General features: G+C 40.4%; 4 protein-coding genes, 1 long non-coding RNA gene and 2 other non-coding genes across 11 annotated transcripts; 4 read left to right on the top strand and 3 right to left on the bottom strand.

Annotated features, from left to right (window-relative positions):
• Window positions 1-3,161: 3,161 nt before the first annotated feature.
• On the top strand, window positions 3,162-9,775 carry LOC144709322 (syntaxin-22-like). 3 transcript variants are annotated; one of them, XM_078582850.1, is made up of 7 exons: window positions 3,162-3,609; window positions 4,092-4,179; window positions 8,468-8,607; window positions 8,703-8,777; window positions 8,855-9,018; window positions 9,278-9,378; window positions 9,477-9,775. In XM_078582850.1, the coding sequence occupies exons 1-7, from the start codon at window positions 3,416-3,418 to the stop codon at window positions 9,540-9,542; spliced, it is 828 nt and encodes a 275-aa protein (XP_078438976.1). In that variant the 5' UTR covers window positions 3,162-3,415; the 3' UTR covers window positions 9,543-9,775. The 3 variants fall into 3 exon arrangements, with proteins under 3 accessions (XP_078438976.1, XP_078438975.1, XP_078438974.1); XM_078582849.1 differs by having other exon boundaries at window positions 3,163-3,609; window positions 4,092-4,185; window positions 8,861-9,018; XM_078582848.1 differs by having other exon boundaries at window positions 3,163-3,609; window positions 4,092-4,185.
• TRNAF-GAA (transfer RNA phenylalanine (anticodon GAA)) lies at window positions 6,428-6,501 on the bottom strand. Its single transcript has one exon. It is a non-coding gene; the product is annotated as a tRNA-Phe (tRNA).
• An 8,406-nt stretch (window positions 9,776-18,181) lies between the features above and the next one.
• On the bottom strand, window positions 18,182-23,766 carry LOC144709288 (mitogen-activated protein kinase 9-like). The gene is made up of 11 exons (XM_078582788.1): window positions 23,417-23,766; window positions 22,238-22,646; window positions 22,045-22,172; window positions 21,910-21,969; window positions 21,137-21,286; window positions 20,897-21,052; window positions 20,669-20,806; window positions 20,511-20,584; window positions 20,150-20,251; window positions 19,837-20,080; window positions 18,182-18,558 (listed from the first exon to the last, which is right to left on the bottom strand). The coding sequence occupies exons 1-11, from the start codon at window positions 23,657-23,659 to the stop codon at window positions 18,484-18,486; spliced, it is 1,779 nt and encodes a 592-aa protein (XP_078438914.1). The 5' UTR covers window positions 23,660-23,766; the 3' UTR covers window positions 18,182-18,483.
• A 6,517-nt stretch (window positions 23,767-30,283) lies between these two features.
• Window positions 30,284-31,326, top strand: LOC144709808 (uncharacterized). The gene is made up of 2 exons (XR_013583107.1): window positions 30,284-30,372; window positions 30,697-31,326. It is a non-coding gene; the product is annotated as an uncharacterized LOC144709808 (long non-coding RNA).
• A 6,518-nt stretch (window positions 31,327-37,844) lies between these two features.
• Window positions 37,845-44,881, top strand: LOC144709550 (P-loop containing nucleoside triphosphate hydrolases superfamily protein). Of its 2 annotated transcripts, XM_078583129.1 has the most exons (9): window positions 37,845-37,974; window positions 38,145-38,213; window positions 38,614-38,837; window positions 41,127-41,270; window positions 41,351-41,425; window positions 41,540-41,727; window positions 42,056-42,221; window positions 43,640-44,029; window positions 44,625-44,881. In XM_078583129.1, exons 3-9 carry the CDS (start codon window positions 38,622-38,624, stop codon window positions 44,754-44,756), a joined length of 1,311 nt encoding a protein of 436 aa, XP_078439255.1. In that variant the 5' UTR covers window positions 37,845-37,974; window positions 38,145-38,213; window positions 38,614-38,621; the 3' UTR covers window positions 44,757-44,881. The 2 variants fall into 2 exon arrangements, with proteins under 2 accessions (XP_078439255.1, XP_078439254.1); XM_078583128.1 differs by lacking the exon at window positions 38,145-38,213.
• LOC144709965 (U6atac minor spliceosomal RNA) lies at window positions 37,853-37,971 on the top strand. The gene has a single exon (XR_013583179.1). It is a non-coding gene; the product is annotated as a U6atac minor spliceosomal RNA (small nuclear RNA).
• A 93-nt stretch (window positions 44,882-44,974) lies between the features above and the next one.
• Window positions 44,975-50,131, bottom strand: CHUP1 (Hydroxyproline-rich glycoprotein family protein). 2 transcript variants are annotated; one of them, XM_078583126.1, is made up of 9 exons: window positions 49,855-50,131; window positions 49,710-49,777; window positions 48,879-49,634; window positions 46,495-47,883; window positions 46,281-46,412; window positions 46,005-46,186; window positions 45,814-45,925; window positions 45,445-45,588; window positions 44,975-45,345 (listed from the first exon to the last, which is right to left on the bottom strand). In XM_078583126.1, exons 1-9 carry the CDS (start codon window positions 49,952-49,954, stop codon window positions 45,256-45,258), a joined length of 2,973 nt encoding a protein of 990 aa, XP_078439252.1. In that variant the 5' UTR covers window positions 49,955-50,131; the 3' UTR covers window positions 44,975-45,255. The 2 variants fall into 2 exon arrangements, with proteins under 2 accessions (XP_078439252.1, XP_078439253.1); XM_078583127.1 differs by having other exon boundaries at window positions 49,710-49,771; window positions 49,855-50,130.
• Between the last annotated feature and the right edge of the window lie 20,665 nt (window positions 50,132-70,796).

The raw sequence follows: 70,796 nt of genomic DNA, 5'->3' as shown, positions 1-70,796 counted from the left end.
AAAAAATTTAGGAAAAAATTATTTTCTGCATTTAAAAATTCCAAAAAATGAGGAAAACTCCCTAAAATTAATATAACAATTTTCAGTGATTTTAACATCTACAAAAATTCTAAAAAATATCTAACTCTTATTTTTTATATTCTAGTGGTTTTTGGCGTTACTAAATTTCATAAAAATCAAAAAATATTTATTTTCTATTTATTTGTGTTAATTAAAATTATAAAAATTAGTCTAAAATATTTTTATTTTTTTTGTATTTTTGCTTCAATTTATATCATAGGAAATTATATAAATTAACTAAAAATCCATAAAATCCCAGAAATTATATTTCTCACTTTTAAACTCGTTTCCTTCATTCCAAGCTTCACAAAAATTCTGAAATTAAAATTTTGCCTCTCTATGGATCGACCCCTTACTTGCCCTGTATTAATTATAGAGTATTTAAGTGGAAAATTTTCATAAATATTGTTGGTTAAGTCTGAATCAATATAACAACATAAAACCCCTAAATTTGGACTTATCATAAGGCTGCGTCAATATCACATTTACTCATCATCCAACATTCCTAAATTTACATACATATTTTTTATCCATATATATATATATATACATATTTCTGTTTCCCGTTTCTTATCTCTTTGTAATTCTTACAATCCTTTCTTCATATATGTCTTTCTCATTCTCTCTATACATGACTATCCTCTGTCTTCCATCCTTCATACTAATCTTTGCAGTCCCTATAAATATTGCCTATCAACAACTCTCCTCGCCATTTCCTTCTTCTTTATATGTCTTATCTAACAAGTTAATGACTAAACTCAAATGCCAATGACATAGTTAAATTATTGACTTCTTGTTTAATATAGTCCCATTGAGTGTATGTAATATCTCCTACCTAATCGATTATATCTCTTTACATTGTGTCTTGCCTCCCTCATCTCCCTTGGGTTTCCTCTTTAGGATAGTTCTCATTTATGGAAACATGGCCTCTCTCAGCCGGGGCACCAACTCTGTTCTTGATCTCCTTGTGCTTCTACGTCTAGCATGTCTCTACTTGTGCTTCTGCTTCATTCTACATCAATCATGTTCACTCGCTCTATGCAATCACTGCCCCACAAACCCTGTCCCATCATCGGCATCCCGCCACTGCCACCACCTCCACTGATACCAGTCCTCTTCTCCTCTCTTTTCCCCTCTGATCAACCATCATCATCCCTCTTCTACATTGATTCCCAAATCCATGTATCCCTTTCATCTGCTACTTCCACTTCCAGCATATGCCACCTCCTTTCCACCATAGTCACAAGTGAACCAGTTGGTCATCACAACTAAAGGTCATTTACAACCTCATTGCATGACTGGCACTACCACATGGTGTTATTAGCCTCTTGTCGGTCTTAAGTTAGCACAAGCCATATAGTCAGTGGTCAATGCAAGCCCCATATAGTCAACAATCATCTTTGACCCAATCAATAATAAACCATGATCTGGTCAACAGTTCGTCTAGGGTTGGTCAACAATCCGCCTAATTCACCACCAACAATTGTACAACAATCAGGCCCTCTCTTTCCACTATCTTTCAGGCAGTTTATTTCTTTCAATATTTTCTTGTGTGTTGAATTATTTTCATTGGATTAGGTAAGTAAAACGTGAGAAGCCAGCGCAACTTAGGTTACTAAGTCCTTTTTGACATTGATTCTAGAGATTAATTTACCATAATGCTTATATAGTCCTTGCACCCTCAACCGTGGAAAGGCTCTTCATTGACAATATACCTCGATTTAGATAAACGAAACAACATTGTGACCAGTAGTTTGTTTCAGTCATCCTTAGGTCGTCTTTAGGGGCCCTCCCTGTGTCCATCGCAGCTGTCCTGCATCAGATATGCAGATAGATAGATAGAGAGAGAGAAATAGAGATAGATAGATAGAGATATATATAGATAGATAGAGAGAGGATAGATATATTGATAGATAGATAGATAGAGGAGAGATAGATAATGATAGAGATAGATAGATAGAGACAGAGAGAGATATAGACAGAGATAAATATATAGATAGAGAGGGATAGATAGATAAATAGATAAAGAGAGATATAGAGAGGGGGGACAGATAGAGAGGGAGATAGAGGGAGAGGGATAGATAGATAGAGAGATAGAGCGAGATAGATAGAGAGGGAGATAGAGAGAGAGGGATAGATAGATAGAGAGAGATATATAGAGAGGGAGATAGAGATAGATAGACAGATAGATAGAGAGAGATGTATAGAGAGGGAGATAGAGAGATAGATTGATAGATAGACAGATAGATAGAGAGAGATGTATAGAGAGGGAGATAGAGAGATAGATTGATAGATAGACAGATAGATAGAGAGAGATGTATAGAGAGGGAGATAGAGAGAGAGATAGATAGATAGACAGATAGACAGATAGAGAGAGATAGAGAGAGAGGCATAGACAGATAGAGAGATAGGGTGAGATATAGAGATAGATAGATATATATATGGAGAGAGATAGATAGAGATAGAAAGATATATATAGAGATAGAGATAGAGAGATAGATAGATAGATATATAGATAGGGATAGACAGATAGATAGATAGAGATAGACAGATAGATGGATAGATAGAGAGATAGATAGAGATAGACAGATAGAGAGAGAGAGGGATAGATAGATAGAGAGAGAAAGACATTGAGATATATATATACATATATATATATATATACAGATACGCATATATACATGTCTACATACATACATATATATATACATATATATACATACATATATATATATATATATGGAGAGAGAGAGAGAGAGAGAGAGAGAGAGAGAGAGAGAGAGAGAGAGAGAGAGAGAGAGAGAGAGAGAGAGAGAGAGAGAGAGAGAGAGAGAGAGCTGGCTACGCTGTCAGGAACCCACCATGCTCTTAAATTAATATTATTCATGTGAACGAGAGGCACACGGACAAGAGCCGTCCAAAATAGCAACTTTTCTTTTAATACATTTCGTCTTTCCGTCTCCGCCGTTGAATTCGCCATCGTCATCCGAACGTTCCAAATTTTGGATCGAACGACCGTTCGAACGAGCACAACCCGATCCGATCCGACCGCTCTCTCTCTCTCTCTCTCTAGAAGAGGAGAGAGATATAAGTTCAACCTCTCTCTAGAGGACAACAAAGCGATATAGTTCAAACCTCTCTCTCTCTCTAGAAAACTCAGCGGAAAGCCCTAAATTTGGACGATTCGTGAGGAATTCTTGCGATCCAGAAGTTGCAAGGTTGGAATTGGGCCGGATTTCACGCGGAGAAAGTGGAATTGCTTGCCAAGGTGCTGTCAATCTTCTGTTTCTGAAGGGGGCGATATCGATTGGGGATTGTTCGCGATCCGTCGAGGTTTGTGGTTTGATCCGCGAAGATGAGCTTCGCAGATCTAGAATCGGGGCGGCCGCTTGCGCTGGGAGGTCGGCAGGGGTTGATGAACGGCAAGCAAGATCCTGGCAGAGCTGTTGCCGCCGGCGTCTTCCAGATCAACACCGCGGTTTCCACGTTCCAGCGGCTTGTTAATACGCTCGGTACTCCCAAAGACACGCCGCAGCTCCGAGAGAAATTGTGGGTGACCTTATCTTAATCTTTATTGTTGAATTTGAAACAATCTTGAAATATTCTTTGCGATTCTTGAGCCTCGTGATTCATCTTGATGAACTCCTGTCTAATTGCTCATTCTTTTTCCTTTGATTAATGCGTACCCACTGTTGTAGTGGTTGGCCGATCATTTCATACTCTTCATTTTTTCATAGTCTTCCTTCGACGTTTGTAGAAATTATACACTTTAATCCTGAGATAGAATTCGTCCATACATTTCTTTACTGTCATAATTTTTCGCCTTGTGTTGAAATAGTTTATTGGAATCATCTTTTTTATAGAGTCTTTCCTTACCATACTTTACTAGTCATGTGGGGCAACAAATTTTCTATATTATCACAGTTTTGATATTTCTTTATCTTTATTTCGGAAACTTATAACGATTTGAAGTGTTTCTATTTAGTTTTTGTCCGAGCTAGGTACCTGATTTAGTTGGCATTTTATCGCAGGCACAAGACTAGACTACATATTGGACAGTTGGTAAAGGATACATCAGCCAAACTCAAACAAACGAGTGAAACTGACCACAATGCGGAAGTAAGCGTAAGTGATACTTTAAGTCTGTGCTCTTCATGATCATAACATATACTACTACTACACGATGACCCAAAAAATCTGGAACATAATGTTTTTGAAAGTAATTGCTGGCATAATTGTACCATTTTCTGTGAAAGATTAGAACACTAAATATGAATCATGTTAGTTGCTGTTTTTCCAATTATTTTTCATGTTTTCTGTAATTTTGGAGTTGTATCACTCATTGCCAGTCATTCCAATTCTGAGATATATTGCACTTAACGAACCAGCCGAGTTAATCACTTGTTTGAACAGAAGTTTCTACGTTTACTATACCTATTTGTATCGTTGGAATTTAGGGCTAGGGATTATGTTAGTTCCTTTTAGCAACGTGCGTGAAAAGTCGTATTTGTCCAGTATTACGGAATTATTGAGGGAAAATAAAATTATGATTGTCTCTACCCAACACGTGGGAAATATTTTTCTTTGGTTTTATTACATTAATAATTACTTGCTGTTATTGATTATCCTGGGCAATAGTTGTTGCACAAGCCCGTGAATCATTTTTTAGTTTTGTTGGATTACCATGCAATAAAGTGAAAACCTCATACGAGTGATGATTGATGCATAAATAAATGTAGTGGATAGATTCACCAATTTCTATTGAATTGGTGAATATATGTACCGCTCATAACGGTGATATTGTAGGTTCGAGCCCTACTAAGCCTACCATCCCTACAGTGACAGTACAGTCGAAGTCCCACCGACCGAACAAAGAGAAGATAAGGGCGGCTGGGCTTACTTGCTATATCCCTGCGTCCTTGCACGGCTCGTCGCTACTGTCGATTACCAACGGTTCCCGATTTCGGTTTCCGCAACCGAAACCAACGATGATTTAATCCATAAACCCGTTCTTTCTTATTTATTTCACGGTACGCTAAAAAAAGGAGGAGAAGGGGCGAGTGAGCATCAAACAAAAACAAAAGAAATCGTCGAATTTCGTATAGAAACAAAGCAAACCACTTCTATTCGCGTCTCGGAGCTGAGGCGCGAGTGAGCGGGAGCAAGAATGTTTTTTTGTCCCTTTCGTCCAGTGGTTAGGACATCGTTTTTCATGTCGAAGACACGGGTTCGATTCCCGTAAGGGATAGATACTTCTTCCCGGCCGGCGGTATCATTGCTGAGTGATCGCTCGCTATCTGGCTGAGAAAAAGGTGGTCCAGAAGCTTCCTCTCTCCCAGCAAGCAAGACGAGACGAGATCACCACTTCTCATTGACTTTTTTTCTTTGACTTCTACATTTTTCTTGACTTCAACTTTCTTTAGAACGTTTATTCGCTTCGCCCCTTCGCTCCGTCGCTTCCGCTCATTCGCACGCTCCAGTCTTCGCTACCGACACTTTACAATCGCGAAATAAAAAAACAAAAACATAACATAAAGAAACTCCAATATTTGAAGGTATATACTAATTACACTCAATAGAGCTGAAAGGGAAGCAGGGGCGCTGCGAAGTTAATGGAGTTTGTTGAAAGAATACAAAAGTGTTTTGATTGCAGCTCATTATAGTAGCAAGGTTCTGAGGTTATCCGGGCGACTTTAGGAGCAAAAGGTGATGCCTAGGATAAAAAAAGAATGAATCAGAAGAAGGCGCGAGGAGCGTGAAGATGAAGATGAAGACGAGCGAGCGGGCGTTTAGGAGCAGAAGGGGCGAACGAGCGGGTTACGAAGTAAATGAAGATGAAAACCGAGCTTCTTTTCTATGTATGAAAACTGCTGAAAGCATCTAAGTAGTAAGCCCACCCCAAGATGAGTGCTCTCCTATTCCGACTTCCCCAGAGCCCCCGGTAATATAGCCGAGGCAGCGACGGGTTCTCTGCCCCTGCGGGGATGGAGTGACAGAAGTATTGAGAATCCAAGATAAGGTCACGGCAAGACAAGCCGTTTATCATTACGATAGGTGTCAAGTGGAAGTGCAGTGATGTATGCAGCTGAGGCATCCTAACAGACCGAGAGATTTGAACCTTGTTCCTACATGACCTGATCAATTCGATCAGGCATTCGCCATCTATTTTCATTGTTCAACTGTTTGACAACATGAAAAAACCAAAAACTCTGCCCTCCCTCTCTATCTATCCAAGGGAATTCCGAGTCGGGTAAGAACGTGAATATAATTTATTATATGTAAATTCTTCATGACCCGCTCCTCTCCTCTCCGTCGCCCCTCCATTCACTTTCATTTAAAAACTAGGCTCGCTCTCGGCTACGTTTCCTGCTTAGAAGTGGATTCGAACCACTGACACAAGGATTTTCAGTCCTTTGCTCTAACCAGCTGAGCTACCTGAACCACTTTCCTAAAGTATATTTTCTTCATACATAAAATAGCGCCCTACCCGCGAGGAGCTTGCTCAAGAACCGAGAGCCGGCCAGGTTCCAAAGGTTCTGATTTCTCAGAAGCTAATCAACAAAGGCGCGTAGCGAGTAAAGTCACTTCGTAATTGGAAAAAAAAATAGACGTTCTGCAATAAAAAAGTGGCTCTCCGCTCAATCACTAAGTCAAGTAATCCTCCGGGTTCCAAGTTTTATCTCACGTCATTTCATTTCGCCCGCCCGTTTTCCGTGCCGGAGGAAATGGGATTCGAACCCATGATACAATCTTCTTGTATGTCGATTTAGCAAACCAATGCCTTAAGCCACTCAGCCATACCTCCAAGTTGTTGATCGGAATTGGTAGGGACAGGGACCCGAACTGATCCGATTCACTACGGAAGCCTCCGCGTGCGCTGAAAAGCCTCCGTGCGCGCGGAAAAGCCGGAGTTCTTGCAGTTACTTCGTAACCTGTATTGAAGCTAGCGCGCGTATTCTTCTTCTATGAGCGAGACTCTATCCAAATCTATGGATCTCCCCAGCATCCAAGTCCATCAACGCCACTGGGTGACGCCTTCCTTTCTATGAACTAACGCTGAATGATTCACTTTGCCAGTCTTCGCCTCCGACCCGACCAGGAGAGAGAACACACGTTCTGAAAGAAAGCCGTGACTTCGCTCCTAGAGTCGCGCCGGAACCTTCATGGAATGAATATCTCCTTCGTCTGGTTGGTCGAGACCCAGACTAAACCATTACATTACGGAGAAGTCCATTCTCATGATCGATCCACGTCCTACCATAATGCCCGGAGAACCAGGCTTGCTTAGCTTACCAAGCTAGCTTACTAAGCTAGCGCGAAGGAATTGGGATAAGATTGCACAGCCAGAAGGTAGCTTGCTTCTAGAATCTTCTATAGTGATCCACTGGATCGGGTGAAGCCTCCCTGTTGCCATGCCACTGTTCCGATTTAGCCGCTTCCATCAAATCAACTGCTAGTTGGTTCCAGAGTCATGATTAAGCTACATAAGCAATCAGCTTAAGCTGAATGAGCGAAAATAATTGAGTTTTCGCACAGGTTCTGAGGTTATCCAATTCTTGAAGAACGAAGTAAAGGCGCGGAAGCGGAGGATGAAGACGAGCGTTCAGATTAAGATGAAGACGAGCGTGAAGATGAAGACGAGCGGGAGCGGACAGCGGATAAATGAAAGAAACTTATCTTGAAGATAAGGCGCGAGGGAGCAGAAGCGACGGAGCGAAGGCGCGTAGCGCTAATCAACGTTATCCAGCGGATAACGAAGGCGCGAATTTATGAGCGGGAGCAAGAAATTCATCTTCATGTTACGAAGTCAATTCATCTTCATGTTACGAAGTCAATGAAGGCGCGACGAGCAGAAGGGGCGAACGAGCGGGTTACGCAGTAAATGAAGGCGCGAGTGAGCGGGAGCGGAGTCAAGATTCATCTTAATGTTACGAAGTCAATTCATCTTCATTTTACGAAGTCAATGAAGATTCAGAGGAAGATTAAACTTTACAGAACGCCGTCCCGCAGTAAACGGAGCCCGAAGGAACGCAGCTGAATTTGTTGTCCATTATAAACAACTAACTGTTAGTAAGGTGGCTGCTAAGTCGAGTGAACTGGTTTAAAATCAAACAAAGTTGAAAAGCAGCAATGACCAGTTCAGAATGAATGAATCTTTTAGTGTATAAAGTCCCCCGCTCCGCAAGTTCTTGCAGTTACTTCGTAACTTGAACAGCGAAACCGGTAAGAATGAAAAGCTTAATTATGTAAACATACGACTTCTTGAACGTGAATATAATTTTGTCCTTAGCTCTATTGTAGGAACTAGGGATAACAGGCTGATCTTCCCCAAGAGTTCACATCGACGGGAAGGTTTGACCTTGTATATTCGAAACACTAGCATAAAATATTTTCTCTTTGATTTCAGGCAAGCAAGAAGATTGCCGATGCAAAGCTTGCCAAAGATTTCCAGGCTATCTTGAAAGAGTTCCAAAAGGCTCAGAGACTTGCCGCAGAGAGAGAAACAGCGTATACGCCGTTTGTTCCTCAGGCTGTTCTTCCATCCAGGTATAAACAGTTGTTTTCTGATTTAAATCTGGTTTCGACTTCTGGGTGAAAAATACATTACATTTTGACATTACTAATTATTTCTGTTTATGTAGCTACACGGCCAGCGAGATCGATGTGGGTCCAGATAAAACAGCTGAACAACGCGCTCTCCTCGTGGAATCCAGAAGGTGAGAGGTTTATTCTTTTTTAAAATTCAATTTTTGTCATTTTCAGCTGTAAAAATCTCTGAAGAAATTAAATCAAGTTCTAGGCAAGAGCTGCTCCACCTGGATAATGAGATCGTCTTCAACGAGGCTATAATCGAAGAGAGGGAACAAGGGATTCAAGAGATCCAGCAGCAGATCAGTGAGGTCAATGAGATCTTCAAGGACCTTGCTGTTTTGGTCAACGACCAAGGAACTCTGATCGGTCAGCTCCTCTCTCTCACTCTAATCCTCTCCTTCTGACTAGGTTCTAGATTTTCTCTCTCTAGGCTTTCAGGGGTTTTCTCTCTAGGTTTTAGGTTTTCTCTCTCTCTCTCTTTGTTTAAGGTTTTCTCAAGCTCCAGGACTTGGGACTCTCTCTCTCTCTAAGTCGGGTTTTTCCTGTCTCTCACGGGTTCAAGGGTTTCTCTTTCTAGGTTTTAGGTTTTTCTCTCTCTAAACCAGGACTGTTGGTTTTTCTCCAGATGATATCGAGTCCAATATAGAGAACAGCAGCGCCGCCACCGCCCAAGCCAAGACCCAGCTTGCTAGAGCCTCCAAGACCCAGCGTTCTAATTCCTCTCTGGTGATTCTTTCTCTTTCTATTACACACTCTCTCTCTAACTTTCTCTCTCTTCCTGCTCATGATCATAATTTGGATGTTGTTGATGTTGATGGAAACAGACGTGCATGCTGCTGGTAATCTTTGGAGTGATCCTGCTCATTGTGATCATAGTGATTGCCGCTTGAAACTCCGCACTCAAGGAAGAAGAAGACTATGACAATGATGATGATGATGATGATGATGATGATTATGGAGCGTGGTGAGGGGGAATTCAGATGAAGAAAGTCAAGTGGCAGTCTGTTTTTGTTGTGTACAGATAATTATTCAGGCAAGATGGTTTGTTTGTCTAGAGATCATCCTTCTCGTCGCCCTTTCCATGTGCTTAATCAACCCTCCAATACATAAATTCTTTAATTCATGCCTGAGCTCTGGACATCCAATGATGGTGGAATGATGTTCTGAGGATTGATGAACTATAGGTCTGGGTCCTTTGTTATAAATGGGGATTCATGTGAAAGATATGAACATCATTGGTAAGAGACTGATACGAGGTAGTACTCTTTGTAGCCTTTTCATGCGGATGAGTTGAAGTAATGAATAGTATTAAATCCCTGAGTTCTGCATTGTTCAATTTGTTAAAACCTCTAATTAGGGACATGTCTGTTGGTAAAGGTCAAAGTACAAAAGTTAAACAATTGTCAAAGACAATGAAGTCTGGTATCAGTCTTGGTATTGGTCTTTGTTTCGGTTTTTGCAAATATCTAAAGTCCACCTTGGTCTTGGTTTGTCATGTATATTTGTTAAAGTCAAAGTCAAAAATCAATTAGGTCAATGTCAAAGAAAAGTCAAACTTCTATCTTAGCATGCATTTTCTTTATTATAACTTCAAGAGAAAACAATGTGGATAAGCTCTTAAGTACTCACTTGAAAACATTAGGTCCTCACTCAAGTTGTGGCCCTGCAAGTTGCTCTTTTGGTCCTGCTTGCTCTGTTGCATCACTTCCAACTGAGCCCGGCTAGGTGCCACCTTCGTGCCAGGTGGTGCAAAATGTTTTCAACCATAAAATAGCATATCAATCCAACTGTGGGTTTTATCGATGACTCTTCCAAAGTATTCAGAGAATTTCTACAAATAAAATCCAAGAAAACCGGAAGATGTATGGTAACAGATTATGTGGAGAGGAGAGAGAGAGAGAGAGAGAGAGAGAGAAAATAAGGAGTGCATGAGGAGAGGGGTGAAGTGCATATGGTAAGATCATCATTAGGTGCCAGAGAAGTGTTTATGAAATACATGAAAGATCATCTTCATGGTCAAGAATAATGAATATTATGACAATGCGGGAGATGGAAGGGCAAGTGAGCAAGGAAACACATTATTCAGTATAGGCTACCCTTTACATAAAAACCCAGTGTCCTTAATAGGAATGTGGGTACTCACTGGGCCATAGGTTTCTTTAAATCTTCCCTAGTCTCATATCACATAAAAATGAATCATGATTACAAAAAACACTCAATAAAATAGTTTGTAAGACAAAAAGTTAACCCTATTAAAAAACAAATGTACCACTACTTGACTGTCTCTAATTCAACTTCCTCTACTTCAGGCTCGATCTTGTTAACTAGTAGAACATGTCATAGTTCAGCATTGCCATTATTAAGATTCAAACTCTATTAATAAATAGTTATCATATTATTACATAATTAGATAATTAAACTCTGAATATAATTGCTAATTTTTTTGTTTTTGGAAGAATTGTATTTATTCGGGTCCCAAGAAGACATGGTTTTTATTTAAATTAATATTAATCACACTTTTTTATTTAGGAATAGTATGGTACACATTTTTCTATGAAAAATTTCACACACATATGTTGAATAGAATTTGAGTAATTATGCCAATAAAAAATGAAGTTTGATTATGCCTATTTGTATGAGTAAATATTCTTAATTTAGTAAAATTATACTTTGTTATAATTTATGTATTCATACAATATTATAAAACACGGTTGAAAGTGAAAGAGTTTTGTTCCTCTAGGTTCATACATCTAATTAATTTTAAGACGGAAAATTTGGCCCTCTAGGTTTTGTATTTTAGAGGGAAATCAGAATATGTGGAATAACTTTAATTTACACCTGGTGATATGATGAATATGGATATGATAAGGAGAGATAACATGTGCGCTTTACGCAAATTGATCTGTATGAATCCCTAAATGGTTTAAATGGATATATTAACTAACTGCTTCATGTCACAGTCCTGTAAGAGATCCTCAGATCTGAGACACTAAATACATCTTATGGGCGGATGGTTGTGTTTTGACTATGACCTATGAGTTCATGGACATTCAATTCGAAAATAGTCTTATTTAAATGCAGACACAAGTCCATGAGATGGTTGAGTGTTTAAGATGGGATTGTACACCTTCGCTTCGGTATATAAGGATACAAACTAAGGAAAAATGATCCATGATTTTCTACCCAGAGTAATGGAAATATTGGGGAATGAGTTCTCCAGTGAATTTTTTAGCCCATAATAGATTGCCAAATTATTGTTTTAAATTTGAACATTCTCTTATTCCTCCTAGAATCATCATACAAATGAAGGATTATATGTACATAGTAGCGAAGGTTCAATGAAAGAGTTAGTTGTACCTGCTAGAGAAACACAGTATTTCTTGATATCTCACATGTTAGACACTTGAGATATTGATCAGGTTAAATTGATCGATGAATAATAAATATAAATATCTTTCGTGTATTTAATTAATAGTTTATACGTATAAAGAATAATTGGTCTTATGGAATTATTAGATTTACGGTACATGGGCCTAGAGGGTCATATACCTAAGGTGTATTCGATATCAACATATATATTTAAAGTGCCAAGGTTTTTATGAAAAATACCATTTAAGTTCAACGGGCTATAGTCAAGTTTGAGAATACATCCAAATGGATTTCCCAAGAGAGAACTTTCCTTTTTCCTTCTTAAACGCCCTCCCCATATCTGAGACAGTTGAATGGTGAAAAGATATTCACTGATCTCTAACAACATGTTTCGAGAAAATGATAAAGAGAATCTACGCGGCACAAAATACATGGATACATCAAGAGGCCTGACATATGAGGGGTGATAGCACACAAATTCAGTGGTAAAATGCTATAAATGTGCGTTATCTGGGGTATTAAATTGATCTAAATGCATATTCTCATATGGAATTATCATTTATCTGCATTAGAACCACTTATTGAGCACTAAATCAAAATGAAGTTAATTTGGTGAGTATATGATTTTTCTGATTTTCTTTGGGTATTCTTCCAGAACTTTTTGTTATCAGAATATATTTCTGTATTTGTCAAAAGGCTTATTTGGGTCTAAATATTTTAGATGACAGGTTCAGCAGAAGATTGGACAATTTCAGAGGGAAAATTCCGAGAAAGGAGAGCCAAAACGAGCACAGAACACAAGGAGGCGAAGGAGAGAGAAAATGATGCAATGTGGAGACTTAGCCCACTTAAAACCCTCATATCTCGCAAATCCACCGTTGGATCAAGCACAAATTTTGGTGGCGGGTTGTTCACTTAATCTACTTTCAATCCAATGGTGGAAATAACCATAAAATTTCTAGAACTCTTGTAATGAAGGGGACGGCCAAGGGAAAAAGGGAGGTTGACTTTACCCTTTCACCTAAGGTACTTAAGCCCTTTTTCTCTCTCTGTGACCATTCTAGAGTCTTCCATCCACAGCTGAGAAGACAGAGGAGGAAGTTATTGGATCAGACAAGGTTATAAATTTATTTCATTGCATTTTCTGGTCTTGATTTCTAGATTGCATTCTTCTAAATCGCCTTGGCTTGAAATTTTCTGGCCCTTTCTAGCAGTTGAATCTGATTTTGCTTGAGATTAATATTGAGCCCTGAAAACAAAAAATAACTAAAAATTATATATATTTTGTTTCCTTTTATTTTAAAAATTAGACTGCTCCTAAAAACTCTTAAGAAAAATTGAATTAGCTCCTATATAGATTATCATTTGGTATTCTTCCAACTCTGATTTTCTTTGGGTATGCTAACTTAGATTATCTTATTCCCTAATCTTTTTCTGATTTCTTGTTCTTGATTTCAAGATCAAGAAACCTAAATAGATATCTCGCAAATACAATCCTCATTTCATTTCCCCTATCCTGAGTTTCTTGATCTTCTTGACAAGATCAAGAAATCCAGATAGGAATCACTCATCCTATTATCTCCTCTATATTCCTCTCCCACATTCAGCTCAAAATCTACTAATCATATTGAACATCTCATTTACCTACTAAGCCTCTCTTGGACGATCCCAGATATTCACACTATACATCCAAGTATTGGGGTAAATTTATAAATTGAATTGCATAATCTGAATTGTACAATGACAGTAATTAAGGCATCTTAATTACCCAAAATTCAGCTTATCAAGGGGCTTAATTAGTCTCATTCAAAGAATTAATAATTTTTTATTCTATTAGACATAATGCGACCATATCATCATTTGGATTTGGTTTTCAAGGTTTTTTGTGTATCACCCTTATTCAGTGAGCTTAGCCTGTGATGGCCTAGACATGTGATGGGTTGTTAAAGTGGGATCGGGACTCTCAAAGAAACAAACTCATTGAAAAACATTATAGACTGTTGTGAGACTGTGTAAAAAAAAAGTACCTCTTATGTTCAATACCAACTCCTTTATGATTATCTTAGTAGCTATCAACTGAGTATGCACATAGTAATTGACAACTTAGATAAAAAATTAAGATACTGATTGCACATCCTTCTAAAACTTTCTCTTGATAATGGAAACCAACATTTGATGAAATATTTATTGAATACATAGATATAATTTTTTATTTTATTTTTGTCTTCTGGACATCTCTTCAAGGATTTCACGCAGTCTGCTTGCTTGAACTTGTACATTCAGATGCGAGAAATAAACTGGGCTGAGTATTACTGTGTAGGCATCTATTTTCTATCTCAGACTTGGACTATATTTATAAAACGATTAAAATTATAAATCTTTGAAGTGATTCTGATCTTAGATACCATAAATATTTCAAATACCTTTTGGTTTATCAGCTAAGAAGCTATCAGAATTTTAGTATAAATTTTGATGAATATTTCATATTCAGATCCGTGGCATAAACCTAGCTTTAAGTTATGTTCATTTCTGTTGCACATAAAATAAAATATGATTTTTAATATAAGATTAAAAAATTTAAGTGTTGAAGGAGCTGGAAATCTTAGATTTATGTAATGATAAATAAATTAAAGTGTTTGATGCAGATTAGGAACTGAATGATTTATAACATATTGAAGTTTGGTAACAATACACAGTTGTTTTTAATTATAATATTATTTAAAATATTTTCTTATTATTCATATAAAATAATATGCATTCAAATAAATAATAAAAAACTTGATTTGATGTAAGATCCAAAATTACTCATTAAGTGGAATAAAATCATTCCAAACAAATAAAACCAAACATAGTTACTCCCAAACTATCCTCTTACTAACTTATGATACAAAGGATTCCCCAGAGCTATTTTGCTTATCTTCACCCTCCTTATTCAGCCATCCAAACGTTGAGGAGTATGATATATAAGAAGTTTCCTTTTTGATGTTACAAGAGATAAAAAAAAATAAAAAATTGATATATTTCTGAATAAGTTAATCAAGTCATTTCTATTTGAGATTAGCATTAACCCGTCTCCATCAATTTGATGTCCAATAAAATAATATTAAATAATTAAATATTTCCATTCGGCGCAATATATCTAAATTCTGACACCTCTCCTCTAAAAATACTCTCCACCCAGAATTACTCTCCAACTTAAGTGAATACTCCATTTATATTAAAAAAATCGTCTCCACCCAAACTTAATCTCAAACTCAAGTGAAGAATACATTTATATTCAAATTGAAATTGTTTAAGGTCAACCAATTATTCATTCATTAATATTACTTGGCCTTCAAGCTAATCACACTTGTATTGCATATTCATGTTCATTGAAAAAAAGTTAATGATGATTCACGTGTGATGTTTATGATGAATTCCTTTAATAAATGCAATGACTAAGTAAATTATGATGAAATCATGATAAATAAATATTAATGAAATATTTGTTCTAAATATTCCTATTCAAAGGATACTCGAGATGAACATCAAAATATCAAGTCCTTATTATATGATAACTATGGCTGATGGTTGATGCTCTCTAAGAAAAAAAATTACTGAATTGATCCTATGAATTCCTAAATAGTATCATAAATAAATATCAATCAGTTTTAATCATGTCATTGTCATGAAAGTGGTCCTAAGACCTAAGCCGCCAAAGACATCTTGTAGATGGATATTTGTGTTTTGACTATGGTTTATGAATCATAAAGCGCATGTTTCAAACTAGTATAAGCTTGGAGTGGCAAGAATTCAATGAATATGATAGGATAATCAAGATGGGATTGTCTGCCCTCGGTATAATGTGAGACTGAATCAGTGAATAATGTGCATTTTGTTCCCTAGACAGGGTGGTGGACATGTTGGAGAAGGTATTATCTAATTATATCCATTAAGAATCATTACTTACTCGAACGAAGTATAAAGGTTTCCATTTAAATATGAACATCAAACCATCAAAATATGAACGAAGTGAATACTCGAGATGAACATCAAAATATCAAGTCCTTATTATATGATAACTATGGCTGATGGTTAATCATACACTAATTCATTTGGGAGTAATTTCCATTTAAATCAATCAAGTAATTATGGATCAATGTAACCCAATTGATAGGATGTGTTGCCAACATGTGGGGTGCCAAGCGAAACCTTGTGCTCTAGAAGGTAAAGATGAATATATCAACTCTCTTTTGAAATTTCTTCTTATCATCCTCTCCAAAAATAATATCCTTCTATTTTGACTGGATGGTGAGAAAATTTATCAGATTTTCTAGAGATGTTGAAGAAAATCAAGTGGTATTGGAATCTGTTCCACACGTGTTGATATGATCTCATTTGATCAATTTGTTTAGTCTGCCTTGTTATTTACATAAGAGATGCCAAATATTTAATCAAGGCCTCATAACCCAACATTCATATATTTAATAAAATTAATGAAAAACTTCATCGCTAAATAAATCACATAAATAATCGCATGAATACTTTAATTCTGCAGCAAAAGTATAAATTCATCAATTATTTCCAGTGATCCCCTCTCTTCAATTTAATTTAAGATTCAATGGAGTCAATAGTTTTTGCCACGACCAATGGTAAAGGTGTGTAAATGAAATTCAATATCTACTTAGACCTTTGTTCTATCTCCTTATCTTTGAAATGTAAGTTTTGAACACTATTTTAGGTACTTGGTATTTGAATACTTTGATCAGGAATAATCCAAAAACCAATTCGTTGAAGCCTAAAAAGTGCCAGCACTTTTTTTTTGTTTTATCTCCATTGTTTTTGCTCTTGAAACTTAAAACAAAGTTTCATAGATTCAGAAAAACATAATGAGAATTTTATTCCTATATCAAGGTTTCAGTCTGACCAGTTTCATCTATAATTTATTGAACCTTCTAAATATATCTTTGAAGCATTATAATATTGAGTACAAAATCTTGATTTGTTGTCATATCAGACTGCAAAAATGCTCATCAATAGGAATAGTATGGTTTTGTTCACTCTTATTCCATGAAATAAATATTTTATCACAAGTTCTGCATTATGAATCAAAAGTTATGTATGAGTTCTGACCTTATCATTTGATCATTAAGCCATATCATTATGAATTATATTTCTTCCAATCATAAAACTATACTAATCTTCATCTCTGATTTGCATCAATGTTTGTCATACAGTCTGTGTTAGGGATAGATCCATGTTCCATTAAAGTTACGCGGAATATGCATCTGACGTAACGATCCACCAAACTCTATGACTCGTTTTCAAATTTCATCTCCCGTTGCACTCCATCATGTCACTGTTTTCTCTAACCATCACAAGCAATTAATCATTTTTTATACTTTTAATTTCATCATCTCTATGTTACTCTTTGTTGAACTAATTATACCTTGTTTTTTAAACATATAGATTATCAAGAACATGAGTTTTGCTGGCCAAAATTCAAATGACGTTACAAATAAATAAAACATGAAGTGTCCTAGATTTTCACATCATTCCATAATGATCTAAAGGTGATGATATTTATATTAAATCATTAAATAAACATAGACCATGATAAGATTATGTTTTTACAAAGTAGGGACAATTTAAATAAATTACAATCAGCTGACTTGGATACTTCAGACTTAGAATCATCTTACTAAAACAATTCATGAACTCCAATTTATCAGGCAAATTAATGAAACCTGCATTTTTAACATTCATGCAGTAGACTGAATTAAACACAATAAGGTCGTGTTTAAGGGTAAGACAGCCTAAACAGACGACGATGTTATGATGTGGAATTTCTTGCAACATTCAAATTTAGATGGGGTTGAAATGGGGGTCATTTTTGTTATCGTGTGTCTTGATATTATAATAGCATCAGACCAATCACGGATATTGGGTGATCTTTTTTAATTTTTTCCAAAAAAGTAGAAGGGATTAATTAACATTGCACAAATTAGATACTGTGGATAATGAGAGCGCAATCAAGCTCTTATGGTTGTATCCAAAATAAACAAATAAAATATAATAATCAATTTATTCTCAACAAATATAATTCCTTGAGTTTAAAGGGTATATTCTAAAAGTATGACATTTGAAATAATATACTTATAAGAGCAGAAAATACAAACAATTAATGTAATGATGACTATCAATACCACAAGTCATAAAGTTATACAAGATACAGCTGCCCACCAATTAGTGTAATAACATTGTGGTAAAAATATAAAATAAAACACTTTTTCTTGAACATCGGCTTTTAACCGATAATCAAGGGACCCCAGAAATTAAAATTTCCTGCAGTCCATAACTTAGGCACATAATATTACCTATGTGTAAAGCAAAATATAAGATTCATGCTCACCTCCAATCAATCATCTGGAGAATGATGGAATCAAACGAGCCCGAGCGAGATCTGTTTCTCAGATGGAACCTTCATGTGTGCAAAGAGGCTAATTCTTGTGTTATTCGGTCCATCTCTTCTTCTGGGTGTTCTTTAATTGCTCCACCCTGTTCATAGATATTATAATTAGAAACCTAATCCATGACTATCCCTATTGAATCATCCGAAATTAGTCACGAGTCTAAGGATTACACGGGAGGCAATTATGTTTTCATTTACTGGTTACCTTTGTCAAACTGAGGATCAAATAAGTAACAAAAAAATTACTACCAGATTAACTTAATCAACACTTAAAAATAAAAAATAAAAACTAAATCAACACTTGTGAAAATGTCAAAAGACAGAACAACATGATTCCACGGAGGCAGCAGAGATCCAACCTGGGTTTTTCTTAAGTTTTTTTAGGAGAATATGCAGGGAAAAGGAACCTAGTAGATTAAATTGTTGAAGATTACCTAATTGTCAAAGCTTAACTAGTCAGGAGTCAATTCAGTTCACATACTGGTCAAGTCAGACATTAGTCAGAGGTAGGAGAGAGTTGAGCTGGGTTTCTTTTTTGGGTATGAGAAAAAAATATGCATGAAAAGGAAGGAACTAGCAACAAAACATATGAGATTGACCTAAATATTTAAAATCAACAAGGAAGTCAACTGGGTTCTCAATTAGGTTAAGTCAATGATTCCCCAGCGGCAGCACAGTTGACTAGGATTCCTTTTTGAATAAGGATAGCAACGCATTTAAGCTTAAACTAACTTTAAAAAGTCAACCCAGCAGTCAACCAGGTTCCATTTTTGCCTAAGTCAATGATTCCACAGAGGAACAAGAGGGTTGACCTGAGCAAATTTCGGCGACATCCGTTACAGGGCCCGTCATTTTGTTCGGTTCCCATCCAAGGGGTTGGAAGGAACAAAAGTTATGGGATACAACGGATAGAACGGGACTGAGCAGGTCATTCGGTCAGACATCCGTTACGGGGATTGTAGTTTCATTCCATTCCCATCCGAGAGTTTGGACGGGATGGAGGACAGAATCGACCATAGGGCAAGTGAAAATAGACTAATTGACCGGAGCTGGAATTGATAAGGCAGAGCAATTAAACGGAAATGAAATTGATACGGTGTTACATTCCATGTCCGTTCAAAGGTCAGGACGGATGACTGATGACAGACTTGATTCTGTCCCGTTCTGTTCGTCATCCGTCCACAAACCTTATGGCCAATCAGTAATTTCTTTTTGTTTCTAGGAGAAACTAAGGCTGCGAAAATAAACTAGCAGATTAATATACTCGAGATCAGCCTTAGAGTCAAAAGTCAACGACAAGGGAGTCAACACTTTTAACTCTGGTCTATTCTATGATTTTACCCAGAGGTTGGGCGAAAGCTGACCTGGGTATCCTTTTTGGGTTTCATGACCACGCATTTTGAGGCGCTGATGCTGGCACTTTTCAAGAAACTCCGAGCGCTGCAATTGGGCGGGTTGACCCCATTTCTTGCCATCTGAGAGGCCTCTTGCTCTTCTTGTTGAGCCCCTGGCGGGCTCTCGCGTGTTGACTGTACGGAATCCGCGGTTCTCTTCTCTAAGTCAACGTCATTCGGTGCCGCTTCGTCCTTTGACGCACAGACACGTTCCCTGGTCAAAATAGAAAAGTCAACGACACCTCAATTTTTAGATTCTGGTCAAAACAATTGAGGACTTTACCTTGGCAGAGAAGCGTGCTGGCGCGATAGAGGAGTGTTCCGTTCCCCTTTGCTGTAGTTCTCCTCGAGATGGGCAAACTGTCGCTTAAATCGGTCAACTCCGCTGAAAGCCAAAGAAAATACTTAGACAAATATTTCATAATTACGGCTCTCACGGAGATGTCAAATACGTTTAAAACATGATTATGAACATATTTTGCACAAAAGAAAGAATTATAAGGAATTTCAGGGACGCTTGACTCCTCGAACAAAGTAATGAGAGTTTAATTCGACCTTAAGATATGTCATCACCCTGGATCAAAGGGCTTAAAAATAAATTCGGGTGGATAAGATGAGATGATCAAAAGAGCAGATCTTATCACCTTGGATACATGAAACTAGTTTGTCCCCCTCCACGCAGATACTCGTTCAACATCTGAGGATGATATTCTAGAATCTGTTTCCACAAAAAGGATACCTCCATGAATAAAGTACAAAACAAAGAATGAAGTTAATGGATAGGTTTCAGTGAGATCCAAACCTCCCTATAAATTAGCTCACGAACATCGTCTTTTGAGAGCTTCCTCCTCTCAAACTCAAACTCCAGCTTAGAAATCGGTTGCGTCACAGGCTCACGGTCCGGATTTGCCAGGCCACGAAAGTAAGGATCATTAAGCGCCTAAAATAATAAAAGAAACAAACTTTAATATAATTGATGAAAAATTATGCTTTTGAGAAAAAAAATTAGAAAGTTATCTCATTTCTTCACCTCCTCCGCAGATGGCCGATTCTTGGGGTCAAAGGCAAGTAATCGTTCCAGTAAGCGCAGCGCGAAAGGATCTACATTTGGGAACTTTTGTGTGAAAGGAACAGGATTTTTTCTCCGCATCCCTCCCAAGTATCTTCTGGCCTTTTCATTCCTAATCTGCAATTACCAAAACATAAAAAAAATAACTAAACATTGTGGAGAAAAAATTGAAAGAAAGTTATTTTAAGGGGAAGTACGAACCCGGGACAGTGACTCAGGGGAAGGTGTACCGAGCAGATCTGTCATGAGATCGAGCTGATGAACCACGTTTTTACCAGGAAAAAGAGGTTTTCCCGTCAACAGTTCCGCAAATATGCATCCAATGCTCCAGATATCAATAGCAGGAGTGTACTGCAAAGATTGAAAAAATTATCTGACAGATAATTTTCACTTCTTAATTGCAAATAGTAAAGAACGATTTTTTATGAAGAAAAAGAGGGAAGATAACCCAAAATTGGTGATCAACCCGAAATAATAAAGAAAGATACACGATGAAAACCATGTAAAGAAACAAAAGTGTCATTGATTCGATATATGTTTTACCATTCTTTTTCAAGAACAAAAAACTCCTCACGGGTTGTTTTCATTCTTACTGGCAGAAAATTAAGGAATAAACATGCTGCGAAAAGGAAGAAACAATACAAAAATATCACTGGTTTGATAAAATTTCATTCTTCGAGGCAGATGAGATGAAGGAAAAAACATGCAGATGCATGTCAAAAACCATGAAGGGAAACATAGCGTCATGGATTCAGTGAAATTTTCATTCTTAGCGGTATTTGAAAGAAAGAGACAAGCAGATAAAAATTTAAAACTATGTGAAGAAACTGAAAGATTCATTAATTAGATGAAAATTTCTTACTTATTGGTAGGTAAGGTAAATAAAGGAAACATGCAGAGACATGGTCAAAAGTATGTAAAAATAAACGCAACAATCATTGATTTTTTCAATGAAATTTTCATCATGTTTTCACCTTGGAGAAGAAAGATCCGCAGAGTTCAGGCGCACGGTACCATCTTGTGGCCACGTAATCCTTCAAGAACAAGTAGATTCCTATCAGCAAATAAGAAACAGTTTAAAGCCACTGGCAGAGTGATTCCGTACTTACAGTCCAGAAGATAGCAGAAGGAGCATCATTGAAGGACACCCGGGCAAGCCCAAAATCGCAGATCTTCAACCTGCAATCCGCATTCGCCAGAATGTTCTTCGGCTTCAAGTCGCGGTGGAACACATTAGCTGCAATCGATCACGAGAAATCAGGGAAGATCAACAAAGACGGTAAGTTTCAATCGGGAATCAACCTGAATGGATGTACTTCAGAGCTCTGAGGAGCTGGTAGAGGAAGAACTGGTAGTGCTCTGGAGTGAGATCATCGTTGGCCTTGATGACCTGATGAAGATCAGACTCCATGAGTTCGAATACAACGTAGATGTCTCTGAATTCCCTCCGCGAAGGCGGAAGAATGATGTGCCTGATCTCCACGATGTCGGGATGGCGCAGCAGGCGGAGGAGCTTGATCTCCCTTAGAATTCGCGTTGCGTCAGAGACGTGCTCGAAGACCTCGTTGATCTTCTTGATTGCGACTCGCTCGCCGGTGTGCGTGTCCATCGCTGCCGCCACCACACCATAGCTTCCCTTCCCAATCACCTCCAAGATCTGGTACCGCGACGCTTCGCCATACTCAGTGAAGAAGTCGTCTTCGAGATTGCTCTGGTGAAGACGACCAAGAATGGATTTCAGGACCAGAAAGGAGAGATCGTTTATCTTGTCGATCTATGATCACATATATCGTGTTAATCTCCACGACTGAAGCAAAATCATCCAGTAATTCTCAACCAGAAAGGAGAGATCGTTGATCTTCTCGATCTATGATCACATATATCATGTTAATCTCCACGATTGAAGCAAAATCATCCAGTAATTCTCAATCATGAAAGCTTAATTTATATCGTGTTATGCATTCATCAGCACGGAGTTTAGAAAGAGAAAAATATCGTTGAACCTCTCGATATTAATTTATTTCGGATAAAATCATGAAAGCTTGATCATGCACTCGCTATCTTCTGCTTTAATTTTAGATTTCGCGGATTCAGAAAAAAAGGAATCAACCACGGATCACCAATGATCAACCAATGAATACAAAAGGTGAGATCGCCGATCATCCATCGCGTTGACCTCCTCGATCGACACAAAATCATCCGTTAATTGTCAATCACGCGCACTCATCAGAACGGAACCCAGAGAGAGAAAAATTTGTCGATCCTCTCGATCTATAACAACTTGAGCTATTTATTTAACACATGATATTTTTTTGTATGAATATTTAACACAAGAGCTCGATAGTGCACTCGCTATCTTCTCCTTTTAAATTTAAGATTCCTCAAATTCAAAAAAGAAACGAATCAACTAAGGACCTCAAACGATCAACCAAAGAATCGAAAATTCAGAAAAAAAAACACGATGACGATGATGTTGAGGACCTTCTTAGGGGGATCGAATCCGGCAGGCATCGCGGAGGCCCACTTGGAGACCTTGATGAGCTTGCGCGCGCAAAAGCTGGTGCTAGCCTCGACGGAAGCGCGATCGCCAGCAGCTAGAGAGTCCTCGGCGGCGGATTCAACGGCGGATCGATCTTCGGCGTCTTTGCGGCCATCGGCGTCGACGGCGAGGCTTCGGCGCTGGAACAATCGACGGACGCCGTCCACCAACGCGCCTCCCCCCATATAAAGGAGGAATTCTCCTCGATCGCTCCTCCCCCGACGATTTCCCGCAGCATTCCACCCCTTTCTTCCCCCCCTTCTTCTCGCCCTACTTTCGCTCTCCGATGGCCATTCCCAATCCAGCTGAGCTCCAACCCCTATTTATCAGGTGGACGGCCGGTCGAGACGGAGCTCGATGACGGTTTGGACGGGTGACGGATAGTTGACTGACGGATGACTGACGGGTCGCCCCTCCCGTCTCCTTCTAACGACTTTGTTGTCGTCATCCTTATGGCTCGGAGCGGTGGCCTTTGTGCCGTGCGGTTTTTGTGCCGCGCGGTTATGCGGTTTGGTGCCAGTGCCATGCGGCGTTGGTCAAGACACAGCTCGATGACGGTATGGACGGATGACGGACGGGACGCCCCTCCTCCTTTGTTATCGTCATCCAGATGCCTCGGAGCGGTGGCTTTTGTGCCATGTGGTTCTGTGTTTTGTGCCGTGTGTCGTCCATGCACTATAGTTGCATCATCTGTGCACGGGGCCGGACGGAGGAGGATTTATGGAAGACTCAGAAGGAGCAGGTGTTTCTCCGTCCATGGACGAAATTACCGTCTCGTCCGCATCCGTGCACTATAGTTGCGTCGTCTGTGCACGGGGCCGGGCGGAGGAGGACTTATGGAAGATTCAGAAGAAGCAGATGTTTCTCAGTCCATGGCCGATATTACCGTCCCGTCCGCATCCGTGCACTATAGTTGTGTCGTCTGTGCACAGGGCCGGACGGAGGAGGATTTATGGAAGACTCAGAAGGAGCAGGTGTTTCTACGTCCATGGACGAAATTACCGTCCCGTCCGCATCCGTGCACTATGCTGTGTTGTTTGGATGTTGTTTGTGCGGTGCATTCGAGATGGAGAACGATGACGTTTTGGATGGATGACGGATGGGACGCCCTCCCCTGTCCTCCTAATGACTTTGTTATCGTCATCCTGACGGCTTGGAGCCGATGGCCACCGTGCTGCATGGTTTGTGCGGTGTGGTTGTGTGGTTTGGTGCTAGTGACCTGGTGTGTGCCGTGCAGGCCATTGTGCCGTGAGGTGGTGTGGTTTGGCACAAGTAACTAGATTGTACGCCGTGAAAGCCTTTGTGTGGTGTGGTTGTGCGGTTTGGTGCGAGTGACCTCACTGCATGCCGTGCAGGTCTTTGTGTGGTGTGGTTGTGCGGTTTGGTGTGAATTTTAATAAATTGCAGCGCACACCACGCAAGGGGTCTGATGGGGTCAATATTTGCGAACTTGTGTGAATTCTCACACAGCACCACGCACCCATCTCTATTGATGAGTCATCCCAGTCATCGTCATCCGTGACGATTGGTCCTCGGTCTCATTTTTTTTCTTTATATTCTATTTATTTTTTATTTTTTTATTTGCTCTAAATCTTGTGATCCTCAATGTGAACACTTTTAGGCATTTTTTATATCCAGAATCTGCATAATTGGTTTTGTCGTTTTCCCTTTTGAAAATTCCCTTTCCTAATCTGATGACCAATGGATGGGGCCCTTGTTCCCCTTATTTTTTCTCCGCTTCCTTTAGAATTGGTCCATCAGTCTTACATTTATCATTCCTTTTTTATTTTTAATCTATAATCCTCTACCCGATTCACTTTTTTAATCCCTCTTGGATTGCTCTGTCGTGCATCAAACCAAAGCATCTGCTTTCTGGAAGCTTTTATGATTCTCGAGTCAAAGAATGACTTATGAAGAAATTTCTGCTATTTATTACTAATATTGATTTCAAGAATTATATTTTAAATTTTGATCTTTCCGAAGTCTAGTAACCTTGACGGTTATCAATTTATAAAGAAAAAAATACCCGGAAAGAATTTTAATTTATACTTTAATTTTATATAAATTTAACTTTAAGTCACACAAAAATAATTTTTTTGAGTGACTTATATTTTAAAAGTTCAAATTCTATCTTTGGGAGACGTTTAAAATTCTAAACATTATAAAGCTAAATATATATATAAAGTTAAATTTTAAATCCTTTCATTTTAATTTTAACAGAAGGAGGAAAGTTAAATATTGGAAAAATCTATCTTTTGAAAATAGATCATTTGATATGGTTCGTAATTTGCTACATGTGATGTATTAAGTTACCAATTTTATATCTTTTAATCGTAATCATCAAATGTAGAAAAAATACATCATAATATATGTGTATTCTTTTATTCATATGCCATTACACTCTAAAAACAATAGAAAATTATTAAACTGAATATTGTACAAGTCTTCATTGGCAGATTTTAGACGTAACTGCGGTAGATTGTATTTTTGGATAAATTTAAAGGTCATTCACTTAATCTATACTTTCTATGGACTCTCCTGTCTCCATTCCATCCTCCCTCTATTTAAGTATTCATTTCACTGAAGAATATATAAGGTGTTTACTAGTCATTTCCTTGAAGAAGTTTTAAATCTGTGAAGACTGTATCAAGCCCCTTTATAGCGGGATATTAGAATATAAAACCATCTTAAAAAATATTTTTTATGGATACCTTGAAATATATTTTATGCATTAGCGATCATACTATTTTGACAATATATAAAGATAATGCATAATCTATTATATATTATATTGTAAGGGCTAAAATTTCATATGAAAAGCTGCATCTTATGAAGGATATGGAGGCTTTATGGCTGGTTTGATCAGATTCATCATGTCACAATCATTCTTATCTTTTTTAGTTATGGTTGACCGCTTGGACCATAAATACCATAGAAAAAGCCTTTTATAATGAATATATAATTACATAAAAAGTGTAATAAAAATTTGGGGCAAGGGAATTTTGATCCACCATTTAATAAAATTTCAACAAAAAAGCTAAGTCTTGGTGAAATTGATGTAATTGATTTAACCGAAGGTTCTTGTAGAGTATGTTATATTTTAACTATACTTTTGTTGATACTCTAATATATTTTCCATATGATACATTGATAAAAAAATCTAAACATTAAGTCGGCCTATAATACAATATTTTGGCACATAACTTTCAATGACATAGGATATTGTGTGAGTTTAAAAAATTGGTGTTTTATGAGTAAGAGGTTTCCTCTCCAAAAAGTCTTTGAATTCTTACAGGTATAACGATATATTAATCACTGATGAGTCCAAAATTGGGATAGTTTTGTATTTTCTTAGCTTGTACCTAACATAAATATTTACCTTATTTTTATCTCAATTACTCAATGTCTTGGATATAGGAGAATTAATATTCGGTTTTCAGGGAGGCAGACATTTTTTGTATTTTTATTCAGGATTAGATATTAGGAAAAATAAGTTTATTAAAATAGGTGAGTGGGTGACAGTATTGAACATAGTGATGAGGGTGTGGGCACATAGTGTACTGCACTGTGGTGTGTGATATGCAGATTCTGCATATCACAGTCTGTGGTGCATGGTTGCACATTGTGCATCATCACACCATGATATAGAGGGTGTTTGGATACCTGGTGTGTGGCTCTATATTTATGTAACTTGCAGGTGATTGGAAATGGATGGGGTGAGTTAGCGATGGTTCCTTGGGATGTTGGAAAATTAGGGTAAGATTTAAGAGAGACGAATTGAAAAGAGGAAAGACGTGAAAAAAGATAGAGAAAGTTGAGAAAATAGAATTTATTGATTTGAATCAAGGATAAAAGGAAAGTAATCAGGTTTCTATGTTTTCTTTAACTATTGAGGTTCAAAATATAAGCATTCATATGTAAATAAACTGGATTGTGTTTTAATAATGAAAGTAGGACTTGAAAAGTAAACAAAAAATCATTTCAATAACCAAGGCTCATCTAGTATGCAATGGTTTAACTTGGATCTTGGATCTTGGAGTGAGTATTGTCATATTGACAGCTTATGCTGGAGCATGTCTAGGATGAAGATATGTATGTAAATAGTTTTCATACATACGGCTTAATTGCTTAAAAATTATGTCTTTTCATAATTATTTCCTTTTTCATTTCTCAACTTATTCTCATTGGCTTACAGTTGTGAGTTGAATTTGGAATTTCCCTCTTTTGGAGTGGAAACTGAACACTCGAAATCACTAAATTCACTTATTTTAAATCCTTGGGCCTTTGGTGGGACTCCGAAGGTGTGCACATGATGCTAATAGGCACACAATTATCAAATGGATCTATGAGCTGTGTAATTCAGCTACTTCATTGACTATGCCTGACTCTGCACCAGGAAACATGATTCTAGTTCCTATGGAATTGAATTATATTGAAAGTAAACTCAGAATCAAACTAGTGAATTATGCATAAGGTGATGTTTCTCTGTTTCTTGTTGTACCACAATTTTCAGAATGAAAGAGATATGGAGAGAGAGAAGGGGCTGAAAAATTAGGTTAAGTAATTCTTGAAAATTTATGTGTAATTCAAATAATATTTATTTTAAAAACCGAATAATAAATAAAATTAAGTCAATGTATTTAAGCCCTATAAAATAATCAATTAATTTGGATATATATATCTAGGGCGGACAAGTGCTCATTGAATTTGACATTTTATTTGTCAAATGATATCTGATAATCCTTAATATATGATTGATCATTTTTGTATTTATATGATTGATAATGGCCTCGAGATGGGGCTTATAATTATGAACTTGATTTGACCAAGGGTAAAGTATCTTCATTTTTATCTATTGATGATAATGAAAACGTTTACAATGACCTAGTGATGGATCTCTTTAGTGGGAGCATGCTTATTTGACCAATTGGTATGATAGTCAAAGGACAACTATCTTCATTCATATTAATATTATCATACATATGAATATTATCATATGAATATGTAAGCAGGGAACATTAAACATCATCATCATGTCATTTGTCATGATGACATGATTGTAACAGATGACACAGAAGATTATTGGTGATGGCTGACATGATGGTCATAGAGAGTCTCGGATGGGTGTCATGACTGGACATCTGTCATGAACGAGGGTGGTGATGGATTTTTAAATGATGAAAAATAGGTAAAATAATTTTATGTTTAGAATAAAAACGGAGATATGATGGTCAAAATAAAATGCTAAAAAAATATTTATAGGTACTTTATATTTTTTATAGAAGAGGAAAAATAAATAAGGATTTCAATAAATGTATTTCTCCTGTCGAGTATTGGAAAGATTGATATAAAGCTTTTATCTAAAATAATACTATGAAAAAAATAACTAGAGAAAATGTACATTAAGAATAGTAGATTATAAACCCAATGGAGAGAGAGAGAAACCATATGGAGTGACATAATACAAAATATAAAGTAAAAAGTAGGATAATTAAATAGCTACAAATATTTATCCTGATCTACATTAAGCTCTAGGTACTTATTTTTTAATTTGGTTATAATTGGATTAGTGGAAGAACTATAAATTGAACCAATGTACATGATCAAATCACCTTGTTAGTAGTTGAATCCACTAGGTTTTGGCTCCTGTAAAGCCACACAACATAACTAAATCTAGACATATACATTGGTTCTTCAACAGCTGGAAGTCCCTCAACTTCTTTTTGATCAGCAATGCCAAAAATCGGGGAGGATCTTCCAATCATTCTAGTCTCAATAAATAATTCATGTAATACCTTGACTCTGAAATTACGATTAGATAGTGAAGAGAAGGGTCATCTCTGCTGGCAACAATGATTAGAGAATTAATAACTTTTAAAATGATGATTAGGGGATGAGATCAAATATCTTATTATATAAGAAATATATGTGGACATTATGAATATATGTGAAAAATGGAGAGATGAGGGAAAAGTGCAGCAATGCAAATGGATGAGAATGATGCTAACTAGGGATGGTGATGTATGTATGTAAAATGTTTTATGATTAGTGGGCACGATGAATGATGAGAGATGGTGATGATGAAGGTTTTATGATAATACAAGATAGATGAAGAGGATTTGGATGGATGGATATGGATGTGGATGTTTAGAAGAATATGAAAAATGTAAGTGCAAGGAAACCACCAAAACTCTTAGAATCCATCAGGATCACGTTGATTTGCTAGTACATGAGGGCCTCACCAATTATCATTCATACTGGAGTTTTATCTGTCTACTTCCAATCAACAAATTGCACCAATACAGTTTATGGATCTCAAATTCACTTCATTTCACTAGGCCTGCCAATTTAGGAGAAAATTAAAGCTTATTTTAACATATATAGAAGGGTTTATTTATAGATCCTGTACAGGCAGAGAAAAAACTGTCCTCAAAATTTCAGCTTGAAACTCCTTAGTTGTTTGATATCACGTTTAAAGCTGGAGGATTCTGATTCATAGATTTTTCTGTCTCCTATGCCAATCCACATGCAAAATTGGTAGCACATAACAATATGCCTTAGGCTTGCTCAAGATTCTGCTCCAATTTCCAAATTACTTACAGATGTGACAATTGTCTAAACCACATCCTCTAATTTTCTAAAATGTGTGTCTTGATGCCTGCGTGGATTTCATTTCAGCAAATCATATAATGCCATGTGTCTCATCTTGATAATGCTTGCATTTTTTGTGATTATAATATCTGGATTTTTTGAGAGAATTCTTTTGGATTACCATCACATATATTTATTGCCACTTTGATGGAGGACCATCCAAGCGAACCGGCACCAGGCCGCAAGCAACCTCACCGTGCAACCCGAGCTGACGCCAATGATCCGCAATTCAAATACACGGCGTGAGGTTTATTTTCTTTGTTTACCATGAACTTATGTTGTTTTCATCTTTTCTTTGTTTTGCGGAACTACCCATGTGTATTCGGGGATTCCGCATTTGTTTTCACCGTGTTGTTTTCAGGACTGATGCCGGCCCTGGGGTGGCGCCGTTAGCTTAAACGCCACCTTAACAGGCCGGATTAGGGCATCCCCTTCCCCACCCTATAAGAGGGGAGAGGTGCCCTACGTTTTGTTCAGGGAATTTTTGAAGCAAAACTATTTTCTTGCAGAAGTTCCCGGCCTCCCCATTCCCCTTTCGATCCATCGTCTCTTCTGCCTCTCTCAATTTCAGGAACCGGGAAGCTCCCAACTCAGTTGCCTTCGTCAACCCCTGCGCTCCTAAGAAGGGAGAGGGGAGGGAAAAGGTCCTGTCTCCGCTTTCTCTTGACCCCTCGAGCTCAAGATCGAAGGAACGGGAGCCCGGTTTGACCAGCGCCGCCTTCCTCTCAAGCTGCCCCGAGCGACCGTTGGGGTACTTCTAAGCAACCGACCACCGCGAGAGGCGACCACAGGCGACCGTCGTCCTCTATCCTCTTCAGTCAACCAGCCGCTTTCTCCATCGTCTCTTCAGTCAATCGGTCGCCAGTCTGGCCTACGCCTCTCGCCGCCGGTTCTCCAAGAGGCGCGCTGGCTAACGCCGCGGAACGACGCTGACCGCCCGGATCGGTTGGTCAATGCCAACAACTACTCTTATAGATCCGGATCGTCCCGGACGCGGGCGAAGGACGGGACGGAACGAATTTCGTCCCGTCCTGCGTCTGACATAAGTTCAGGGACGAAGGACGGGGACGGTTTTTCGTCCACCGACAAAAAATCTGTCCCGTCCAACAATCTCGGGAGGATTTTTCGTCACGTCCAGTCCTCCCGGGACGAAAAAACACGTTTTAAATAGGTTATAATATAATATAAATTTTACTAGCAAGGCCACGTGGCAACATCTTAACCGTCGGATGTGAATCCGGCGGTTTTCTGTCCATATTCGTCCGTCCATTGTCCGAAGACCTCCGGACGGACGATTTTTTCGTCCCACGAGACGAAATCTGTCCCGTCAGATGGTCCATGGACGAATTTTCGTCCCAAAATTCATCCTTATCATCGGACGTGACGATTGTTTTTCGTCCCCGGACGAAAAATCGTCCTGTCCGCGTCCCTGATCTATAGCTACTCTGCTCCATCGGTGTGGGCTTGCCTTGCACCGCGACTTCAGGGACCTAGTCCCCAGGTCATCCCGCTAATCTTCCCTTGGTGTTATTATTTTCTTCCTCGTACCGACCACATGTGGATCACCTCCATTACCCCGTTTGCCCTCCCCTTACCCTGCGTCATGAGCGGGTTGGGTAGCTGATAGGGGATCCTTTGGGACGTGAACACTTCGATAGAGAATTATTCACCTATAACTAACTTCTAAGTGACGGCTTCAACCCTAACCGGGGGGACCCCACCTGAAGGCCTCAAGTCAGTCACCAGAGTTCGGGGCGCCTGGCCCTTACTAGTCTGTCCTAACGAACCAGAAGAGCCAATTCGCATGTTAGCGACGGCCTAGTGTTCCTCGTATTTACTTTCATTAGCAGCATCATTCTTATCACTATCGGTTCCTTAAATTAGTTTGATGTGTCGCTGAGTTACAATGCACACCGCCCAATCCTGGCCATAGGCGTGTTGCATCACACTTGTTGAATCACACTTATTGATTTTATGTTGAATTATTACCCGAAAAACCCATTTTTTTGGTTTCCAAATGTCATTGCACACCAAAAAACACGTTACTTGATGACTCATATATCATGATATTGTGAATTGCGATACCATAATGTTACCTTTTCCATTTATTGGTACAATCTATGTGAAATTGTTGCATCGTATTTAAAACTATTTGGAATGTCTTGATTAGGAACTTGAAGATCATAGTCAAAACACAACCATCCATCCACATGACATCTTTGGGTCACAGGTCCAAGTACAACTTACATAGCTGTGTCATGAATGAACCTGATTAATATGCTGAATGACAGTTAGGTATAGCACCAGACAAGGATTTATGCAGATAATGTAAGTGAAATATTTCCCTGAAGAGCATCCACTATCTATATTTTATGTATCCATCCTATGTTATTGGCCTCACTCTCCTAATATGTTGGAATAATTAGTGCCATTGTATCTGAATATTTCAATGTCTTTGAATATAGTATGAAAATGAATTTTCGGATTACGTATATCAAGATAAGTAATCACTGGATTAGAATATCATCATGATTCAGAAATCATCATATCATCCTTTGGCTTCATAATATCAAGAGATCACTAGTCTCATGATATAGTATTTCATATTAGAAAGAGCAATTATAATTTAAAAAAATAGAAATAATATTATGAAAATTTATATTTGTCAATGATGGATTTGAGGTCAATTAAAACATTTCAAGACAAGAAAAATATTAACAAAGAAAAACATTAAATAGTATTGATATAATACCTCTTTCAAAAAAATCGAATAAATGATATATATTGAATTTTATTTTCCTCAAAGACATTTTTTTGCAAAAATATCTAGGGATCTAACCTGAGAAGAATGCTTACATGTTTAACTGTGTAAATAAAAAACAGCTGCTTCCAAGCAACGATTCTAACCTAGGAAAATACCGCTTGGGGAAGAGTGGAGGAATCCAACCTGTGTTCTGAATCTGGAAGAGATAGAGAGAGGGGGAGAGGGAGAGGGAGAGAGAGGGTGGGGAGAGAGGGAGAGGGAGGAGAGAGAGGGAGAGGGAGGAGAGAGAGAGGGAGCGGGAGAGGGCAAGGGAGAGAGAGAGGGAGGAGAGATAGAGGAGAGAGAAAGGGAGAGGGAGGAGAGAGAGGGTGGAGAGAGAAAGGGAGAGGGAGGAGAGAGCGGTTGGGGAGAGAGGGAGAGGGAGGCGAGAGAGGGAGAGGAAGGAGAAAGGGAGGGAGAGGGAGGAGAGAGGGAGAGGAAGGAGAAAGGGAGGGAGGGGGAGGAGAGAGAGGGAGAGGAAGGAGAAAGGGAGGGAGAGGGAGGAGAGAGGGAGAGAGAGGAGAAAGGAGGAGAGGGAGAAGAGAGAGGAGAGGGAGAGAGAGAGGAGGAGAGAGAGAGGAGAGAGAGAGAGGGGAGGAGGGAGGAGAGAGAGAGAGGAGAGGAGGAGAGAGGGAGAGAGAGAGGAGAGGGGAGGGAGAGAGAGAGAGGTGAGGGAGAGGGAGGAGGGGAGAGAGAGAGAGGAGGAGGGGAGAGAGAGGAGAGGAAGGAGGAGAGAAGGAGAGGAGAGGGAGGAGGGAGAGAGAGGGGGGAGGGAGGGGAGAGAGAGAGAGGAAGGAGGGGAGAGAGGGGTGAGGGAGAGGAGAGGAGAAGGAGGAGAGAGAGAGAGGGAGGGAGGAGACAGAGAGAGAGAGGGAGGGCGGGAGGGAGGGAGAGAGAGGGAGGGGGAGAGGGTGAGGGAGAGGGAGAGAGAGAGGGAGGGAGAGAGGGAGAGAGAGAGAGGGGAGGGCGGGGAGAGAGCGAGGGACAGGAAGGAGGGGAGAGAGAGGGAGAGGAAGGAGGGGAGAGAGAGGGAGGAGAGGAAAGAGAGAGGGAGAGGGAGAGAGAAATAGGGAGGAGGGGAGAGAGAGAGGGCGAGAGAGATAGCGAGACAGAGGGGAGAGAGAGAGGGAGAGGGAGAGAGAAATAGGGAGGAGGGGAGAGAGGGAGAGGGAGAGAGAGGGAGAGGGAGAAGGGAGAGAGAGGGAGAGGGAGAGGGAGAAGGGAGAGAGGGAGGGGGAAGAGGGAGACAGAGAGGGGGAGAGGGAGAGACATACAGAGATAGAGAGATATACAGAGAGAGACATAGAGAGAGAGAGACAAATAGAGATATATATATAGAGAGAGACTATAGAGAGATATATAGAGAGAGACAGACAGAGAGAGAGATAGAGAGAGAGTAGAGAAGTCGCCAAACTAGATACGAGGGAACACAAGGAAAAAAGGTAACCAACGTCAACACAAACTTCCTTCTACATACAAAAACGCGTATTCATCCACCACATCGTTCTCGTCTCATTATCATCATCATCATCATCATCATCATCAACATCAACCCACCAAACCAGGAGGAACATGACTGCTCCTCAGCGGAGACTTGGGGGGCATGGCGGGCAACCTCTTCCCGGCGCAGTCGTAGAAGATGGCTCCAGAAAACTCAATCGGCTGGCACTTCTCCCCCATGATTATCTCCTTCCGCCAAACCCCATCTTCTCTCTCCTCTTCTTCATCCTCCCCAAACTCGCTGAATTCCTCTTCCTCTGCACCATACACTTCTCTCTCTTCTCTCTCTCTCTTCCCTCTCCTTCTCCCCTTGAACGGTATCAACGTCATCCTTCGGCTGAAGAACGGCTCCCAGCTCGGCGCTATCTCCTTGCTTCTCCTCTCTCTTCCTCCCCTCACCTTCTTCTTGATGCTCGAGACCATGCTCGATACCGCTCTTAGCAGCCCTGCTGCCATCTCTCTCTCTGCTCTTTCCCTATCTCTCTCTCTAGATTTTCATCCTCGGATGCGTTTATATAGTGGGTCGGCTTCGTTGCTGAGATATTCAGACGTGTTCTCAGGATAGGGATGATGGGAAGAAACAGCCGCCGTTGACCCGGATGGTTTCTTAGTTTCTTTCCTTGGTTTGATTTTTGGGTGGGTTTTCAGACTATTGATGGCCCTTGACGTTGACATATATCACTACTGGGTCAAACCTATCTCTCTCTCTCGTATCGTCCCGTTTTGTCTTGATATCTTTGTACCAGACTTTGAATTCCACCTTTTTTGTCGTATGTTTCTCTCCCCTCTTTCTTACTGACATCCCCCCCACTTTCCGTCTTGATCTCTTTCATTCAGTCTTGTCATGTCTTGTTTCTTCTCACTCTTTTCTGAATTTATATTTATGTTCTTGTCATTAAGCATCTCTCTCTCTTTAATCCTCTCTCCCACTCCCCTCTATTCTTAGTCTCTATCCCTCTTAGTCTTTCTCTTCTCCCTCTATGTGACTTTATCTTTAGCTCTCGGTCTTTGAATCCATCTCTCTTCTCCTTTTTTTTTTCAAAATCTGTTGGTATGTATGTATGTATGTATGTACGTATGTACATATGCAGGTATGTACTTATGTACGTATGTACTTATGCAGGTATGTACGTATGTACGTACGTATGTATGCATGTATGTATGCATGCATGTATGCATGTATGTATGTATGCATGCATGTATGTAGGCATGTATGTCGGTATGTATGTAGGTGTGTATGTATGTATGTGTGTATGCATGTATTTGTGTATGCATGTATGTATGCATGTATGCATGTAGGTATGTATGTAGGTATGTGTGCATGTATGTAGGTATGTATATAGGTGTGTATGTATGTATGTATACATGTATGTATGTAGGTATGTATGCATGTATGTAGGTATGTATGTAGGTGTGTACATATGTATGTGTGTCTACGTTGTATGTATGTATGCATGTATGTAGGTATGTATGTAGGTGTGTACATATGTATGTGTGTGTACGTTGTATGTATGTATGCATGCATGTAGGTATGTATGTAGGTGTGTCAGTATGTATGTATGTAGGTGTGTACGTATGTATGTGTATGTATGTATTTATCTGTCTATCTATCTATCTCTATGCTCACCCTTGTAAACCAAGTTTATCTTTTCCTTTCACGGTGTGAAGCATCCTGGAATTCTGCCGTATGTGAAGAAATTGGGAGCAGTAGGAACTTCTCCCTTTCCTCATGACGACAAAATCCATTGGCTACTCTTCTGAATTTGTTCGGTCAAAGCTACTGTTTTTCCACTATTCATATTCCCTCTAAAAGGAACCCATATACATCTAATTACTAAATTATTATAGTGTCATTCAAAAGGAACTCGGATAATAACGGACATCCCGCTATTTATTTTGCCCAGGGAAAAGTCAAACTGCAGAACGTAAAATAAATGTTTATTTATATAACTAAAGAGAGGCAGTCATCCTTGGGAGTCTAATTTAATAATTAAGGGTTAACGCCTACACTTTACCCTTTATATAAATAAACTGAAGGGAGCAAACTTCAATCAGTCATCAGTCATCTGTCCTGACTGCGGAACATGCAATGGAACATGAGCCTTCTTTTCCTTTTCGTCCTGTTGCGTCATCGGATGTCGATACTCTACTTGGACGGGACGGTAATTTCGTCCGTGGACGAAAACGTCCCATCCAGGAGTTCAGACGACTGATGGGACAAAGAATCGTCTGCCCATTCTTTGATGGGACGCACGCCCTGTTTCGTCCCTGGATGTTGGACGGGACTAGAATTTCTTGGACGGTACGGTTTCGGACGGGACGGGACGTGGACGAAAATAAATGGGATGGGACGAACCCTGGACTTGACAAACCCTGGACGGAATGATTTAGACGAAACTCTAAAAATTGGGACGCAGGACGGGACGAACTTCGTCCCGTCCCATCCATCGTCCATGTCCCCGACGATCCGGAACTTTAACTCTATGTTTACAACTGCCCTTTGTCTGTGTCATCATTTGTTCTCATCCCATTGGGTTTCATTCTCTCCCCTGCGGTCCCTCCATGATAGGAATGGAGGACGGATGACGGATGACGAATGATGGCTATGAATGCAACATGAATGAAATACCGGCTGTTCAGTCATCCATCCATACATCCAATTCATCTCCACTGTCATCTCTCTGCATTTCGTCATCGTCTCCATTCCATCATCAGTCCCATTCAGTCATTCGGCAGTTGCTGTGGTTGCGGCGTCACCACATCTCTCTCTGCCCCTCCCAATTATAGTGCAATGACGCAGATGGGACGGTCTTTTCGTCCTAGGACAAAAAATCGTCTCATTCACGCAGTTGGACGAAAACCAAGACAGAAAATTCGCCCTGAGAAGAACAGACAGTATGGTTTTTGTCCACTCAGATGAAAAAACCGTCCCGTCCACTTCCCTGCACTGATTCCGAACGTCGGAAGGGACGATCTTTGTCCTGTCCCGTCTATCGTTCACGTCCCAGACGATCTGGAACTGTACTAGTGGAGGGACGCGGACGGGCCGGTTTTTTCGTCTCAGGACGAAAAATTGTCCCGTCCGTGAGATTGGACAAAAACCAGACCGAAAATTTGTCCGATACGAACGGGCAGGATGGTTTTCGTCCACCCGAACGAAAAAATCATCCCGTCTCGAGGTCTTGGACGAAAAAATCATCCCATCCACGTCCCTGCACTGATTCCGGACATTGGACGGGACGATCTTACTCTCGCCCCATCCATAGTCCATATCCCGGATGATCCTGAACTATACTCCCACTACTCTCTCTTCCCTTGACCACATCTGTTATAGGCGTCCCGTCATCCGTCCAGCGTCACGGAGGACGACGGATGACGGATTAGAATGGGTAGGTGAAAAGAATTTTTTTTTCATTTAAATTTCGTGTTCGTTAGAAGGAGAGATGGTTGGCATCTCCCCCGACAGGGACGGGAACAGCTTTCGAGCTTACCCCTGTAACACATTAAGGCGAACCACTTCGGTGGATCTCACCAAGTTTTTTTGAGGTAATTTTCTCTCGAATCTTTAATAGATTGTCCAGATCCGTGGAAGAGCAACACTCCGTTCAATCGATGAAATCACTCGTCGATGGAGATTAATCCCGATTTCAAATTGTTTTACTCTTTTCGCTACCGAGTTTTATGTTGTAATGATTCATTTGAGAGATGATTAACAGCAAAAGTTCATGAAATCACAAGCGAATGAAGATGTAATCACTTCCGTCGATCTCATCGAGTTTGCGAAGGTAATTCCAATCGATATAACGATACTCGGAGTGGTCGATGAAATTACTCGCGATTAAAGATTTTGCGGACTAAAATTGCCGAGTTTTTTGTATTAATTCTTCTTTTGAGCGAGAGGTAATCACTTCCTTCCATTGATCTCATCGAGGTTTTGAAGGTAATTCCATACAATGTGACGATACTTGGAGTAGCTGATGAAATCACTCGCGATTGCCGATTTCTAGATCCTTTTCGGCACCGAGTTTTTTGTTGTAATTTTTCACTCGGGCGAAGATTAACAAGAATAGGTTAAGAAATTACCGGCGGATGGAGAGATAATAAGTTTGTCGACGATTTTTACCTCTATCGCTACAAATCGGTGGATCGTCGTAGTTCAACCATTTTTTTTTACTGATTCTTCAGCCGCAGAGATGGAGGGAATGCGATGTTCTCCGGCTTGCTCCGCCGTCGTAACTCATCGACGTCGCAGCCTCGGCGACGATTTCTTCTCTCGACGGGGAAGATTAAGGCAGATGAAGGTCAGCGCCTCTGCGAATGCGAATTCCGTGGCAGATTCGACGAAGCTGGTGACCTTCCTCGGCAAGGGTGGCTCCGGAAGGAGTACCGCTGCTGCTCTCGCTGCGCAGGTTAGGTTTTACTCCATTCTAGATCCTCGATTCCTTGCAATGGAATGATTATCTCCATTCTCCGTTCTAGCCGAGGTTTTTGTTTATAACCTGTCGCACTTTTCCTTCGAATCAATGCACATGATCAATACATAGGTCATGAAACCATTTACACTCGATTCTTCGAATCAACGGATAGTCAATAATGATCGAGGAAGATCATCTCGATTCTACGTTCTCGCCGAGTTTTGCGTAATAATTTGTCACTCATTTGGTTCTTATTGACGGCATTAGTTGTTAATTCGAATGAATTGGCTGTTTATTGTGTTGATTCATTACTTTTCTTTTCACGTTCGTTTCCTGCAAAATCCTCGGTTCAAGAAGCTTTTCTTTGGGTGGATTCGATCGATTATCCATGAAGTGAGTTACAGAATGTTGATTAAGTTTGCTATGGCTTTCTCCCAAGTAATATTGCTTTCCCCAGTATGAGAATTGCTTCTCCCTCGTCAAGTTTTTTCAAATAATTTGTCGCTCGTTTCATTCATACTAACGCGTTGGGAGATGATTAATAAATAGTTCATGAAACTATTTATTCAGACATAGATAAGGAAATCATGATTGAAGAAAGTAACGCAGACCAATTTTTTCCTTTTCGTGACAAATCGGTGGATTATCATTTTGATTATCCATTTTCTTTTCCTGCAAAATCCGCTGCTGAAGTTGTTATTTTTGTATGGAGTGGAACAATTCTGCTGCAAAATCGACGGCTCAAGCCAAATTATAGAATGTGGCTTGAGTTTGCTATGTAAGAATGTAGGTCATTTTTACATGGATTTGCGAGGACGGAAATCGCAATTTATGTCCACACTTGTAATGTTTTAAGGAATTTGGAGCGTGGGCTAGTTTTTTGATGATGATAATAAGGATGTAGGTCATTATTCCCAGTAAGCTCATGGTATGTCTCGATCTAGATCTAGATAAAATAACTTCACTCTAGTGGAATATCTGAATCGTGGTGATCATTTGGGTATTCATCTCGAATGAAAAGGAGAAGAGATGTAGTTTAGCGGGAGATGAGGGAAGAGAGTGAGAGTGAGATGGAAATCTGAAGGATAAGTATCATTCCTTCGGACCGAAGGATCTCTGAGCTCCAGCCAACAGCTTCCCACTGCTTCTGGTAATTTGAATTTCCCGTGTCTCTTGCACAGACCCTTCTTATTTAAGGATGTCATCTCTCCAACTAAAGGTTGAATTCGCACAAGCCTTCTGCCTACCCATCTTCTTCCACATCCTCGAGTAACTCTTGGGAAGGTTGATAGGATCCTAGGGGGTAGTTTCATCATGTTAGCCCACAGGGTCATTTCAGTCATTTAGCTATCATTGTATTTCCTTTAAAAAGGGATGCCCTCCTGTCACAACCAACCACGTTGTGACTCGAAGTTGGGAGAGAAGAGAAGGAAATGAACTGAAAATCTGGTAGTCATCAGAAAAGAGGAGAAGAACTGAAAGGGAAAAGATAGATGATCCTCTGAACGTTGTTTGCTCCCCTTTATATAAGGTGGAGGTGAGTTCAACGTGGATCGTGGGCGACGGAATAACCGTCGATGAGACATGGTCGTAAAACGGTTTCTACCCCACGTCGTGTCATGGATCGTTCAGTTGATCCTGGAGATTCGCCGATGGAATAAGTCCTCCTGGTGTGTCAATGGCGGTTGAGCGACGGTTGGGAGCGGAGGGCTGACATCTCCCTTTAGGAGGGCAGCCAAGAAGAAGAAGAAAGAAGTGTTCTTGTCTCCCCTTTTCACGTCTAGGTCTGGCCTCTCTCTCTCCCTTAACGATCCCCGGCCCTCGTGATCGTCTCTACCTCACTGCGTCTTTAGGCGGCTTATCGCTGGTCGATCCCTGCCCCATCCGTTCGACCCTTCCTCAGATCATTCCTGTTTCTCTTCTCTACCCCTGGAACTTCTACCTCACCTCATCCTCTACCCTTCTTCCAATACGAGCCTAGATCCAGGTTCGTATCGAAGGTTTGTATCAGAACATCAAATGCCTAGGTTTTGGAGCTCTAGTTGACTCTAATTTCTTATTTTCTTTCAGAGAAACAGTTCGCTGAATAATAACGAGGTTTGAATTTCAAATTAATCTTTTCCAACGAGCTAGGCTTTCACCTCGGGTAAAATAAACAAAAGCAGGCCTTCTTTATTTGTTACTGCAGACTGTTATTTTCATAATGAACAGTTTCTTACCCCTTGAAAATATTTGATCACTTCTATTAGACTTGATCTTCTGATCCTTCTTTCTGGTGTTTAGTACTACGCCAGTGAGGGGCTGCGCACATGCTTAGTCGTACATTCTCAAGATCCAACCCCCAATTTTCTGATGGGGTGTGAAATCGGAACATCCCCAGTCACTTGCAACAAAAATTTAGTGGCCGTCAGACTAGAAACAACCAAGGTAATATTTTTTCCCCAAACCATTTAATTCTTTATATTACTTTGCCTCGTGATCTTGAAATTATACTTTTTTTCTTCAAGCTACTACTTGAACCCTTGAACCAAGTGAAGAAGGCTGACACCCGAGTCAACTTGTCTCAGGGAGTTCTTGAGGGGGTGGGTATGTGAGGAAAAACCATTGTATTATCTTAAAATTCTTAAGTAAATATAGTTTCAGAATTATTATTTCTAATTTCTCGATAAAACTTCTGCTTGGACGCTGTGGAGCAGGTTGTTGGTGAAGAACTGGGGGTTTTACCTGGCATGGACTCAATCTTCTCAGCGCTTGAGATCGAAAAGTTGACGAATTCTCTTGGCAGGAAGAGAAAAGATCCAGGCCAAACATACGACGTTGTTGTTTATGATGGCACCAGCACCGAGGAAACACTTCGGATGATTGGAGCTGCCGAAAGGGCCAGGTTTGATCTTATGTCTTTCAAGAAAAAATTCACCCTTAATTAAAAATTCTTTTATGGGACAGCAATTAAAATTCAAAGTCAATGGTAACGAATTGACATTGCATCATCATCCGATTTCCAATAGCTGTCATCGTCACCACATCAGTCAGTTGATAAAGAATTGTCATCTTGTTTTGAAGAGATGTTATTGTCATCCATTGCTTTTCAAGCCATGATGCAATTTTATCATCATTGTTGTCATCATCTGGTTCCCAATTCCGTCATCGCCATCTCCATCCATCTGTTGTCTTCATCTTTGTCTAAAGCTAATGACATTTACTAAAATCAGGTGGTACTTGAAGCATATCAGAAACATGGCTGAGAAGACAGACATTGGCCGATTGACCGCCCCATCAGTTCTAAAATTGATCACTGAGTCAATGGGTTCAAGTGGTGTGTCCATTGACGGGAAAACTAGCACAGAAATCTGGGACAACATCGAGCAGAATTTACAGGTATGTATTTTTTGATTGAGAAATATTCTTGGAAGGGAGGAGAGAACAGTAGAAAGAAATAGGAAGATGACAATGAGTACGGGCCCAGATGGGCGCTTATGCTTTACCTCTCCAATTATACCACTTTTTGATTGCCCTCCTTAGGAAATGGCAACAAGTATTTAAAGGGAACTACACTAAAGCCTAATGACCAAAATACCCCTCATTGAAGTTGTGTCATGTTTGCTGTCTCATGATGATGCTGATGAGAACGATGATGAGTTGTTTGATACCGTCGTGGTATCAAGTAGGAATTTCTGAATTGTATTTTCCTTTCACAGTATCCAAAATCTAGGAATTCAAACAAAACGCAAAAGAGACTACTTCATACTTCTAAATATCCAGGATTCGATTGGAAAAGTCCATGGACTAGAAAAGAGAACGAAAATAGGAAAGTGAATGGAGATGACCATTGGAGAAGGATCCGATGATTCCTCTCTTTTCTGGTCATAGGCCTCTCCTGTGCTCCAGCCCTCACCCACAGCTAGCAAATCAGGTAGCGACTTCTTGAAAAAGATCTTGGATTCATGTATTTATAACTTTTTAGTCACAAGGGCCACCGTTTCCGCATATCTCATCAATTCCCACTCTCTCCTCTTTGTTTGCCTTCTGTATTTTCTTGAAAAGAACATATCATGGTCCAATCCTTTTGGAAAAAAAACATAGTATCATCCTCATCATTCATCTGTGCCAGGGGGACAATGGCAAGGTAATCATTGGCATGTCACATGTCATTGCGTTGTCCTCCAATTTTCCCCTGATACGATCCTGCTGGTTCGTATCAGGGGGGAAGACGGGAAGGGGAGGGAGAAGGCGCCGGGATGGTCGTCGGCGTGCCGGGATGGACTACGGCAGGTGGGGCAGGCAGAGTGGACATCGCCTACGAGAGGGGTCTGGCTGAAAGGACGTCGCCGGAGGGAGCCAAACACATTTTTGATGATACTTCTTGGCTGCCCTCCTCAAGGGAGGGCTGCTCTATTTAAAGGAATTACAAAGAGGTCCAAATGACCTAAACGCCCCTATTGGGCTAAATGATGAAAAAGGCCTAGATACATCAGGGTCGTATCACCCCCCCCATTCTGTCTTACTACTAGTGATTTGGGACTCTTTCTCTCTCTCCGTCTCACTCTCTGTGCTGCCTCTTTTCTCTTATTTTTGACTACTCATCATCCAAACCTGTCATCTCGTCATTGTCATCCAGTTTTTGCTTGAAAATCATCATCATCATCATCAGATGTTTGTTATACCGTAACGATGGTGATGGCGATCATGGTTTTTTTATGAGAACGGTGACGTTGTCCTGGGACAGCAAATATTAGAATCCTTTCTGATTTATGGATTTTCTCTTCCCGGCAATGAATCGTTCTTATTTATTGCAGAAAGCATCAGCATTCTTTACAGACCCCTCAAGATTTCGATCGTTTCTGGTGGTCGATCCGAGGAGCCAACTTTCAATAAGTTCAGGACTGAGATACTGGGGCTGTGCTATTCAAGCTGGTGCTCGCATCTCAGGGGTCTTTGGCTTTTCCTCTGGGGCGAAGGTTCCTGAGCAGTTCTCTCCCTTGGCTTTCGCTGTTTTGCCTTATAGTTTTGGGGAATCTACTGTTGAGTGGGACAAAATGGTCAGTGCCCTCAGTGACGAGGCGAAGAGCATTCTTGATTGGTCGCAGTTTGGCAGTGCGCAGCCGCTGGTGAGATTTGACGGTTCCAAGAGGACAGTAACTCTTTTCATGCCGGGCTTTGACAAGTCTCAGATCAAACTCTTCCAAGTAAGTTGGTTTGATCGTCGCACAACGAATTTCGGGATAAATTGAGACTGCATACAGAAAATTTCAGTTTGGGTTTCTCTTTTAGAGTATTTTAGAGTACTGTATCACTAAATATCTCCAAGTATCTCTCTCCTTTTCTCAGATTTAGAGTATCGTTCAAAGTCCCTCGATATGATCTGTTTCGTAGGTTATATTTAGCAGTGATCACCAGGAGGGCTGATCATCTCTCTCTTAAGGATTGTTATATCCTTACGATCATCTAAATATTTATATTTATATTTACATTTATATCGTTAGGATTGTTCAATATCTTACATTTATTTTTATGTGATCTTGCTTGGTTTGACCATGTTCGAGCGTCCTTATCATCTCTCCCTCTCTTATCTTACATTTATTTTTAGATATTCTTCCTCGTAATTGGGAATGTCAAGCCGCGGAACTCTCCCTCTTTCTCCCTTTCACTTGGATTATCTTATCTTTTAAAATCCCTATAAATCGGCTGCTTGTTCACCTCTCTCTCTCTCTCTGCGAGAGATACATGTATGTTATCTTTATGTACACGCCGACTTATTTTCCTCTTTCGTTTAATTTGCAGTACAGAGGAGGCACGGAATTACTAGTGGAAGCAGGAGACCAGAGACGAGTTATACAGTTACCTTCTGGGCTCCAAGGTAAAGTTGCAGGGGCCAAGTTTGAAAATGCCAGCCTCGTAGTTACTCTTCGATAATTCTTTATCTTCAACTGAAACAAAAAGGGAATGGCACGGCCTATTTGTTCAGATTCATCCGCTCTTTAATTTTTTCTTTATGGAGTTGTATGTGGCATTTTGGTCATTGGAAAAGTTCTAAAATATCTCAGAAAGAAGGTTGGGCTCAGAAGGAATATCATATTTGGCATTAAATAAACAGCCTCGAGTAATCTCTCTGAATCACACGAAATCTGGAGTGAACAACATCTGCCAAGAGCGCATGAGGATCTGATAAATTCGTGCCCAGAAAAATCATATACATGAATTACGGACGTTTTGTTGGGCCCATAAATTGAAATCAGCTGCTCAAGAAAAGACCTGGGTGGGCATCTCTATCTCTATCTCTTGTTTTGCCTTTCTTTCTCTCAGTCGTCTTTGATCCCGCTTAATTTTTTCTCATTCATTTTTGGCCACTGCTGCTGCGTAAAAAGATATATCTTTACAGAAGGCTATGAACAGAGGGTGGCAAAATCAGGTATCATTCTGCTTCTGCCCCTGTTTGTGAACCCACCCGGCTCCTGAGCTCTTCAAAAGCTCGCATACTCTCGGCATCAAATCCCCCAGCAAACTGAAAAAACATATGAGCCCAAGATAATAGAATTAGCTTTTTCTCATGGGAAAGTTTGAAAAGGATTATATATTTTTCTTAGACTTATTTAGTGGGCACCTGATGAACCCTGAAAGCAAATCTGACGCCTTGAAGAATTAGGAACTCCCTGTTTGGCTCCTTTTCAGGCGCATCCATTGCATCAAGCTCCATGGTGACCCGTTTCATATACTTTCTGGCTAACTGGACTGATGATAGCTTTATCTGCAGAAACCATGATGAAATGACAAATGAGAAACCTTCATAAAACAATCCCTATGAGAATATTGCTGACTTATTGCGAAACCCAGCTTCTGATTGAAGCAGAAAACTAGAAAGTCTCGGTTCAAAGGTTTGGTTGGGTTCAAACGTTACAAAACAGGCCATCGACACCATAAACCATACACCGCACAACCCTTTGGCTTCTGAAGAAAAGGGAGAAGAACACACCTTGCCGACGAGACCCGTGTCTGATAACCAATCTGTGGGGACACCGAATTCCCTGTACCGTGACGCTGCCATGTCTCGAGTACGTAGCAGAGCATATACGCTCTGTTCCAACCTGAATTTTTACAGGAAAAAAAAAATTGATGAGTTTTCAGCACTCTACCCATATGAAAAGGTCAACGACAGAGACTCACTTCTCCAGCATAGAATACATTTTCTTGAGTGCTGCTTCGCAAGGAACCTTGGGATCGTCAATAAAATTCGTAACTTGGTTTGCTAGTTTCATTAGGTCCTGATATTCAAAGGCTGCCTCCCTCAATGCGTCAACTTTGCCCTCTGGCCAGTCAAAGTGCTTAAGAACAGCTCTCTCATCAACCTTCAGAGCAAGAAATACACAGACAATTTTGTTGCAAGTAGAATTTTTTAGATTAATCGGATGTAATAATCTCTGACGCGAAAAGAGAATTTACCAGGAAGGAGAGCTCTTCATCCAGCCAGTTGACGAATGATAGGAGGTCTTCAATTCGGGTGAACGAAGCTGCTCTGACTTCAGTTGCCAGCGACTGGACAAAGTCACCTTGTGTCTCCACATCAGCTTTGACCTGAAACAGCATAAATCGAATCAGGAGGCCACCAAGAAGAGGAAACAGTGAGCAGCAAAAAAACCCTAAAGCCGATTCTTACCGCTAACATGAAGGTTGACCGGTTCTCTATCTCCCCTATCATATTGCTCCTAGCGTTTGCCACATTGGACGTTGCGGCTCCTCCTCCCCCTGGCGATGACACCTCCTTCTTCGACTCGCGCTTCATCAGAGACTGGTAAAACTCCACAAGCTCAGGAGCCCTGTGCACCTTATTTCCACCGGCACCGTCTTTAAGAAGACTTCCAGGTGGCGGTGGCGGCGGAGGCGGTCCTCCTGGAGGTCGTGGCGGTGGCGGAACACCCGGTGGTAGTGGTGGAGGTGGCGGAGCCCCTGGTGGAAGCGGGGGCCGAGGCGGCGGAGGTGGTGGTGGCGGTACGCCCCCCGGACCTGCAGGGGATTTACCCTCCCCGCTCTGGGTTCCACCCGATGGCGTCGGAGGCGGCCTCGGCACTCTCGGAGACCTCTTCTCAATGTGAGCAAGCTTGATCTGGCTAATAACCGGAGGAGAGTCGACTTTCCCTTCATCCATCTTCTCACTGGCGTCAGCAGGAGTCGAGGTCTTCTCCTTGATCAAAGCCAGCCTGGGCGGCAGAGAAACAGTCCTATCCGGTTTGATCCTTGGCGGCTCTGGTGGCCTCAAGGAGGTCAGCCCGTCATTGCCAAATCTCGCGGCTCTAGCCTGGTCAGCCTTCTCCTTGATCGCCCTTTCTCTCTCTACAGCCAGCTTATGCCGGTCCTTATAAGCTGGGTACTTGTCGTCGGCCACGCCTTCCACAGACTTTGACATGAGCTGGAAAGAATCCGCCACGCTGGGACTGTCCAAGTCATCGGCCGAGTCATCAACCTCTTTCTTCCCAAATGTGGTAATGGCCACCGCGTCGCCCGCATTCCTGATCATGAGCGCTTCCAACGGACCTTTTGACCGTTGGAGAGAGTTTGCCCTCATGGGGGAGGCTCCTCCAAAAGACCTGGCTGGCGACAGGGTGACATCATCCTTGTTCTTCCCCCATTTCTTGAGCTTCTGAATCAAAGTGGGCTTCTTGCTGAAGGTGCTCCAGCGGCTAGAGGTGCTGTCAACAGAGGCGAGATCAAAGTCCTCGCTTGCGCGAGACGTGTCCGAGTCAACGCTGTCAGCATCAGTGTCGCCTTGGCCGCGCTCCGACCCGGCAAATTCGGTCAACATCCGCTTAGCCTTCTCCTGTGATCTGGGGCTCAAGCTCTTGTTCAGATCGCGTGCCGATGTCTTCCCTGGCGTTGTTTGGTGATTTCTGAGCTCATATCTCAAGCAGGCGTTGACCCACCGGAGGTAAACCAGCTCCTCCACCTCGCTGAACCTGTTCATCTGAAGTCCTTCCACCTGTTTGACCAGGTCCTCATTCGCATGCTTCAGTGCGTTGACCTCCTCCCTCACCCGATCTGCCATCTCTCCCTGCAAAACAGAGCCTCAGTCAGACTGCCGCAGGGTGAAAATGTCAGCAGTCCCTGCTTTATTAGGGGTTCAAATGTAAGAACGTATGACACCATGTCTACTTAAGTCACGAGTATAGTTCAGGGAGGCAGACGGGACGATTTTTTCGTCCGGGGACGGAAAAATCGTCATGTCCAAGGATACGGACGAATTTTGGGACGAAAATTCGTCCCGGGGACCACCAGACGGGACGGTATTCGTCCTGCGGGACGAAAAAACCGTCCTTCCGGTGGTCTCGGACGATGGACGGACGGATGTGGACAAAAAAACGCCAGATTCACATCTGACGGTTGAGATCTCGACACGTGGCCTAGCTATGACAATTTGCATCAAGGTCCCTGTATTTTTTAGTTCTCAGAATTAATTGTACATATGTCCATTTGCATTCTCTCTCCTCTATATTTCCCTTAAAAACTTAGAAAAATCTATATTAATATATTAAAAAATATAAAATGGGTTTTTTTCGTCTGGGACAAATTTCGGGATGAAAATTTGTCTCGGGAGGACTGAACGGGATGAAAAACCATCACGGTATGATTGGACGGGACGGTTTATTTATCGTTGGATGAAAAACTGTCCCATCCTTCATCCCTGAACTTACTCTGGACGTCGGACGGGACAAAATTCGTCCCGTCCCGTCCATCGTCCACGTCCGGGACGATCCAGAACTATAGTCACGAGGCAATTCTACTCAATTCTTAGGGTTTCTTTCTTTGATCCTTGGGAGGCGGGCCCTGCCTCCTCTCTCTTCTCCAATCATCCAGAAGTTGAAGGCCAGCAAGCAAACGTTTCAAGGCCCAAAACTCCAAGAATCATCCTTGTTCTCTCTCCAAAAAACCATAATTGAGGACAATCAATTTGAGCTAGGAAAAGATGAAAAACCCATTTCCTGATCAGTCTAAAACCAAAAAAATATCCAGCTCAAGAGAATTGGAGATTAAACCAAAGATGCAAACCTCATCCATGTTAGCCAAGGCAGCAGCCTTGGCTTCGGCGGCGTCGAGCTTCACAACGAGCTCGCGCTTCTCATGCTGCAGCTCCTTGCTCTTCCTCCTGAGCTCGACGACCTCGACCTCGAGTTCCTTGGCAGCCTTAAGCTTCCTCTCGACTTCGGCGTCTCGCTTCGACGCCGCGGCCTCCTTCGCCTGCAGCTCCACCACTTGCTGCTTAAGAACCAGAAGGTGGCTCTTCGTCTGCCCCGCCTCGAGCTGCATCTGCCTCTGGAACTCCTTGATCTTGTTCCTGGCCTTGTCCAGTTCCTTCCTGAGCACGGCGCCCTGCGCCGCCTCGTCCTGAAGCTTCTTCCTCTCTGCCTGCAGAGAACTGATGGTGATGTTCAACATGTCAATCTCCACGGTCTTGATCTTCAGCTGCTTCTGTAGCTCAGCCACGTCCGATTCCTGCTCTTTCAGCCCGTAGTACTCCAGCAGCTCTCCCTCGAGCTTCACCTCTCTTTCTTGCATTTCCCTCACTAGATTGCGCAGTCTTTCGAGTTCAATTTCGTTGGCTGCGATCTCCGTTTCATATCTATCATCATTCCGATCATCATCATCATCAGGGAGCAGAATATCCATCTCCCCGGATAGCAAGTGCTCGAATTCCGGCAATAATTCGTCGTCTTCTCCTATATCTATCTCGATCTGAGCATCCTCGCTCAGTTGTTTTTCTTCCTCTTCTTCTTCTTCTTCCTCTTCTTCCTCTTCTTCCCCAATCTGCCGCATAAAAACCCAAGATTTTTTACACTCTCTGAGTTGGATGAGGAAGAAATCAGACGGGGGGGAACTCACGTGGATATTTTCATGGCCGATGTCGCCGTCCTGGAAGAAGATCTCCTCGGGATCGCCATTCTCTGCTTCTAGGGAGAGAATTCAAGAACAGAGGGAAAAGGGGAAAAGAGAAAAATAGGGGAGAGAGGAGGAGGAGGAAGAATACCGAAGCGCTTGGGGGGGGGAGGTCTTCTTCCGGTGTTGACCTGCTTGACAGCGTAGGCGGCGACGGAGGCGGCGACGAGGAACCCTAATCGGACGAGCATGAAGGAACCCTAATTGGGGAGGCGGGTTTCATCACTGGGGGAGAGGAGTGGGTGTTCTTGGTGGGAGGAGGAAGGGGCATCTGCAATCGGTGGCGGAGGAACTTGTGGTAGAGGAGTTTCACCTGCGTTATCTACTGGGGGGGGGGAAGCGGGGAAGGGAAGGGGACAAAAGGGTGAAAAGGAAAGAGCTTGGAATGGATGGATGAGGAGAGGGGGGGGGATGATGGTCGACCCGCCATGGAAGAGCTTGGAAGTGGGGCCGAGCGGGGGGAGTATTTGTCTGGAGTGGAGGTTTGTGTTGTGTAGGATTGGGGGGGGTAAAAAATAAAAAAGATATATGATCCGATGTTTGGAAAAAACAGTCGCTTTCATGGACCGCCGCCTAGTCTGTCTACCTCTCTCTCCTTGACTCTCTCTCTCTCTCTCTCTCTCTCTCTCTCTCTCTTTCTCACTCCTTCTCCCTCTTGCTCTCTCTTTCCCTCAATCTCTCTCTCTCTCTCTTTCTCTCTATTTCTTTCTCACTCCTTCTCCCTCTTGCTCTCTCTTTCCCTCAATCTCTCTCTCTCTCTCTCTATTTCTTTCTCACTCCTTCTCCCTCTTGCTCTCTCTTTCCCTCAATCTCTCTCTCTCTCTCTCTATTTCTTTCTCACTCTTTCTCCCTCTTGCTCTCTCTCTTTCCCTCAATCTCTCTCTCTCTCTCTCTATTTCTTTCTCACTCTTTCTCCCTCTTGCTCTTTCCCTCTCTAACGCTCTCTTTCTTTCTCTCTCTCTCTCTGCCTCTCTCTCTTTCCCTCAATCTCTCTCTCTCTCTATTTCTTTCTCACTCTTTCTCCCTCTTGCTCTTTCCCTCTCTAACGCTCTCTTTCCTTCTCTCTCTCTCTCGCTCTCTTTCCTTCTCTCTCTCTCTCTCTCTCTTTCCCTCTCTAACTCTCTCTCTCTTGCTTTTACTTTCTCTCTCTCCTTTTGTCTCTCTCTCTCTGTCATTCCCTCTCTCTCTCTAATCACTTGCACACAAATTACATCTGTGATTTCTCGGTTCCTTGAGTGAGAGGTGCTGAGCCACTCAAGCGCACATCCTCGATATGTATCCACATGATCTCTGGCACAGAAACTCCTCCTAGAGAAGCCCCATTCTCACTCCGTCACTTTTACACACCATTTTGATTGCATTAGGATGGAGATATGTCCCCGCTAGTTGGGCTACGTGGAATGAGGGGAAATTTTTTGTTTTTTTTATAAAAACTTTTCATGCATATAAATATGGCCATAGGGCTCCGCAATATGTAAGAGAGAAAGTTAGAAAATTCACTGAGAATTTAGTTAAACGTCATCACTAAAACAATGAGTCAAAGCACATGAGCACAGATTGCATCTGTGATTTCTATGATGCTCTAGTGAGACGTGGCTCTCAAAATAATCACATCTGGAGCGGAGAGGAGCTAAGGGGAGATGGAAGAAGGAGAATTTTGGAGGTTCATTTGAGAGGAATAGAGCCTGAATTGAACTTAGATTGTGAAGAAATAAATTGGATTAGAATTAAGGTTCTACTGTACATAAATGGGAGAAAAAATATTGAAACTTCAATTTTTAACTCTCTTTTTTCCCTCTCTCTCTTGCTTTTTCTCCCTCTGACTCTCTGTCTTTGTCTCTCTCTTGCTAGCTCCCTCTCTCAGTCTGTCTCCTTGTCTTTCTGTGTCTCTCTCTTGCTTTCCCTCTCTCCGACTCTCTCTCTTTCTTTCCCTTTCTTTATTTTCCTCTTTCTCCCCCCATTGCTTTGCCTCTAACTCTCTCTTTATTTTCCTCTATCGCTACCCATTTCTTTCCCTCTAACTCTTGCCTTATTTTCCCCTCTCTCCCTCCATTACTTTCCCTCTAACTCTCTTTTTATTTTCCTCTCTCTCTCTCTCTTGCTTTCCTTCCCTTTGACTCTCTGTCTCTCTCTCTTGTTTTTTTTCTCTCTCTCTCTCTCTCACTCTCTCTCTCTCACTCTCTCTCCTTGTCTCTCTCTTGCTTTTCCTCTCTGTATCTCTCTCTTGCCTTCCCTCTCTATGACACACTCTCTCTCGTGCTTTCCCTTTCTCTAACTCTCTCTTGCTTTCCTTCTCTCTTACTCTCTCTTGTTTCCATCTCTCTCTCACTCTCTCTTGTTTCCCTCTCTCTATAACTCTCTCTTGCTGGGCCTCTCACTGACTCTCTCTCATGCTTTCCCTCTCTGTCTAACTCTCTCTTGTCTTCCCTCTCACTAACTCTCTCTCTTTTGTCCCTCTCTCTAACTCTCTCTTGCTTTTCTCTCTCTCTCTCTCTCCTGCTTCCCTCTCTCTGACTCTCTCTTACTTTCTCTCTCTTCTCTTGCTTTCCCTCTCTCAAACTCTATCTTTGTCTCTCTATTGCTTTCTTCTCTCTCTCTTGCTCTCTCTCCAGCTTCCCTCTCTCTAACTCTCTCTCTTACTTTCCCTCTCTCGCTCTTGCTTTCCCTCTCTCAGAATCTATCTTTGTCTCTCTCTTGCTTTCTCTCCTGCTTCCCTCTCTCTGACTCTTTCTCTCGCTTGCTTTCCGTCTCTCAGACTCTTTCTTTGTCTCTCTCTGACTCTCTCTTGTTTCCCTCTCTCTGACTCTCTCTCTTGCTTTCCCTCTCTCGCTCTTGCTTTCCCTCTCTCAAACTCTATCGTTGTCTCTCTCTCTCTCTCTCTCTCTCCTGCTTTCCTCTCTCTGACTCCCTCTCTCTCTTGGTTTCCCTTTCTCTGACTCTCTCTCTTACTCTCCCTATCTCTCTCTTCCTTTCCCTCTCTCAGACTCTTTCTTTGTCACTCTATTGCTTTCCCTCTCTCTAACTCTCTCTCTCTCCCTTGCTTTCCCTCAACCATCTCTTTCTTTTTCTCTTTCTCTCTCTTGATTTCCTTGTCTCTCTCTCTCTTGAAACTCTCTCTAGTTCCCTATTGGCGTGTCTCTCTTTCTCTCATTTATCTTCCTATCTCCTTTTCTTTTTTTATCTCTTTTTTCCCTCTATAACTTAGGAGAATTATGATTAATATTTCAGAAACATTAGCATTAACATGGGCATGCAATTTTTGACAAATATTCATAAGTCACAAATTAAATTTATAATTATTGGATTTCACCCTCACACAGATAATAATTATAATATTATCCAAACTTAGGGGTGTTATGATTAATATTTTAGTAACATAACCTTAATAAATGAATATTGAAGAAACATGACTTGAATCCACAAGTCTTGATCTTCTTGAAGCAGCCAAGTACTAGTTTTAAGTAGATTTGAATCCACATAACTAGCTTCTCCAGCTGTCAAGTCCAGTTGAAGTTTGTGCTTGAATCCACATGCACTAAAGCATTTTCTAACAACAGAAAGAAACAAGAGTTTCAAAAAAATAATATAGTTGAATAATAATGCTTCAAGGGTACATGGGTTCTACAAAAGGTGCAAAAATTATAATGTAATTACTTGACAATGCCCATGAAAAGATGACTCGAAACATTGAGAAAAACAACTCTAAAAAGATAAACAAATGATCAAGAGCCTAATAGGCCTGAGCATATATATTTTGTATATTTTGGGGGATATAGAATCTATCAAAGATATTGTGTGAATATAGAAGATCTTGACAAGATAAATGAAAAAATATGCACCTGTAACAAGATGTAGCTAAGATACTCTTCAGATTCCGGCATGAGAAGAATTTGTCATAAGATTCAGTCACAGAAAAATCTATGAGAGGGTTTTGTGCTTCTCTAGTTACTTCTTTTGCAGATCTTGTTAGATTCTTGTAGGATCTCCTTCTTGGGCTACCATAAGTTAATGGACCTCAAGAAATGGGCTTTAACGCTATGTCATTTAGAAACATTAGGTTTAATATGGGCATGCGATATTTAGTAAAATATTTATAAGTCATAAATTACATACACAATAGAAATGAATGTAAAAATACAGTTTTGTGAAAAGAAAGATTTCTCTTGGGACGTCACTCATCAATACAAAAAATGATGTCTAGAACATTCTACAAGTTAAAAAGAGGGTAACCAAATTCACCCTCATATCCTCATTGGTATCTTTGTTTTGGTTGGTATCATTGTTGATATGATCATCCACTTGCCACCAACAGTTAGCGTCACGAGTAGCTCCATGTTCTCAGCTTTCAAGTCGGATCACTTGTAGTTGATGATGTCACGATTGGAAGGAAAAAATAGGTTGACTGGAATTCATTAGCAACCATTGCTAATCCAGGATACGAGTGTCCAATTGTTTCTTCCCCTCATTAGGAGGTGAGCTAATGTAGACATATAGCTTGTGCATGGAATCAATAGTGGGTGTATGCTCATTGTCTTGCAACAACTCATCAGATGCTTCATAGAAAAAATTAGTATTTGTCCAAGCCAAACAAAAGCATCCAAAAGAAACTATATAAACCATGATCTAATCATTATTGAACCCATGTATAGTTCATAAATTCTTCACATACGATGTGACACTTTTGACTTGAAACATGGTCACATCTTTGACACTACGCATGACACTATCGAGACGTCTCGTTCTAGCTCTAATCCTAACAACTAAGTCATTTTCTTCTGGCAACTTCAATTGACAAGCAACAATGGTATCCATCACGAGGGCTTGCAATATACTTGCAAAATCCTATGCCCCTCCGCATCAACCAACACGGGTTTCTTTAACATATTGAATGTCATAATGTCAAGAATGTCTCTCTTCTCGATAATGGCAACCAAGATCTCATAAAATGAATTCCACACCTTGTTGGACAATCAAAGCAACTTTTTCTGGTTTGGTAGGCCAAACTGCTTGCATAATGATACATAGCACCAGCCACATTGTTTCAACTCAGGTATTTCAATGACTATCTCCGTGAGCCAAAGTATGGTGTCACCAATGTAGATGAATCAAAGTCCTCATACATGTTGAGTTGTTTGATAATCTTGTTGGGTTCTACAGGCCTTCATATGGATGAATAAATCAAAATATTTCTCAGCAAAAGACAAACATAATTGAATGACATCACTAAAACCATGAAATGAAGTACCTTTACACGTATTGCATTCGTGATTTCTTGGATCTTGGAGCGAGCCAAGTCGAGATACTCAAATGTGCAGCCTCTAGATGTATCCATGCGATCCTCGGCATGTCAGATCTCCTCCTTGTTGACGAGCCCCGTTCTACCTCCATTGTCGTCGTTACGCCATCCTAATCGCATCGGGCATGGAGAGGGAGTGAGGGGAGAAGGAAGAAGAAGGAGAAGGCCCCCTGAACAATTTTGGCGTGGGTGAATTTCGTTCAGGGCCTTACTCTATTTATACTAAGTGAGTATTTTTCATAAAAACCCCCAAAATGTAAGTATATCTTATGACGTCCAAAAGACCATTTGCGTGTGACTCTGTAGGCCCATGTATCAGTCTAGTTAACGACTCTATTGGCCCAATAACCTTTATTGTCCTTCCAAATTAATTAACTATATCATCATATAGCTTAATTAATGTCGGATCGATTTAACCCAATCGATAAGTTGAGTCTCCAACATGTGAGGTTCCAAGCTACACCTCGTGTTCTAGAAGATACAAAGGAGTGTATATCGACTCACTTCATGGAACCTGTTTGTCATCGATTACCGTGTATGTATAGTCCCTCATCCACTTGACGCTTCTTGGACGACTTAAGGTGTGGTCAATTGTCAAACCCTAATCGTTCATCCGAATTAGTACTGATGCATTCAAAAATCATCGGAGAACTCTTTTCCGATAATTCACTGCCTTGGCCAAGGACATCATCGCATCGTCTTCCTTGAGTTGTCACCTCTTATACCGAGGGTGGACGACCCATCTTGACCACTCAATCATCTTCGTGAACTTCTTGATGTACCTGAACTAAAACTGTTTAGAATCCCATGGTTAGAGACTCGTTGGCCATAGACAAAGTACAACCATCCATCGACAAGACATCTTTGGTATCTCAGGTCTAAGGACCACTTACACAACCGTGACGTGAATCAACCTGATTTACAGTTTGGTATAATACCATTCAGGGATTCGTACGGATCAATTCAGTGAACTCTTTCCACAAAAGAGCACCCACTATTTATCTATTGTCTCCACACTAATGGCTACAAGACTGGCTATACTTATCATATGAGTGAGGCTAGATAGTGTTATTCTATCCGGATACTTCGATGTCCTCATGTATCCTTCGAATAGAAATATTTATAACACATGCTTAAAGACTAGTGATCTGATAAGCTCGATTTTAGTGGTTTCTACTGGTTATTTAGCAGTTAATACGTGTGAGGATTGAGCTTATACAACGAAATTTATAACCTCACAGCTTAGGGTGAGTGAGGGTCGATCCACAGGGAGACGGCAAAAAAACAACAGAAGAATTCTGTCTATCATATCAGTTCTTTTAGATCTCAATACTCAAGTATAAACTCTGGTAAACGATCTTCAGTACAAATGACAGAGCTTTCTTTAAAAGTCTCGGTGTAGCAAATCTTCAGTAAGGCTTTCCTTACTGAGGATTCACCTTTGCCCTTTGGGGCAATTTCACAAACACCCAGCGGGTGTTTGTGCACGCGCGAGCGCCTGCGCGGGCGAGCCTGCTCGCGGCGCTGCCGCACACGGGCGAGCCTACTCGCGGCGTTGCGCGTGGCGACCACTGCTCGCGGCGCTGCGTGGCGAGCGCTTGCTGCACGCTGCTGCATGCGGCGTTGTTCCCCGCGGCTTGGATTGCTGGCAACCTAGGCTGTTGCCTGGGTTGCTAGCAGTTTGGAAGTTCTGTAGGGATGGATTTCACGATCTGATGCGAGAAGAATGGAATTTTTGCTAGAACAGAATGGGAAACGATTCAATCAACTATGAAATTCGAAATCAAGCGTAACCAAAGGAACAACAGAAATTGGAAATGCTGAAGACACAGCTTGTGATCTTCAACCCAACTCTGATTGTCTTAGAAGGGAGAAGAAGATTGTACTAAAACTGAAACGCTCACGCCTCCTCGTGTCACTCCTTAGGGCAGGCGGCGATCGTCGTGCTCGGCTACTCCTCACTTGCTTCTCTCCCCGCTCCAATGCTCATCAGCCTTGGAGGGTCTGCAGAAATCCTTTCTCTCCAAGCCCTAGCTTCCTTGAGAGAAATTCTGGACAACCTAAAATCAACTTTCAAGAGGGTATTTATAGGTTTCTCTTAAGTCATGCCCAGGGGCATTTTCGTAATTTTTGCATCTTTGAATTTTCGCCCGCTCCTCTTGATCCTCGTCTCTTTCCTTGATCTTCTTAACCTGTCTCTGAATGTTTACTAACCATAAAATGTTAAATATATTCCACTTGATTCAAAGGATCAAGTGGGGTTAGTAATTTCATAAAATGATGCATATGCATGATATTAGCATGAATTAACATTATAATTTTGATGAATGAAAGCTAAAAAGTTTAATTATTTGATGACATATTTGAGAGTCATCATGATCTCCGTATTACGATCTCATCATAATTCACTAAGTGCGATCATGTATTCATGAACTTCATTATAAGCATCACACATGCACTATAATGAATATGTTGTATTAATGAACATGGAACGAGATGTGGAATGTGTGATTGGCTTGCCAGCCACATATTTCCATCAAATCTCAAATTTAAGGGTTTTAATTCGTCGTTGGTAATTGAGATTATTCAATAAAAATATATTTAAGTGTACTTAAGAATATTTAGTTAATGATGAGTACAAATTGTCTCCACAGGGAACAATAATCAATGATTTAATTCTTACAATAGTGATTAATGATATGAGAAAAGAAAAATACAAGAGTAGAGTAGGCTAGATAGTAATATTGAGTACTATTTGTATATAGCTATAATTCAAATTGAATTAACAAGAAAAGATGAAGTGAACGCAGAATTATGCGTAACGGTGTGATATGCGGATGAGATAGAGAGCACGAAGAATAAGATAGTGACTGAATGTAGGAACGGGGTGATGTCAAAGATATAGACAAGATAGTGGGTATGTAGGGGAGTGAAATGATAATTAAAAAAGAATGATAAACCCTAATTAAGCTAATGATGATGTCAGGAAAGAAACAACGTAAGGCGAAGACACTTACCTTAGATCCTTACGTTTCGTCAGGATCACAGAGATTTGCAAGTGCCGGTAAGGTCCCCTTCTTACCCAATGCTTCTCCCCACACACTCAAGACACCAAGAATGCACTTGATGGATCTCAAAACTCACTATCTTTCAATCAACCAACACAAGTAGGAAGCAAGTTCAAGATGAAATTCACAGCGATCCAGACTTCTACTTATAGATCAGAGGGCTGGATGGAAAGAGGAGGGGAAGACGAAGCAGTGCTGAAATTTCAGCTCAATCAGGGTTGTAGATCATAAGATGTGGCTGTTTGAAGTTGGAGCAATCCTAGCCCTTGATTTTTTCTCTCTCCTCGTCATCCACTTTTTCGTTTTCTGTTTTTGATTAAACAGTCACGTCATTCAAATTTTGGCATCTCCTCGTCTTCCATGCTCATACTTCTCGTCTTCCGTGCCACGTGTACCTACATTTGGAAAAACACAAAAAGACAAGAAACATTCTATCTTAAAAGAAGGGTTTACTTTATTCTTCTAGAAGCTTACGTGGCGGTGTGTCAGTGGGTGCCACGTCAGTTTTTGTTTTTTATTCAATCAATAGACAGGCACGTGCCACGTGTACACGCGCAGGCCATGTGTACACGCGCAGGCCATGTGTACACGTGGCGTCGTGTCGTGTGGCCACGTCGCCCGTTGTTAGTCCAAAAAGAAAGAGAAAAAGTATTTTTTTGTCGTCTTGTGCATCAGCCCACACCCAATTTATTGCGAAAAAATGCCTTTTTTATTTGTCCACATCATCCTGCACCAGAAAATTTATTTATATAATTCGTTACTCATAAATGCAATCATGGCTTCGCGAATCGCAAAGCCATGATTGCCCGTCTATATGATTGGTTGACGCCAATCATTAACTAAGTTAATGATTGACTTTTGCCAATCATCAATGGTAGCTATGATTCGTTGTCGTTCGATGAATCGAACGATGATACATGGCGGCGCGATATAAAATAAGGGCTAGAAAATCTTTTTAAAATTCATATTAAATAAAATACAAGCCCAAAAATACAAATAAATATATTTTTTGACTTAGGAAACAAAATTGCACTGAAAATTCAATAAAACCCATTCAACTCACTTATTCTCTTTAGCTTTCTCTCTCCATATCAAAAGTATCCTAGGGGCTTATTTTAAATTGTAATAAAAATTTACAAACTTCCAAAACCAAATAACACTGAAATATAAAGAAGCAATATTTGCTTATTTTCTCTCTCTAGCTTTCTCTCTACTCATACGAAGATTCTTAGTGGGTGATTTAAAAGTCTAATACAAATTAACAAACATTACAAAGCTACATATCATTAAAATATCGATAAAACCCATTAGCCTTACTTTCTCTCTCTAGCTCTCGCTCTCCTAATATAAAGACTCTAAGGACGTAAGTTACAGATTCTCATAGAAACAAAACTTTCACAAAACCAAATAACACTGAAAATTCAATAACAACCCATTTAACTCACTTTCTTCTCTAGCTTTCTCTCTCCTTATCTGAAGCATTTTAGTGACTTATTCCAAATTCCAATGAAAATCCACAAAGTTTCTGAAACCAAATAACACTGAAATTTAAAAAAGCAAATTCAGCTCACTTTTTCTCTCTAGCTTTCTCTCTCCTCGTAAGAAGATTCTTAGTCGCTGATTTAAATTTCTAATACAAATTAACAAACATTAAAAATTTAAATATCATGAAAATATCGATAAAACCCATTAGCCTCACTTTCTCTCTCTAGATATCTCTCTTCTAATATAAAAACTCTAAGCGTGTAAGTTTTAGATTATTATTAAAAATAAAACTTTTAGACAACCAAAGAGCACTGAAAATTCAATTAAAAACCATTCAACTCACTTTCTCTCTCTAGATTTCTCTCCTCATGTGAAGTATGTTGGTGGCCGATTTCAAATTCTCATAAAAATCCACAACATTACAAAACCAAATAACACTGAAACTTAATAAATTAAATTCGGCTTACTTTCTCAGTCTAGTTTTGTCTCTCCTCATACGAAGATTCTTAATTGCTGATTTAAAATTCTTATACAAATTAACAAACATTACACAACTAACTATCACTTAGATATCAATAAAACCCATTTGCCTCACTTTGTGTCTCTAGCTCTTGCTCTCCTAATATAAAGACTCTAAGGGCGTAGGTTTTAGATTCTCATAATAAGCAAAACTTTCAGGAAACCAAATAGCACTGAAAATTCAATAAACCCCTTCAACTCAATTTCTCTCTAGCTTTCTCTCTCCTCATGCGAACCATCTTAGTGGCCTATTACAAATTCTAATAAAAATCCACAAACTTTTCAAAACCAAATAACACAAATTTATAAAAACATATTCATCTCACTTTCTCTGTCTACCTTTCTTTCTACTCATATGAAGATTCTTAGTGGCTGATTTTAAATTCGAATACAAATTAACAAACATTACAAAAGTACATATCACTAAAATATCAATAAAACCCATTAGCCTCACTTTCTCTCTCTAGCTCTTGCTCTCCTAATATAAAGACTTTAAGGACGTAAGTTATAGATTCTCACAAAAACAAAAATTTCACAAAACGAAATAGCACTGAAAATTCAATAACAACCCATTCAACTCACCTTCTGTCTCTAGCTGTCTCTCTCCTGATCGCAAGTATCTTAGTGGCTTATTCCAAATTGTAACAAAAATCCACAAACTTTCTGAAACCAAATGAGACTGAAATTTTTTTTAAAAATATTCGGCTCACTTTCTCGGTGTAGCTTTCTCTCTATTAATATGAAGATTCTTAGTGGTTGATTGAAAATTCTAACACAAGTTAACAAACATTACAAAACTAGATATTACTAAAATATAAATAGAACCCATTAGCCTTACTTTCCATGTCTAGGTCTCGCTCTTCTAATATAAAGACTCTAAGCGTGTAAGTTTTAGATTCTCATTAAAAATAAAACTTTCATGAAACCAAATAGCACTGAAAATTCAATTAAAACCCATTCAACTGACTTTCTCTCTCTAGCTGTCTCTCTCCTCATTGGAAGTATCTTAGAGGCTTATTCCAAATTGTAATAAAAATCCAAAGATCTTCTGAAACAAAATAACACTGGAATTTAAAAAAAAGCATATTTTGGCTCACTTTCTTTCTCTAGCTTTCTCACTCCTCATAAAAAGATTATTAGCGGCTGATTGAAAATTCTAACACGAATTAACAAACATTAAAAAACTGAATATCACTAAAACATCAATAAAACCCATTAGTCTCACTTTCTATCTCTACATCTCGCTCTTCTAATATAAAGACTCTAAGGGCGTAAGTTTAAGATTCTCATAAAAAACAAAACTTTTAGAAAACCAAATAGCACTGAAAATTCAATAAAACCCATTCTACTCTTTTTCTCTCTCTATCTTTCTTTCTCTTCATCCGACATATCTTTGTGGCTTATTCCGAATTGTACTAAAAATCCGCAAACTTTACGAAACCCAAAAAACACTGAAATTTAAAAAATTAAATTTGTCTCACTTTCTCAGTCTAGCTTTGTCTCTCCTCAAACGAATATTCTTAGTGTCTGATTTAAAATTCTAATACAAATTAACATACATTACACAGCTAAATATCACTTAAATATCAAAAAACTCATAAGCCTCACTTTCTCTCTCTAGCTTTCTCTCTCATAAAATATAAATGAATTCAATGATAGGAATAGTATAATTTTTATACATCTTCAAACTTATATCATGTATTGTCTCAATGAAATGTCATATATATTCGTTTTGAGTCATACATTGATACTTAAAAAATATACAAAATAAGTATGTGTTAAAAATATCAATTGCTACTCTAAGTAGGACTACCCTTATGAAACATTTCAGCAACCATAAGGAACTACCTTCTGTTGTTGTAAAGGTCAATCAATAATGATGGAAATATAAGTGGCTGGCAAGCCAATCACACATTCCACATCTCGTTCCATGTTCATTAATAGAACATATTCATTATAGTGCACGTGTGATGCTTGTAATGAAGTCCATGAATACATGATCAGACTTAGTGAATTATGATGAGATCGTAATACGGAGATCACTAGTCTTTAAGCATGTGTTCTAAACATTCATATTCGAATGATACGCGAGAAGGACATCAAAGTATCCGGATAGAATAGCACTATCTAGCCTCACTCATATGATGAGTATGGCCATTCCAGTAACCATTAGTGTGGAGACACTAAGGATAGATAGTGGGTGCTCTTTAGTGAAAATTATTCACTGAATTGATCAGTACGAAACCCTGAATGGTATTATACCAACTGTGAATCAGGTTGATTCACGTCACGGTTGTGTAAGTGGTCCTTAGACCTGAGACACCAAAGACGTCTTATGGACGAACGGTTGTACTTTGGCGATGACCAACAAGTCTCTAATCATGGGATTCTAAATTGTCTTAGTTCGGGTACATCAAGAAGTTCACGAAGATGATTGAGTGGTTAAGATGGGATCATCCACCCTCGGTATAAGAGGTGACAACTCAAGGAAGATGATGCGATGAAGTCCTTGGCCAAGGCAGTGAAATGTCAGAGAAGAGTTCGATGATTTCTGAATGCATCACTACTAACTCGGATGACCGATTAGGATTTGACAGTTGACCATACCCTAAGTCGTCCAAGGAGCGTCAAGTGGATGAGGGATTATACATACACGGTAACCGATGACTAACAGGTTCCATGAAGTGAGTCGATACACACTCCTTTGTATCTTCTAGGACACGAGGTGTAGCTTAGCACCCTACGTGTCAGAGTCTCGTCCTATCGATTGGGTTAAATCAATCCGACATTAATTAATTTATATGATGATATAGTTAATTAATTTGGAAGGCCAATAAAGGTTAGTGGGCCGCTGGAATCGTTAACTAGGCTGATATAGGGCCTAGAGGGTCACACGCAAATGATCTTTTGGATGTCAAAAGATATACATAAGTTTTGGGGGTTTTATGAAAACTACCCACTTCGTATAAATAGAGGAAGGCCCTGAACGAAATTCACCTAGGCCAAGGGCCTTCTCCTTCTTCTCCCTTCTCCCCTCACTCCCTCTCCATGCCCGATGCGATTAGGATGGCGTACCGACGACAATGGAGGTAGAACGGGGATCGTCAACAAGGAGGATATTTGACATGCCGAGGACCGCGTGGATACATTTAGAGGTTGCACACGTGAGGAGCTCGACTCGGCTCACTCCGGGATCCAAGAAATCAAAGATGCGATCCGTCGAAAAGTACTTCGTTTAATGTTTTTGTTGATGCTGTTCGATTCGTTCAAGTTTTCTGCTGCGAATCATTTTCATTTATTCATCCATGTCAAGGCCTCTAGAACCCAAAAACTAACCCATTGATTTTTAATCTTAGATCCATTAAAATATACACCATAAAAATAAATCTAATTTTACACTATTGGACATACGCCTCACTTAAAACTTTACTAAGGAAATGGTTAATGACGTTAAATGTATCAATATATATATATTATAAATTCAATTTCATTTGAAATAAAATTTGGTATAATTTTTATGTTCTTGATCATGTAGTCTCCGAATGCATTTTTATGATGAGTTATGTATTATTTATCCATATGTAAGAAATTAAAAACTATACCAATGTTATATCTCTTGGAAGGAATAGATCTTATGGAAACATATCATTCTTATCTGAGCTCAAAATATTCTTGGTTTAATGAGACTATGGGCATCCAACCTGAGTTTACACCAGATCCTCAAAAGATGGAACCCTTGACCAAGTCTTGGGTGACTTCTAATGGATTTATTGGTCGTTAAATATCCTCCTTTGATCTTGGTTGTATCTTGGGCTTCTTATTGCTTCCAACTCAATCCTTAAATAACTGGTGAAATTTACCAATGGTTCTACACTTAAAAAAAAGTAATCAAGAAGTTATGATAACCTTACCACTCTAATTAAAAGACATTAAAAAAGGAAAAAATTAAAAAAACTTTTAGTTTTCTGAAGAACTTATGAGAACCATGACACTCTACTTCAATTAACTTAATCCTAGAGATTATAATATTTCCCAAATTCAAATAACACAATGATCATCAATAAATTATTATAAGGATTCATCACCATCAACTCACTTTCCATTGTATGATTACTCCTATTTCAAATCTAACATCTTGATCTCAGCTGCCATATGCACTCTATGTATGCGATGCCACATGGTCCCCTAATTTGTCAATTATCAGGCTCCATTAAACTGTACAATCATATACCCTTTACGCATCATCCATATCATACACACACCATAATATCCCATCCACCACATTCTATGCTTGCCATATTGATAATAATCTATTTATTTCATTTACACCACATAGTTTGCATGCTTATTTGAAGTAAATAGATCACTGCATGTGTTTTCACGCATAAAATAATTAAATTATTTTTAAAATGATATTATGAATTTTTTATTTTTATTTTTACGGAATTTCCTGACAATGGATTGGTAAATCAATTAAATTTATGAATCAGAAGATTATTAGATGCATTTACAAGCCTTTATGAATTTTTTAGATTTTATGATGGCAGACGTCGTCAGAGACGTCGTTCTGACAGGTATCGAGATGATGCTCTGACACTAAGATGATGCTGGACATCGTCAATGAAGTCACCCGGTCAGTACCGAGATGATGCTCTGATACCAAGATTATGTCGGACGTCGTCAACGATGTCGTCCGGTTTATACCGAGGTGATGCTCGGATACCTAGATGATGTCGGACATCGTCATTGAAACCTATGTGATAAAATGAATCCTATGTGAATGTACGCACAGGCCCGACTCGTGGGGATACATCGAGCTTCGAGCTCCGGGGTGGGCGACTGGTGACGGTGACCTTCTGACCCTCATCGGAGTGACAACGATGACTGCGGCATCAATTGGAATAATTCCGACGACGCTCGCACGTAACGGACGGCTAATCCCTAACGGTATGTGACTATGTGATAAAATGAATCCTATGTGAATGTACGCACAGGCCCGACTCGTGGGGATACATCGAGCTTCGAGCTCCGGGGTGGGCGACTGGTGACGGTGACCTTCTGACCCTCATCGGAGTGACAACGATGACTGCGGCATCAATTGGAATAATTTCGACGACGCTCGCACGTAACGGACGGCTAATCCCTAACGGTATGTGACTATGTGATAAAATGAATCCTATGTGAATGTACGCACAGGCCCGACTCGTGGGGATACATCGAGCTTCGAGCTCTGGGGTGGGCGACTGGTGACGGTGACCTTCTGACCCTCATCGGAGTGACAACGATGACTGCGGCATCAATTGGAATAATTCCGACGACGCTCGCACGTAACGGACGGGCTCAACCCGTACCTAAGAATTCACTCGTGACATAATTTTCTAGGTATAAACTTTCACCTAATTCTAACCCGAGCGTGGTGGACTGCAGCCAAAAATATACTAGAAGATGAAATATAATTGATGAACAAGGGAAACGACGTACCTCGTCGGCGGTGTCGATCATCGTCGGAGTCTTCATCAGTGCAAGGGCAGGTGCGGGCAAGGGCGGTGGAGGCATTGCGTAGAGTGAGTACGATGTAGCTTGACACGCGGTTATGATGAGGCACTAAAGCGTGATGGGGAGGATGAAGGAGGACGAGGAAGAGAGGAGGTGCAGCTGCAAAATGGCTCGAGCGAGCGGCCAATCTGGTAGGCACAACCTTGGATGCATTAGTGCGGTGGAATCAGGCGGCTGAAGTGAGCGGTGGCAGGCTGATCGATGGCAGAGCATAAACCAATTCAGTGGCAAGTGGGTGGCGAGGCGCCGCAAGGGCTCCGCGCGGCCGCGTGCATGGCGGCTCACTGAGGCACACAATCGAATAGGTGTCCATGTGGAGCCGGGAGTGGGTGTGCGCAGCGGTAGTAGAGTCTAGGTGGCACGCACTGTAGGGCCATCGGTAGTGACTCGTCGCACACGGCACGCTCGCAGGCTGCATGTGGGCACAAAGATAGCACCGGGTAGTGTCCATGGGTAGCGCACAATCCACGAGCAAGGCTAACAATCGAGTGGGTCCGAAGCGTCGGCGGTGGCACTGGGAAACATTCGCGGGGGCGGCACACCGTCCGTGTGCCAGGTAACCAGCGAGCTGATCAAGAACACCGTCGACGGCCCCACAGGAGCAACGTGGTATAAAATCCGTGCGTTGACTCAGTCAGACGCCACGAATGGTACAGGCGATGGTCGAGTGGTAGTAATAGTTCCGGGTCATCCCAAACGTGGACAAAGGACATGACGGGATGAAATTCATCCCATCCTACATCCGATGTTAGTTGCGGGACGAAGGACGGGACGGTTTTTCATCCACCGACAAAAAAACCGTCCCATCCAATAATCTCTGGATGGTTTTTCATCTCATCCAGTCTTAAAATGGCCCCGTCCTTCATCCCGGACAAAAAAAATATAATATAATAATATAAACAACTTCAATATTTCATAAGTACTCCAGCGCTTGATAGATTTGGGGCAATTTCTGCTTCTCTAAAGGAGGAACAAGACCATCCACTTCCGGCGCTGGGCGATCCTCCACCAGGACCACCTCTTCTTCGACATCCAGGTATGTTCTGAAAAGCCGTTTTGGGTGTGTTGCCTGTGTATCATCCTCAGTAAACAACAAGAAAACAAACAAAAAATACTCAGTTCTTCTTTGATCAATCGTTCTCATTGGGCCTTTTTTCCATTTTGTCTTTGCTTGTTTTCTCGTTCTGTTCATATTCTTTTCTGTCATGTTTTTTCATCTGTGCTCTTCTTCTTCTCTTTTTTTTCCTATTCTTCTTATTTTCCTCTTGTTTTTTCTGCCCTCTTCTCTTTCTTCTCATTTCTTCTTATCTTCTTGTACTCCTCTATTCTTTTTGCTTTCTTATTTTCTTCATCTTTTCTTATCCTTTTATTTTTTTTATTTTCTATTCCTTATTTGTTTCTTTTTATCTTAGTCTTCGTTCTGTTTTCTGTTCTTCCTCTCTTATTTCACTTTTTATTCTTTTCTCTACTAATCAATTATTTTGTCTTCTTGTTTCATTTTGTTTTTCTTTCTCTTTTCATCTTCCATTCTTCTTCTTTTCTTTCTCTTTTCACTTTTCATTCTATCAATTCATTTATCTTCCATTCATTTTTCCTTTTTTTATTTTCTGTCTAATTTCTTCTTGGCTTGTTATGAAGTTCTTCAGTTTTTCTTCTTTGTCTTTCAATGTTTCATAATATTTTGAAAATCTTTGCTTGGCCCATCTTTCTCCATGTGTTATCGAGTTCGTACTTTTTTTATTAATTGACTCTGACTTATGCAGTCTTTCCCTTCTGCGGGTACGACTGGGTCATGGTCACGCTCTTCAACAAGCTGAGTGTCGTTGGCTCCCTATTCTTGGGGCCTCTTTACGAACTGACATTGTTTTGTAATCAGGTATGCACATTCTTCTTCGCGTTCTTTGATGGTCTGTATGTTCTATGGTGGTTTGTATGTTGGATGAGTTTTGTTTGTTCAAAAATAAGTTATTTGTTGAGATAACAAGATAACGATAAAATTGTTCAAATAATTTTAATGCAAAAAATGTTGCCTGATTATCTAATGTTGATGGATTTAATTTCTTTGGAGAATTGTGTTGTTTAATTTTGGTCCTATTAGTTTTGTTGTTGATTGCGGTGTTTTGAATTTATGAGTTGAATGCATTATTCAACTTTATTGATTGTAGTGTTTGACTTTTTTGAAAGTTTTTTTGATTTTTCAGGATTTGTGTAAATGGTAATGAACCAACCATGGTAATTGTAAATGTAATTTTCTAAGAGGAATATAGCAGCATTATTTCCTGTGATTCAAAATATTTTATGAAATTCCAGTTTGCCAGATTTTAATCGTAAATGTAAGTGACATGTATTTTACAAATGAGTGCATCTTGTTAATTACTTTGGTAGAGTAATGGAGTCTACATCTGCTACTACCCCAAAATCGAAGTCTAGGGCCACACCATTGATGTTCGCAGAGGGCATCCCAGTAGAGGTTGATGAAAATATATCAACTCATAGCGGAAGACATAATGGGTCTAAAGTTTTAGATCGATTTGTTGAAGTTGCCCCGGACGAGTACCATTGAACGCTATGTCAGGCAAAGGATCCCATCCGTAAGGTCATCATCAAGAGGAATAAAGACAAGAGCACAAACGTATTTTGGAGACATCTGGAGAAGGTGCACCATAAATTTCACGACAAAATTAAGGGACTCAAGCTGAAGCAGAGAACCATTCTCCACTACGAACTACTCTCCCGCAAGTTGTACTTACATGGCATCACCGTGGAGTAGACAAAAGAAGAGTGCGTTAGGTTCATCTACGACAACGATCTTCATTGGCATCTTGTGAAGAAGAAGTCTTCCTCAAGACTGGTTCTATGGGACACAAGTGATCAGGGACATCCCTGCTCCTGAAGCGATCAAGGCGACGGCTGAAAGGATGTACAGAGAAGTCCAAGCGAAGGTGGTGGAGATGTTCGCCGACGTCTCCCGCGTCTCACTTATCGTGGATGCTTGGACATCCCAAAATAACCTTGCCCTTCTAGGAGTCACAACCCATTGGATCAACAATGACTAGAAGCTATGTGAGCTTCTTCTTGGATTGGGACAGATCAAGGGACCCCATAGTGGCTTGAACTTAGTGTTGATCGTCATGGAAGTTGCATATCAATATGACATCAAGTTGAAGCTATGTGCCATCACCACGGACAATGCGTCCAACAACAAAACAATGATGACCCCCATTGTGGTTCAACTGAAGATGGTAAACCCCCAATTCACTATGGATCGACATGTACCATGCATTGCCCATGTACTGAACCTCATAGTCTAGGCTGGACTCAAGGTTATTCGCAATCTAGAACCTCCTGGAAGTAATACGCTACGTGTTAGAGATCTTCGCCCAATAACACCGTTGGACATGGATGACCCAACCGATTCACATGTCGACAAAGATACTACGGCAATAGTTGCACCTTTGGGAGAAGCAGTTTCACGCGTGAAAGCCGTAGTCAATGCCATTCAGGGATCCACATAGCGTACAAAAAAATATGTTGATGTGTGCAAAATGTTTGAGCTACCGGATTCGAACAAGATAAAAGTCGACTGCCCAACGCGCTGGAACTCCACTTTTATGATGTTAGAGCGTGCTCTTGCTAAGAAAGAGGTTCTGGACCATATGGCTATGAGGTTCATTTGGACATCCACCAGAGATTACGGCCTATGTCAGGAGGAGTGGAGTTTATTGACGAATACATGTGCATCCTTGGCCCACTGTGCCATGGAATTGACTTTGTGTTTGGCAAAGAAATTGCCAATAACTGAAGTAACGTCATTGGTCGCGGAGCTGGAGAATCACCTTGAGCATGCTACAAACAATGCACGGTCAGCATTGGATGCCGACCGACGAAATGCCCTGCGGTCAACGTGTGGTGTTATGCATAACAAGTTGATGCAATATGCAATTGTACTTTGAGAAAATAATGCTGTCGCTACAGCGATGACATTGGATCCATTCTCAAAATTAAAGGTTTTCGATCCATCATATTGCCAAAATGTGCTTTCCTATCCTGACGGTCTCTTGGATTATACAGCTATGACAAAAGTAGTTGAATGTGTCTCAGAGCAGGGAGAGTTGTCGAAAAGTCACCGTCCGACACACTATGTTTAGTCCAAGCGACAATATACGCGTCTGTGCAGTCCTCATTCACCACAGTCAACGCCAAGGCAAGAGCTGGATAAGTATCTTAACATCCAATGCAGCGAGGAGGAGGTATCAAAGAGAAGCTCTCGTCATATAATTTTGTTCCCTTTTTAAGTTGTGCATTTTGATTCATTTTATGATGTGCGACTCGTGAATAATTTTGGGCTATTATTCACTACAGGTATCAAAGAGTGCTCTCGCTGCATGTCATGGCCTCTCCCATGACCCAACCTTACCTCACCTTTTCACTAGCCCTCCTTTAAACATCTTCCGCTATGGTGTATTGGTGATGCTCTTTCACTGTTACTTTGACTGAAGCAAACAAGACTATTTTGGGGATTCTTTATTTTTGATTGCAAGGATGATGGATTAGTTGATGGAAAATGTTTTCAATTTCTCCTTTGATTCAACTGTGTTAAGGCTTTTTGACTTTTTGTTTGGAAGATGATTTCAAAATTCAGTTAAATTTAGTATTTTTGATTGCTTGAGTCGGTCTATTTGGGGATTCTGTGTTTTTCTCTGCAAGGATGATGGATTAGTTGATGGGAAATTATTTAAAATTTTCCTTTCATTCAACTGTGTTGAGGCTTTTTGAGTTTTTTGTTTTGCGGATGATTTCTGCTTTTCAGTTACAGTTTGTATTTTGATTGCTTGATTCGGTTAATTTTTAAAATTCTGTGTTTTTCTGGGCAAGGATGATGGATTAGTTGATGGAAAATGCTTTAAATTCATCCTTTCGTTATGTTTACTTCAATACTTATGGGCTTATTTTACCTATACGTTGAGTTGTTGAGAGGACTTAACTACTTTGATGTTTCATCAAATGGGTTGGGGGTTGAGAGAAAGGGCCCCATCGGCGCATCAATGAATTAGGTTAGTGAGTATGTCTTACTTTGGATGGAGTCTATATGGTTTTGTGCCGCAGTTG

Source organism: Wolffia australiana, chromosome 11 (genome assembly GCF_029677425.1).
Source record: "Wolffia australiana isolate 7733 chromosome 11, ASM2967742v1".
NCBI lineage: Eukaryota > Viridiplantae > Streptophyta > Magnoliopsida > Alismatales > Araceae > Wolffia > Wolffia australiana.
This window is presented reverse-complemented; position numbering and strand designations above follow the sequence as displayed.

Bases quoted from the DNA above. Each gene is read 5' to 3' on its own strand.
- LOC144709322 (XM_078582848.1), top strand. From the start codon at position 3,416: ATGAGCTTCGCAGATCTAGAATCGGGGCGGCCGCTTGCGCTGGGAGGT. The intron at 4,186-8,467 runs GTAAGTGATACT...CTTTGATTTCAG, and splicing joins ACCACAATGCGGAAGTAAGC to GCAAGCAAGAAGATTGCCGA. The intron at 8,778-8,854 runs GTGAGAGGTTTA...AATTAAATCAAG, and splicing joins CTCCTCGTGGAATCCAGAAG to TTCTAGGCAAGAGCTGCTCC.
- LOC144709288 (XM_078582788.1), bottom strand. From the start codon at position 23,659: ATGGGGGGAGGCGCGTTGGTGGACGGCGTCCGTCGATTGTTCCAGCGC. The intron at 21,287-21,909 runs GTGAAAACATGA...CAATCTTTGCAG, and splicing joins GCGGATCTTTCTTCTCCAAG to TACACTCCTGCTATTGATAT. The intron at 21,053-21,136 runs GTTCGTACTTCC...TGGTAATTGCAG, and splicing joins CCCCTGAGTCACTGTCCCGG to ATTAGGAATGAAAAGGCCAG.
- LOC144709550 (XM_078583128.1), top strand. From the start codon at position 38,622: ATGGAGGGAATGCGATGTTCTCCGGCTTGCTCCGCCGTCGTAACTCAT. The intron at 41,271-41,350 runs GTAATATTTTTT...TTTTTCTTCAAG, and splicing joins TCAGACTAGAAACAACCAAG to CTACTACTTGAACCCTTGAA. The intron at 41,728-42,055 runs GTTTGATCTTAT...TACTAAAATCAG, and splicing joins GGAGCTGCCGAAAGGGCCAG to GTGGTACTTGAAGCATATCA.
- CHUP1 (XM_078583126.1), bottom strand. From the start codon at position 49,954: ATGCTCGTCCGATTAGGGTTCCTCGTCGCCGCCTCCGTCGCCGCCTAC. The intron at 45,926-46,004 runs GTGAGTCTCTGT...GTAAAAATTCAG, and splicing joins ATGTATTCTATGCTGGAGAA to GTTGGAACAGAGCGTATATG. The intron at 45,346-45,444 runs GTGCCCACTAAA...ATGTTTTTTCAG, and splicing joins TTGCTTTCAGGGTTCATCAG to TTTGCTGGGGGATTTGATGC.